This window comes from Nothoprocta perdicaria, unplaced genomic scaffold (assembly GCF_003342845.1).
Source record: "Nothoprocta perdicaria isolate Ctin4 unplaced genomic scaffold, notPer1 scaffold_254, whole genome shotgun sequence".
In the NCBI taxonomy this organism is placed as follows: Eukaryota; Metazoa; Chordata; class Aves; order Tinamiformes; family Tinamidae; genus Nothoprocta; species Nothoprocta perdicaria.
In genome coordinates this window covers 588,819-646,806 of record NW_020455482.1, presented here as the reverse complement: position 1 = coordinate 646,806, position 57,988 = coordinate 588,819, and the positions used below count along the sequence as shown (strand labels likewise).

The following is a 57,988-nucleotide window of genomic DNA, read 5'->3' as shown; positions in this document are numbered from 1 at the left end:
GCTCGGCGCGGCGGCTCCCGCGCTCGGCGCGGCGTGGCCGCTGCCCACGCAGGGCGGGACGCCGCTCTCCGCCATGCCGGGGCCCTGCGAGGCCCCCCGCGGAGTGCGAGTGTGAGTGCGAGTGTGAGTGTGGGGGGCGGGAGAGGCAGGTGCAGCTGCTCTTACCCGCCCCCTTCCTCCTCCTCCTCCTCCTCCTCGCCCCGCTGCCGCCGCGGCCCCTCTCCGTCCCGCGCTGTGCCCGCTCCCCTCGGGAACGGCTCTCCTGGCACTGCAGCGGACGGTGGAGGTGGCCCCGCTGGAAGCAGCACTCGGGGATTCTGGAGAGTCGGTGAAAGGGTTGCCGAAAAGTTTGGCCCTGGCTTTGGAGGCTGGCTGGGCTGCGTGGTGCCGCCGCCGCGCTTTCCTGTCCCGGCTTCTCCTGCCCCGGCTTCTCCTGCCCCGGCTTCTCCTGCCCCTGCCGCCCTCGAGGCACCCGGCCGGCCCTCCCCTTCCAGCCTTGCACCCACAGCCCCCGAGGTGACACCTCCGCCTGCAGCAAGAGCCCGGGCTCTCCCTCCTCTTCCCAGTAACAAGAGGGRAACAGTTTGCGGGGTGGTGGGCAGSGGTCCCCCCTCCATTAACCTTCCAGTCCCAAGCTTGGTTTTCAGTGTGCAGCAAGAGAACGAGGCCACACACGGACAGACGTTGATCAGAGAAACCCATGGGGTCCRTGCAGTGCCCATCACGGTACATCAGGAAGGGGCACGGGGCAGTATCTTTGAGYGCTGCTCCATTATTTGGGGTCAAACCTGAGGCCCCGAGCTGCAGCGCCCCATCTCCCGCTGCATCCAMGTGCCCATCTAGCTTTGACATGGGAGAGCCAAGAGCATTGGCACCAGGCACATGTGGTCAGGAGTAGGAGACTAATGAGAGGCAGATTCATCCCACAAATATTTTTCTTTTCCAAATACGAACCTCTTTTCCATATTTTTGGTATTTTTTCTTGCTTATGGAGACACTGAAGCTCTATGGAAAAAAAAAAAAAAAAAAAAAAAAAAAAAAAAAAAAAAGGAAGACAATCTGTAGGTGTGAGAATAACCTTCAGTTTTGCTCTTGGGAAGCAGAAATCATTTTCCAGGACCTTCAACCTGCCCTAGTCCCACTTGCTCCATAGTCTAGTGGTGGTGATTTCTGTGGAAGGGTTACTTATTTCATGGATTCTGTACTTGGAAGGAACATCTTCCTAGTTTTCTAGGTGGAGGGGGTGCAGTAGGTGGAAAAGTTAACTGACAAGAGTGAGGCAGTGTATTTAAAAATACGGAGTTAAATATTTTGATAGAAGTATTTATAAAACACTTTTTCCTATTTGTGTGTGGAGAGAGATGGGGCAGATTGTGAACACGAGAGCTTGGAGTCAGCAGTAGGAAAGACTATGCAGTCAACAGAAGCCAGGAAATACTATAAGCTAAACCAGTAGTCCAGAAAAAAGTACTTGCCCTGATAAAAGCAAACCAAAAGAAAATAATAATAATAATAACAATAACTAAAAATAGTATCACAACTGTTTTTCATAGAAGTTACTCTTGCCCAGAGGTGCTTTGCCAGGGAGATAGAGAGAAGTGGGAGGTGAAGACTGAATTTGTGGTCATTTGGGATCAGAAGGTGTCTCAAAGTTGGGCAGTTGGGACCAGCTTGGCTCAGCATGATCCATCACAAGGCAGCTGCTCCTCTTCTCTTGTGGAAGCTCTTGTGTGAGGGGAATAAATGCACCTCTTGGACATCTCTGTTTCTTCCCAGATCATAGAGGCTCCCTTGTCCTAATCCTCGCTAGCCAAACGCTCGCCGCCTTCCCCCGCGGCAATAAAAAYCCTCTCTGTAATTTCAGAAAGCTTTGAGGTGTGAAAACCTCTGCTGAGGTTTTCACCATGGGAAAGACTAACATCCACAGCACAGCAGTGGTGGGAAATCTGCAGGAGAATCCTAGCATAGCCATAACCCCTGGCTACATCCAGATGCACCCCAGGGTGTACTCAGATAGACCAAACCGGCCTGGGTTGTGCCCCCTGAGGCACCCTCTGCTGCTCCCGGTGTCCTTGAGCTCAGCTTTGGTGGCTGATGGGCGCCGCGGTTGAGCTCCTCCTGGCAGCCCCGCGTGGGGCAGCCCCCGTGGGCTCCCTGCRGCGGCCGCTCCGCAGTGTTTCCCCTTTAACCCATGCCCGGGATGGCAGATCCACATCATTGCCCTAAATACCCCTTCTGGCAGTTTCAGTCCTCGTTCTGGCATGGGACTTGCATTAAAATCATTTCGTGGGACTACCGGAAAGCCGACTGTGCCTCAGCAGGGCTTATTCACCAGACAGCAGTCTTAACCTGTTTCCTATTTTCCTTTATTTGTCCCAGCTTCGTGGCTGTCAATTCAGCACCAAGAAAGGTGAGGATTTCAAGGTCAGCAAAACGTCCTTCAACAAAAAACATGGTCTGACTGTTAATGTTGGGCAACATTCAAGTGTAACAAAAGATTAGCTATTTAAATACTCATAAGTGTCTGACAAAGGCAGAACAGAAAAAGACTAACAGCTGATACAATCATACTGTTGTTATCTTTTTATAACAAGGAAAAATCTAAGGTACAGTGTTTAATACAGCTGCAATTCTTCTGAAGTAATGTTTTACTTCGTAACAATTTCGAATGGATCTTGCTAAGTTTTTCCTCAAGTATATGCACAGATGTTTTTCTAATTTTGGCAGAGTTAAGACCTAGCAATAGTATTTGTAGGCATTGGATTCATGATTCTTTTTAAGGGCAACTAAAATATTTTTGGAGATGTAGACTGACAGATTAATTAAGAAGTCAAATTTGTGATKCAGCCTGCATAGAAAAACCTCTAAGCATTTTGCTTCCCTCCCACTTTGGCTATAGGGAAAACATACCCTTTTTTCAAATGCAAATAGTTTTTTGTTTGCTTGTTTGTTTGTTTGTTTCCTGTGAAAACACTTGCACTGTTTTCATGCTGCCTGCTGCCATAGTCCCATGAATTAAGAGGTTATAAATGGCAGGTAGGTGTGATGTGTAGCTCCATTCTCTTCTTCACCCCAAGCAGTGAAGTGGCTACTGCCCGATCTAGCTGTCCACCTCACTTGTGCTTKTGCCAGGAAATCCACAAGCGAGAGAGTCAAAGTAGAAATTCACAGAGACAGAGGGGAGAGACTAGAGGGGACAAGCTGGGCACAGCTCAGAGACCAGCCTGAGAGAGCTCCTTACAACTCTTCAGTGGGGTTTTACAGAGGAAACTTTGGAAACGGGCCATTAAGAGTAGACCTGTCCCAGTGAAAACCTTGGATTAGTTTRGGTATTTGTTGTTCTCTTCTCCTCTACGTCAATCACTTAACAATTACTCCTTCRTGATTCATGCTCCTTTACCACTTCAAGCTCTTTACACCCCATCTGCCTCAGCTAATAAGTACTGTTCTCCCAGTTTGGCTTCAGGAGGGATTAGTGTACACCTTCTCCATTTAAAAGATGAGTGCAGGTAATTAACCACCGCAGCTGTTGGACATTAGCAGACCACATGAAGACCCCTTTAGAGTCCCTCAGCAAGCGGGCGGTATCCCTGGGGGTTATCAATTAGCCTGTACGTCCCTGGATTATTGTAGCTCCTCTTCCTTCCCTGACTCTACAGAGGGTTGCAGGTCAAGGTTATAGTTTTTGCAGCCTGGGGGTAAGGGGAAAGACCCCTTGCACTGCAATGGGGCCCTGAGACAGCTCTCCTGCCTGGCCCCAGGACCAAGCAGAACAGCGCGAGGTTTCATGGCCCCGCCAGCCAGGTCGTGGTCCTACAYGGTGACGTGACTGCCACTTATTTAATGGTTTACCCTAATGCGCAAACTGGGGCAATGGCACCAGCCGGGCGCTCTGGGCTCCCGTGCCGGCGGCTGCCTCGCGCAGGAGCCTGTCCTGCCTGTTCCCGACTCCCGGCTCTGCCAAGCACGTCCGCTCTTGCCAGCACCTACCCCTGCGAAGCCGCCTGCCCCCGGGCCAAAAAACTGCCTGCTCCCAGCTGGGCTKCGGCTCTTCTCTGCTGCAAACTGAGCCGCCGCAAACCTGTGTTGAATTTAGTGGGAAACGGGAGCGGGCAGAGCCTCCAGCGCCTACTCCTGCACATGAACTATAGCGGCAGTGGGCCCAGGGAAGCGTCGCTGCCGGAGACATGGGAACTCGGGAGAGGTGACTCCTGCCCCACGTGGCTCTCTCAACGCCTCACGTTTGAAAAGGGCCTGCCAGCAAAACGTGGGCTAAAGCCTGGCCCCCCTGCTCACACRTGTGCTCCTGTCGCAGTTGGTATTTTACTTGAGTTTCCACAGACAGTGGTATAAAACACTGCCCCACACAACGGCGTGGCTACCAAAGCCTTTGCGAGGCGTCCTGTTGCTTTGCGTGTGATGAGGCGCTCAGTCCCCCTTACCAAAGTGAGCAGGAAGAGATGCCTCTTGGCTGAAAAGCGGGGCAGCCCCGGGGGGCGAAGGGGCTGCCATCTGCAGTTAGTTTCGTGAGCTTCCCCCCGCTAAGCTGATTAGAGGCAATCGGCTCCTTCCCAGCCGCTTAGCGGCGGCCTGCTTGGGAAGGCGGTGGCTACGTCTATACGTCTATATGTATACGTGCAGGAGGGGAAACAGCCCRTAAGCAGGGCTCAAAGGCATCGTGCTGCAAGCATAACGTCAGAACACGCTGCCTGGAGTCTTATATTTCAGGGAAAAGTTTTGATATTTGCTGTTCTGCTTTAGTCTGCTGTTTGCCGGCAGAGTTTCAGCGCTGTATCCTTCGCTCATCAAAAGCAAATGATTTTTTATAGGGCTAAGGTAGCACAGAGGTTGTGTGGGTGGAATACTGTTCTGCTGTAATTTAGAAGTTACCTTATTATTTATGACTTTCTCCACATTTGACTGCGGCATCTGTGGTAAATAGATGCTGCACTATAGTGCATCTATAATTAAATATTACTATATTTACAGTAAATTTACAGGCATTGCTGGTAGAAGGTGCTGGCCTAGAAAACATAGGCAAGCTATCTCCAAGCAAGGCTGAGAAAAGTGCCAAGGAGGAGCAGATGCACCTTCCCGCCCAATGTGCCCAGACCGTCTTCCTTCTGTTATTAAGTTATCTGAATTCCCACAGAGCTCCAGACTCTAAAGTAACTTCTACACCAGCTTAAGTTCTGAGCACACACTGATTCTGAAGTGTGACTAAAAACTAGAAGAGTATCAATAATAAGACTTGCAAAAGTGAACCCTGTACTTGCCATTTAAAAAAAAGACATGTGCTTAAAATCATCTTATTTCCCCCCAAAATTTTTTGACTTCTGTGTTCCTATCTTTTCTTTTCCTTTTTTTTTTTTTTTGTTAAGCAGTAGCATTTTAATGAAGCAATCATATAGTTCGAGTGCCACTGGCAGCATAACAAGCAGGCCTTATAAGAACATTTTTATCGTCAAGCACCACATGTAAGTCGATAAAATAATTACCTTCAATTAATTTTCGAAGTGCTGCAAACTTACCACAGTCTCAACAAGTGTAATGGCTCTCCTGGACCACACTTCATCTCATTTTCTACGTAAATAAGGTCAACTGCARCACTCTCCTAACTTGAACCCCAGACCTGCTTTCGCTTGGGATATTCCTGGCCTTTACCTGTTCTTTTATTGGACATCCCAGTCCCAGGACATCCCAGGCTGATTTCACAGAATTCCTCCACCCCTCRCTTTTCAATGCGTTTTCACCACTTGCATCTCCTGCCTCATGTACAAATCCTTAGGGGASGATACATGCACAACACTATTTAAAGGACCATCATGATTTGCCCGATTCAATAGGATTACTGATATGTTTAAAGCTAAGAGTCTTTGTAAGGATCTGTGCCTTATTAAGTAACTGTGATTTCATTATTGCCATCCTCGTTATTCTTCCATCTCTGTTTTCTGATATATACTGCGACACGAAATATGGGGGGTGAGTTTTCAAAAGGGCTGAGCTGAATTTTGTCTGCTCAAGGTATCTGCAATGCAGTCCTTCAAATGCAATCTCTTTGGAGAGGGCAATGTGCCCTTGCTTGTTTGGCAGRATGCTTAGGACATATTTATTCTCAAAGCTGCATGAATAAACTATATAACAGTATTACTATGTTTTCTAAGTGCTACTTTACTTACTTTGGCCTGGTTTACAAACTTGCATATGAAGTCCTCCTCAGATCCATCCTCAGATTTTGCCACAGAACTTGAAAATAAACCAGAATTGTTCCCAAGGTCTGAAAGATTTGTTTTTATTTTAATTTGAATCCCCCTGCTCCTTTTATTCCTATCACATTAAACTCTCACTTATTCTCTATTAGTTTGTTAATTACTGTGCCTATAGCATCTTGAAATAACACCTTAAGATGTAGTCTCTATCGTAGTTTATCTTTTTATTTTTGCTTATGTTTTAAATTCCAGTTTACTCTCTACAGTTCTTACAGATTTCTTCCCATGTAAAATAGGATTACACTCTGCACAATTTCCATTGACCTTTGCTACTAATAGACTTCCTATTTACACATCTCAATGTGCTTTAAAAATAAAGCACGTTATTTAAAATAATTATAGTTTTACAAATAAAGCTTAATATTACAAAATAGTCATAAAATTATTCAAACAATTACATAGGTGATATAGAAGTAAATGATATGTGCAACTGTTAGGTACATTGATCACTAGTGCTTCATCGTCAGTATATCATAATTGCAGATTACGTGTATGCTTACTATTAGATCATTCCATTTATTGGAAAAATGGATTATTTCTTTATGTAGTTTTCTATAAACAAATACAAGTTTTGAAAAAAATCTGAAGTGAAAGCTATTTTATACTCCATAAAGGTAGCTCTGGACATAACTTTTCATATCATCTATAAAAATCCAATCTATGCTTTTGTAAACCTGTCGTGAGAGACTGGCCCTATTTTTCTTCTGCTTAATTCCAGTTTGAAGTCCCCACGAAAGCTAAGCAGCTGAGYAATTCTTTTGAGTGTGTTTAATGAAATTTGTTTTGGTTCATAACAAATGTACCAAATGTAGTGATGACAAGGGTTAGAAAAACCAGGCTCAATATTCCTAGGATTGCACAGAGTGTGTTTTGTATGGACCCAAGTCCATTTTTTCCCCAATGTTCATGTTATTGTCATGAAGGTTGTGTAGCAGTCTCTCTTTGGTGTGTGTGGTTTCCTCTCTTTTTCCCAGGAGTAGGAATCCAACTTTATTCCTTCTCTGAACAGTTTTCATGCAAACAATTCTCATATATTTTCGCTGTTATTGCATTATATTTATTGTTCCTTTCCAGAAGAGCTTGCCCACGGAACCTGTTTGTCCTGTGGCACCTGTAAAGGACCTCTGGTGTAAATCAGTAACCAGGCATCTTATTACTGACTGCTCCTGAAATACACGGCCCATTTACCTCTCCCGTGCATAACTCTTCTTACCTAATCAAGGAGCTGACTTACCAGAGCACAGTTTCAAAATCAGCAAGAGGGACGTGGTAACCTGTGCTCTTGCCATAATGCAGAACTTATCACCGTGGCATCCAAAGGTGGCAGTGACCTTAGGAGCCGGATTGAGGCTGGCGCCGCGCAAACACGGGCAGGGGCAGTGCAGAGCACCCCAGCGTCCCGCCCGCGGGAACGCTGCGTGAGGAACAATGGGAGAAGCAGGAGCTATGCGGAAAAGGGAAGGGATTGTGCTGATAGACACTTAGCAAAGCAGCCGAGGAGCAATGGGAGAAGCGGGAGCTATGCGGAAAAGGGAAGGGATTGTGCTGATAGACACTTAGCAAAGAAACGGATGAACAACGGGAGAAGCGGGAGCTATGCGGAAAAGGGAAGGGATTGTGCTGATGGACACTTAGCAAAGCAGCCCATCGGCATCGCTTGCACGAGCTTCGTGCACGTCCGGCTGCTTTAAAGGCACTTTAGCAAGACTTTGAAGCTCTGGCACCTCAGATTTCTCCTCGGCCTCCTATCAAATTAGGTGCAGAAAGCTGAGCTTCATTGCAGATAAGCATGGCATTTCATTTGGGTGTCTTTCCGCCCCTGTTTCAAATACCAAAGTRCCTTCTGAAGAACCTTCCCTTGAGCTGGAAAGAGCTAATGTAGGTGGTTGACCTCATACAGACCACAGCAACTCCTCGTATTCTGTTGGCTACAAAAACTGAAAAACGCATACAAAAATTATCTATATGAAGCATTCTAAGTCAATGAAGAAACAAACCATGGTAATGGTGTTAAAAAATGCGTGTTTGCATTGGTAAGGGCTTGGGGAAGGGTACCAAACTGAAGTATGAGGAATGTGAGGACACTTAGCCACAGTGACCACCAGCCACAGGATGCCTGGAGTAATCCAGGGGATGGAAAGAGAGCAAGATGGGGAGGAGCATGGCTCAAGCATGAAAACACTTTCAGCAGCTCTAAGAGGGGAAAACATCCCACGTGTTGAGAGGTTCATGGGACTTCATCTGCCTGGTTGAACAGAAGGAGCAACGAGGGGAACTACAGTAGAAAACACTAAGTGCTGAAAGAGCTCTTCAAAAAAAATGGAGAAAAAGCATAATCAGAACAGTTGTCYGTATGGGTGAATGACACAAATTTAAGCTAGAAATAAGATATATCTTAATATGAGAATGAGTCGTTAAATAAGGCCAAGGATTTTCTTTATACCTGTTTTCTTATTGGGTATAGGCTCTGCTCAGGTTGAGTTTAAAGCAAAAGGAGCAAGATGATGTATACTTTATATGGTCATTTTGAGATGACTGTCTTGCTTTAAAGACTGTCAGATCTCTATCTGTGGGAGGCTTTTATTTATGGGAAACCTACCTAYGTGTAAGTACTTAACTGAGATGGGCTTCTTGGCAGATAAGGAACCCTTCAAAGAGGTAAAGTAGAGGCATCACTAAAGAGGATTTCTAGAGAAAACTGCCAGAGAACAGGACCTCCAGGATGGCTGTGGGAAACGCAGGAGCTGCAGCTCTTTGGATGGCTGATGAAGGCACCACATATCCATATATTCCCGTATATATGGGAAGGGCCTCCAAGTTGGAGAAAGGAATTGGCAAGGAAGTTCTCTAGACCTTACTAATAAAGAAGTTCCTCACAATGCAGCAGTGACCTATGTGACCTAACCGACAAAATAAGGAAAATTACCAAAAATAATCTGATGTTCCATGCTCCACGGTGGGGAAAGAATAAAGAGATTTCTGATCACAAATGTAGGCAAATGACTGCTAGCACAAATGTTCTGATATCAATATAATCACGTAGCTGAAGATATGTCATTTTGCACTTGCAGGATATAGGGGTAATTAAGTATTTTAGTAGCTGAAATGAATATAGAGCATTCCTAAATGCATGTATTAAATGATATCTTGCAAATAGCCTTACACGGAGGAAAAAAAAGCACTTCTGAAGCATTGTCACTGATGCCAGTGCCACGTGCTTCAATTGCTAGCTACATTTCCCTATGTGCAGCACTTACAGAGGTGCATTGAAAATCTATTCTAAGGAATACTACATAAAGCAAGACAGTGGCTTAAGTATTAGGATATTAGTATTAATATTAATTAGCATTATATTTTTATTATATATMTATGTTTTTTTCAAGATAGCTGATTTTCACTTGAAGTGAGGTTTTTTATAGGCAGGTATATGTAACAAAAGATTTAGAGATGCTTTGTGATTTTCTTTCTACCACTAGATGGTAGTATGYGTTATTTAAAGTGCATTTAGGATAAATGTCTTACGGCAATTTTACATTTTTTCMCTCATGAATCCGCTATTGGATTTACATTTACCTGCTAAGGGTTCAGGCCATTACACCACTACCAGGTACGTGAATAGTTTTCAATGGCAAACATTATACTAAGGTGCCAGACTGAAACTAGAGGAATTTCCTGGTAAAATTTGTTTCTTGTTTGCATATTTTTAAGTATAGGTAATAGATTTGTATTTAGATGAAATTTTTGTAGAGAGCTAGAACTTCCAATGTGGGGAACACAGGTAGCTTCTCTTTCTTTGAAGAGGTGAATGCCACCCACTCATGTTGGGAAGCAAATTTGAGATTAAGGGATGAGATTAAAAACGCACTAGTTTGTCTGCAAGTTGGAATAATTTAGTGTAGTTTCAGCTAATTCATGTGCAAGTTATTATGTTGCTGTTGTTTTCTTTTGTCTTTTAAGGTACAGTTTGTCTGAACTATTGTGAAAACCAGTACAAGAATGCATGCAGACTGAGGGCAATTACAGCAATCAGTCACAAAAATACCCTGATCTAAGATGAGAGCTTATCTCCCTAAGAAAGGCTTACACGGTTCAAAACACTCAGATTACAGTCTGGAAAAAAAAAAAAAAACTAAAAGCAGAGGAGGGAGAAGGCAAATGGTTATCTCTTCACTTAGCATTTTTCTCCTTCTTGCTGTATCGTCAAAGATCCCATTAATATTGGCTGAGACCAGTAATCCACTAGTTTAAAGTCTTTGATCTGTTGGGAAAAAAAAAGGCCAGTAGAGATAACTCTAAGATGCGGTAACAGCGGGATCTCAAGTAGTGGGGCTGCTGCAAACTTTGCTGGAATCTCTGCTGCAAACTTTGTGCAATACATATTGGACGTGTATTGTGCAATACAAGTGGGACAGCATTTCCAACCAGCAGAATTCGTTTTCTTCCCCCCAAGTTCTTCACTTTCCCGTAAGTTTCTTGTTCTATGCTCCATTTTGGAAAAGGAGATCTGTAAAAATACCTTAGTTTTAACACTATTGAAAATACTTGCCATACCATGTTTTAAACAAATTATTAACATTGCTGAACAAGCCATCCATGATGGCCTGTAGGAGTATATTCAGAGTTTGGTAACAAAATCTAATGCTGGGTTTGGCCCAGCATGTTTTTTTTTTTTCCCCAAGTGCACACTAACATGTATTGCCTAAACAAATGTAGTCAAAAAAATCATGACCTAGAATATTAAACATTCAAAACTGAAGTTTTTTTCAGTCTGGCTAGATGATTCCCGACGATAAGGCCATTATGTGTAGTGAAGTGTTGCTTTCTAAATACCTCCTGGGTCTATGTGCTATGGTATGAATGCCAGGTGTCTCCCCACTCTTATCTTTGAGAAGTTTCTCAAAGCCTGGAAATGCAGTATAGGATATGCCCTCCATTTGCTAAGAATGAGTATCCTCTAATAAAAAGGAGTTCTAACGTCATTGCACTGGCTCTATCTGCCTCATTATGGGAACCTGAGTACATTTAACTAGCAGCCATGCTTTGGGTCTTGCACAGGAGAGAGGGAGGTTTTTGATTCATGGTTCTTTCACTTTTCCGACCCCGCTCATTCTTGTGTAACCCTGCATAGGTAGAATATCAGGTCTTTTTTTGCCAGCTATTATCCAGCACCTTCTCACTACTTGCTGCATCTTACTACTCTGTATTATCTTTATTACACAATGTACTCTACTGGGAGGCAATGAGGAAAATAGGCAAGTATCACAAAAACTTCAAAAAAAAAAAAAAAGCAAGTTCATTTTGGATGAACTAGTCCATTACTATCTGAATGTGCTTAAGTATTTGTGTGTGTATATATGTATATATACATACATAGGTAAGAAAATAATGGCCTGCATCAGGAGGATGTTGCCAGCAGGTCAAGGGAGAGGATCCTGCCTCTCCACTCAGCTCTGATGAGGCCGCACCTGCAGTATTGGGGGTAGTTCTGGGCTCCTCAGCACAAGAGGGACCTGGAGCTCCTAGAGAGAGTCCAGCGGAGAGCGACAAAGATGATTAAGGGACTGGAACATCTCTCGTAGGAGGAGAAACTAAGTGAGTTGGGTCTGTTTTCTCTGGAGAAGAACGAGAGGGTATCTTATAAATATGTACAAATATCTGAGGGAAGAACGTAAGGAGGAGAGGGCCAAACTCTTCTCAGTGGTGGCCAGTGATAGGACAAGGGGCAATGGGTGTAAGCTGCAACACAGGCAGTTCCATCTGCATGTGAGGAGGAACTTCTTCCCTGTGAGGGTGACAGAGCCCTGGCACAGGCTGCCCAGGGAGGCTGTGGAGTCTCCTTCTCTGGAGATCTTCCAAACCCGCCTGGATGCCACCCTGTGCCCCGTGCTCTGGGTGTCCCTGCTGGAGCAGGGGGTTGGACTGGATGATCTCTAGAGGTCCCTTCCAACCTCAACCATTCTGTGAAAAGTTTGGCTAGGACAGTTTTGTTGGACTGACCAACAGTTTAGGAGGAAAGACTAAGCATGCTAGGCAGACTTTGTTCCCCCATGTAGGAATGTCTGATACAAGCAGCTCCCTGAGCCTAGGTAGGAAAGGAATAGTCCACTTCATGTAGCCTTTTGACCCAGGGAAAGAGAGAAGGGTTCTAAAACGGTATCTGCTTCAGCCCCAAGGTAAGGAGGGAGGGAGACAGACATGCATGGCTTTATGCCACTTTTGCAGATCTTCTTTCACAAATATAGAAAATCAATCCATAGCAGGAAGATACCTCTGAAGAAAGTACAGAGAAGTGTTTATCAATCACTTTTCAGCAAAACCCAATGCAAAAAAACGTTATCCAGCACTTTTCTTCTTTTTTTCTCCCTTTCTGTCCCCTACATGTTCTCAGAAGCCTTGTGCTCTGCGAACCATTCATGGCATGGGACAGTTGCTTGTTCTTGACACAGGTAAGAGAAACAGGACATATATGACCGCAACTTGAGCCCGCCATGTATACAGAAGAGATATTTTTATTAATATTTATTCATCTGTTGGGCACAACGGCCTTCTCTGCGCTACGAATGAAGGCACATGGTGATGGACCCGCGGCCGCAGCGGTGCCGGGGGTGCCCGCGAGCCGCCGTGGGGCCCGGAGGGCGCCTCCCGCCCCGCCGCAGCCCCACGCGAGGCGCCCGCCCGGCCGCGGCGGCGCCCGCAGCTCCCTCGCGCCCACACTCAACATGGCGGAGGCGGCGCCCGCCACCTGTTGCCGCCGCGGCGGCGGCCGCCTCCTATTGGCTGCCCGGGCGCCTTGCGCGGGGGGGGCAGGAAGGAGACGGTTAAACGGCCGCGGGGGTTAAAGAAGGGGGGGGGTAAGAAAGGGGTTCAACGGCCGCCGCCGCGGGGCGCTCAATGGCGGCGCCCCGGCCGGGCCCCGCCCCGCGGGGGCTCCGCTCGCCTGCGGCCATGGAGAGCGGCGGCGGCGGGAGGGGCCCGGCGGGGCAGGAGGAGCCGCCGCCGCCGCCGTTCGAGGAAGGAGGCGAGGAGGAGGCGGCTGGGGAGGAAGAGGAGGAGGCGCCGCCGCCGCCGCCCGAGTCGGAGTGGAGCTTCCTTGAGCGCGCCATGGAGGCGGTGGCGCTGCAGGACGTGCCCAGCACCACCATCGCCTGCAACCTCGACCCGCGCGTCTTCCAGGAGGGCCCGTGCCGGGTGAGGGCGGCGCGCGGGGGCGGCGGGGCAGCGCGCCGGCCGCCTCGGGCTCCCTCTGCCGGCCGCAAGCCTCGCTCGGCCGCTGCCGGGGCCCTGCCCCGTGGGAGGAGGAGGCCGAGGGGCGGCAGCGCAGCGGCTCTGCCCCGGGCCCGCTCCCCCCGCGCGAGGCCGCGGGGCAGGGTGGTTTTATCCCGCTGGCCCCGCCGCCCTGGGCGGGCTCTGGGCAGCCTTCGTGCGGCTGCCTGGCCTCCGCTTTCATCGCGGGGGCCCCCTCGGGCTGACCGGCAGGTTAGGGCCATTAAGTGGGTAGAGGTGAAGGGGAGAAAGGCGCCTCTTTTGTCTCTGAGAGCTGCCTGGAGCGTTGCCTTGCCTCGCTAAGCCCTAACTGCAAAGTTTGATGCCCCCTGAAGGCAGTGGGTGAGGCGCAAGGCAGGCGGCAGCGTTTGGACCTGGGAGCGTGTGGGCCAGGCAGCTGGTGTGCAGGGAGCCGAGAGGACGTGGAGCTGGTCTGGTGCAAGCAGGTGGGGTAGCGGTGGCAGGAGCGCCCCAGTCTGCTTCCATACCCCAATGCCTGGCCATTTGGCAGGAGCTGCAGCTCCCAGTGCCTCGCTGGAGTGAAGAGGAGCACRGGGAGGCATTTCCATTCCGATTCATACTGCCTGAGTATCACACAGGGCTTGTAGTGCTTCTCAGGGTGGAGGAGCATTTGGTTTAAAATACTGCTCCAGAGCTGGGAAAGATGACAGCAACTGTCAGAGGAATCCAGCAATTCTGCAGTAGGTGCAAAAATGAGTATTTCAGATTTGTTCCTCTACATGTTGTTCTTAGGTGTCACGAAGCAGGAAGAATTCAAATCGAGCTTATTTTTTTCATGCTTCGTTTTCATGTCTCRCTGCTGTCTAAAGCAAATGAATGAATGAAGTTTAACAGTTTAATTCCTCTCTGTGTTCCATAGCTGGTTAGGCTATCAGGCTTTTTTTTTGTCTGTGTCAGTTTGATACTGAAGTTTGATTCCCCTTGAAGGAAAATATGATTGGTKMTWWKSYWWRYWWRSMWWAKMACCAATAGCATGTAGAAATAATATACTCTTAGATGGATACTGCAAGTTGAAACATTCTGAAACAGCGGTTAAATGGATGCCAAGTTGGAGGCCTATTACTTCCCAGTACTCCAAAGGGTTATGCAAGCACTTAAACCGTGATCTGCCTTTCTAGTTTTCATTCCAAGGAATCTTTATCTCCAAGCACCTGATTTAGATCAAAATAAATTCTTATTTGTTTAAAGCTGCAATTAAGAAAAAAATAATATTTTCTTGCTGAGAGTGGCAGCAGGAAGGAATATAGATTGCTTAAAATAATAAGAAAGTAACTAGAGATTCAGCATAAACTCTCATAGCATTTTTTTTGTATTTAAAATTGCATTTTATAAGTGTGCTGAGTATACATGTACTTTTAAGACATTAGATAACAGGTCTTGGCTATCATCAATCTCGGCAATTGAAATGAAGAACTTAGCTTCAATTAATGCAGTTAGAGAGGGCAATAGCAAATTCATTAAACCTGAAAATCTACCACTGCTGTGCAGGAAAACAGTAGATTTCATAGACTGGATACACTTTTAACGTGTTCTGTTAACATGTCAAGCAGTTGTAAAGAGACAGAAATACTATGCAGTGTCTTAAAAAGAGGGAAAGATTACAGTGGCTTCCTTACATCTGGTTATGCAATTTGAGTATCAAGGGAAAATTGAGGTGTTTTGATCTAGAATAACAACTTAGTATTTTGGAATCATTTCCGGATGTTAACAGCTCTAAAAAATATATATACCTGGAATAATCTTACAATTCTTTAATACTTGGCTTGTTTTACTGGAGAGTACATATACAAAAATTAAGCTTGCTTTTATCAGTGTAGCAAGCACTTACATATAGCTTTGTTTTCGTGAARATACAGGAACTGTAAAGGCATCATAAAAAAAATCACTAGATTTAAGAAAGTGTGAAGCTTAGGAGTTTGGGTCTGTGTAGTATATTCCTTTCTATTTTAGGAAATTTCTACTTTTTCCAGTGTATGTAACATTCTTAAAATACCTTGTCTCCATAGCTATTTATTTCCTCTTTACTAGGCCCTTAATAATCCTGGATTGCCCTATTTGAGTGCAGTTGATCCAATCAAAGGTGATATAGAAGGACAGCTAACTGACAACTATTTCTGTTTCACCCTCCTCCTTCTCAAAGAACAATTTGCATATGTGTGAAATTGCRTCTGTATCTAGAGTTAGGTAGGTATCTGCCTCTTTTTTTTAGATTACTGTTATCACCAAATGACAGAAATCTTTTAGAAATCAGAAAGCAGCTAGTGTAAGCTCTGCGAGTGGGCAGGTYGTCTTTGTAGAATGTGAGAAGGTTGAATGTTACTCTTCTGCTAGATTCTCAGCTCCTGATTTTTCCCCAGTTTCATATATTGTCAGTTAGAATAGTCACTTGACCTAGAAGTAGCTGGCAGTACCGCAGTCCTCATTTGAGAGGATAGGTGGCTGGTTCCTGAGCACATGGATGTTTAATGTCCAAGGAGGGTAGGCACCTATATAGCTTTTGTTTGCCCAGAGGCCATTTATCTTTCATTTCATTTGTCTTTCATAGTAGTAGCTGTGAATGTGTATTCCATATTTCAGAAATTACTGGAAAAATCTTGGAGATAAATATGGAAATATTTGTTATTTGTGATCTTAACAGTGTCCTGGAACTTAAAGCTTACTGATCCAAAGACTCAGTGAGTATGTGTTGAGGTTAGGCCTCTAAGACAGAACATTTCAAAAAATTTCATTGGATTTGAGTGCTGCATTTCCTCAAAGATTTGCACTTATTCCTTTGGTCATCACTACCTATCCTTGCTATCTTGCTTTTTATTTATTTATTTATTCATTTTTTAAACACAATTGGAAAAATTCCCATAGATTTGGCCTCCTCTTACCTGTCTTTTCACAGTAGTATGGGAAAAAAGTACCTTTGGCATAGCAAAAGCTAATCTGGTCTTCAGAGTTGGCTACTTGCCTTGGAAAAATGTTGTCACCGTTTCCTGACATGTCATCTTCCTCTTCCCTTAGTACTTTTTGGACATTGTACTGTTGACTTTATTCAAGAGGAGTCATAATCCTTAGGAAAGCAGTATTTCTTCATACAACATGCAGATGAGTTTGATTCATTTTAACTGTATACCTACATACTCGGTGTCAGTACCTAATTATCAAAAGCAGCAGTCATTTTTTTGCACACCTCTGTCCTCTTCAATTGTTTTTTTAATAGCCTTTCATTATATCGGTAGAGGACACTTTATATATATATATGGCAGGTACAATAGATAATACACTTGGTTGTATCATGTAATCTGGAGGGATGTGGCATACTTCAGAAATGGTTTTAAAGTTCTGAGTACAGCCACAGGGGGGCTAAATAACTTCATTTATGTCCTGGTAGTCCCTTGCTAAGTGGGTTATCTCGGTCTGTTACACAGAATGGTTGAAGTTGAAAGAGACCTCTAGAGATCTAGTCAAGCCCTCCTGTTCAAGCAGGGACACCTAGAGCACTTGGCACAGGCAAATGCCACTTACTTCATTTGTGGAGAGCTGCAAAAGAACATAAATCATATATAGGAAGATTTCAACTGAGCAACAGATTTTTTTAATAGCTAAAATTGCTACAATATAACTGTTTTCCTTAGAATATTTTGAGATCCTTAAATGACTTTATCTACTTCTACAAGAAGACTACATCTTCTTGTAAGTTACTGCAAATTAATGAATGTAGGAAAAGGTTTTTCCTGATTAATCAAAACCTAAACTTAAAGGTAACAACTTGCTATCAAAAGTTATATCACAGTGATATTTTTTCCTTCAGAGCTTGCTGGAAAAAACTTCACTAAAAGCTGGATTTTTAAGGAAATTTAGGTTGATGTTTTTATCCTTAAGTCTATAAGAAGCATGAGTGAAGCAGTCTCCTAGTTGGTCTTATGTCCTCACATAACCTCCCCTGGCATACACAAATAGAACTGTCCGTGAAAGTGTCTGTGATAAAAATCATGAAGGATCATGCTTGTGTTTTAATATTAGGCCTGAAACGGTCGGAAGTCTCTGCAGTAGGGGTAGTAAGAGCTTTTAATGGCAGATACATTGCAGCTGGTTAATGATTATCATAGCTTTACAAGCCTACCCTTCCTTTACCTTTAGATAGTTTTAATATGGAAAAACTTATTTGTAGATTGATCTGAAAACAGAGTTGTTAAATGACCCATGCTCTTGGAAATTTTTAATTGACTTGTGGCCTACTGCAATAATCATGTTCAATGTATTTGGTATTCCATTAAATATTCAGAGAATTACTTCTACATTACAGGAAGCTTGTCATAGTTCTCATGACTATTTACAAAACTTTCTTCACAAGTAGTACTTGTGTTTTCTGGTAATCTCTTCCTGTCTCAGTCACATGCTTTGTTAATTCTTTTAATCACACACTTGAAAATCCTCTTGTGTCACATGTTTAAAAATATTTTGGAAGTAAACTTCAAGAAAGTGAATGTTTGTAGGTTTTGTTTGACGAAAACACTGTTTTCAGTGACATATTCCTGTAGTGGTAATTTTAAAATTCCTTTATTGAATGTTTCCTTTTTCTATGAATTTCTTTAAGCTAATTTTGGTCTCAATTTTTATAAATCTTCATATACTCCTGCTTTCTAAACAGGGACCTGTTTAATGCATTGAACTTTAAAATGATTAAAGAGCCTTCCACTACTTCCARCACTTCATGTTGCCGTAGAAGAAGTTTTCCAGAAGTATTAAACCCCCGTACTTTCAGATGACATAGGTGTATTCTGCAACTGTTGAAAGGTTAAGACAGGCTTTTGAGTGACTTGAAATCTGGAAGCCATATGAATACCGTGCTGTAGATGATGTAGTAACCTCTGCCATTACTGTAGAGCACAGTACCTTGCTAATGCAGTTTTACGGTGCCTGGACTATATCCAGTCTGCAGAGCACACAAGCAAAACTTGTTCATATCTCCGCATGTGACAGCAGGCATGAACTGCTGAGAATTGCCAAGAGGCAACCTCCTCAGCTTCATTGGGGAGCTTGGGAAAACTTGCCCCTCCTCTGCTGAGAGGAAAGAAAAGGCAGCATGCTTTATGAACGATATAAAGAGTGCTATCATTTACTGTATATACATATACTGTATATACAATCAGTATGAAAAATTCAGCAATAAACCCGAAGGCATAAAATATCCAGAAAGAGTAACGTGAGAATATTCCTCACTTTGAAGATGAGTTTTGTACACTGTGTGGCCATAAAGTAAGTAGGAATGTGATACCTGTAGTATGTTTGGTGCCAGTGCTGCCCTCCTTTTTTGTGTGTGTGTGTCCATGGATCTGTCCATTCTTCCTATCCTCCCATGCTTTTAACAAAAAAAAAAAAAAAAAAAAAGTTAAAACGGGTATGTTGCCATTCACTTGAAGTATTAAAATTGTTTTCAATCTTAGTGTATCTGGTTAGTTTAAGGATGGTGCTGTCAGTCCTCTCACTTGAGTAGTGTTCTCTGGCCTGTGAGCTTAGAGCAGGTTCTTAAGCTGCTTGTGCCAGTTTCCATGCGGGACACTACTTTGGTTCCTATCATAACGTCCCTGTGATGAAGGTGTGATTTTAATAAGTGATCTTTTGTACTGAATATTCCATTTTTGAGGTAGAAGGGTCTGAAGATACTCTATAGCATGAAAATATTTAATCACGCATTACATGCCTGCTCCCTCCCCCGCCCCCCCCAGTGCATTCTTGGGCGAGCTAAAATAGTGATTTGGCTATTTTTAACTGTTATCCCTATGTTAGTTATCCTTCAGGTRAAAAATAGAGATAATGCTATGAAATGCTAGTAGAAAGCCTGATTCCAYGAGTGAATGGAGACTTATTTTCACTTCTGTAGTTCCTTGCTATGCTCAAGGCATTTCAACGTGCTTTTATTACAGGTATACGGATACCAGCTGATGCCTTGATAAAACAAGTAAGCTATTAATAGAGAACCCTCCTGCTTGCAGCTTTCATTATCTCTGTCTTGCTTAGAGGAGGTATTTGGGAACAGGTTCAGATTTATACCGTGCTTAGTCCCTCTTGAGGTCTTTTCCTGTGTTGAGTGAAAATAGCAAAATCCTTATCTCTCTGACTGAAATCCTTGTGCTGGTAAAGCCCTTAAAGTACACTGATAATTTTATTTCTAAGTATGAAGGCTTATTTAATTTTCCTTTAATTCTTGAGGAATGGAATTATGTTGTGTTTATGTAATATGCTAACAAAAGTCATATTTGAGGTGAAAATAAGAGTTAACAGCATTCAGGTCTGGCATGGTTGGCTGTAAATGGAAACAATTTCAGTAATGCGTGAGAAAGTTGTTAGGTGCCTTAAGAATGCTTCAAAATAAAAATAAATATTGTAAAGTGATGGTCAATAACTGTTCTAAGTATTAACAGAAAGTATTCTTGCCTAAGCTTATGTTCTAATCATTAGCCTCAAGTCATTAGAAAGGACCATAAGGAAGATTTATGCTAACAGAAGATTCAGAGCTTTAATCTTCCTCAAGAATCAAATGGAAGCTTGGAAGAACTTTTGTCTGGTCTAAATTACTGTTTTCTGGTCACATTAACAAGTCCAGGATGCTTTAAGATGTGATGGAGTGTCCGTTTCTGAGCTCACCAGCATGAAGGAGAAATGGAGGTACTGGAGTAAGACCAGCAAAGGGCCCCAGAGATGAAGAAGGGCCTGGAGGAGCCCTCTCATGAGGAGCAGCCAGGAGAGTTGGAACTCTCCAGCCTGGAGAAGATAAGGCTAAGGGGAGATTTTACCGATATCTGAAAATATCTGAAGGGAGGTGCAAAGAGGATGAGGATAGACTCCTCTCTGTAGTGTCCAGTGGCAGGGCTAGAGACAGTGGGTGCAAACAGAATGAAGTGCAGGAAGTTCTGGCTGTTAAGAAAACCCTTTCTCACTGTGAGGGTGACTGAGCACTGGAGTTAGTTGGGYGGAGGTTGCAAGGTTTCCGTGCTAGGAGCTGTTCAGAAGTCATCTGGACACAATCTGGAGCAATGTGTTGTAGGTAACAGCTTGAGCGGGGTGAGGTTGGACTAGATGATCTCCAGAAGTGCCCTCCAACTTCAACCATTTGTTGATTTGGTGAATATCTTTCTGCATGTCTTTTGTTCTATAGAAATAAGTTAAACTGTTTCCCAAATATGCCAATGTGAAAAKGAAGTATGAAAATAAGTACAGAGGGTTAGATGTGATACTACCATGAAACTCATCCCAGGCATCTCTCAATGTGGCATTGTAATAGTTAATAGTATGAATTCATAAATATGAATGCTTTTGTTCCTAGATAATGACTAAACTTTCCTATGTAGAATAGGTTTAAAATGATAATAAAGACAGCAGTTGTAAAGAAAGCTGAAATGTTCAGCAGAATTTGTCATTGAAAAATCAGTTTTTCAGCCGAGCAAACATCAGTAAATAACATGTCTACAAATAAGCAAATTATGTTCWCATGTATAAATAAGTATTATTTGGTGTCTATAAAATGACTTGTAGCGCAGTAAGTGAAACTTCAAAGGAACTGAAAATGAAATACTTGAAGGTTACACAACATTTGATGTTCCATATGGTACATTGAATAGAAACATAATCATAATCTGAGGACTCTTAAAAGTATTTGTAAGTACATGAAGCGTAAGTCATGGCTTTTGATCCTTGTGAGAAAACGGAGAGAGACATTTTTGATACAACATAATTAAAATATATCTTCTTCTTCAGATGGRATGCTAGAAAGTTTTAGTTGGTGTTTGGTTTTTCCTCTTACTCCAAGAACAGCTTGATCCTAAGGCTCCTTTTGTGTATTGTATACTTTTTATTTATTTWTTTTTTCTCACACAGTAGAATGAGGGAGCCGGTTGAGACCCTTGTCAGTAACACAARGACTTTATCTGCAATAAAGGCCTTCCAGACACTTCTGGCATGAAATCAACTAGGAATGGCTTTATAATTAGTTATAGGTTTTTCCATTCAGATAGCCAGAAATACTTCCCCTCCTCCCCCTTCCCAAGGGAAACTGTATTTTTAAGTCTGAAGGGATTATTAATGCAGTACAAGTTATTGTAACCTAGCATTTATGAATGGCTTTCAGACTTGTGTGTRTATAAATATATATATTTATATTAAAAAACCCCAAACCTCAAGCCCAATGAAATTCTGCAAGAAGTGTGTGGACAGCAACGGAGTGTTCACACACACAGTAATACCCTTTGGGAGAGGGAGCAGTGTGGGAGTGAACTACCACATGGAATATTTCTACTCCTCTATGTCTCATAGAGCACATACTCGAGAGACATTAGTGAGGCTGAAATCTTCAGCTGTCTTCAGGGAACCTGAAATTCAGTATGAGGTCTAAAATATAAATTACTTCTTCTAAAGTAGTGCATAATTGAACAGTGGCACTCAGTGTCGTGGAATGTTACGGAGGCCAGAAGCATATTAAAAAAGAGGTGGGGCAGATTGAAGCATGGGGCAACTCTGTCTTTCTCAAAACCTGTGAAGTGCCATTGCCACAGTGTGATGGGAGAAGAGTAGTCATTTGCCCAGCTTTATACCTTTTGTTGCTTCTTCCAGCGATTTGCTGCTGGTTACTGCCAGGCATAACTAGGAAGGTGGTCATGTTACTTTTTTTGGTTAACTACGTATAGTCACTGTTGATTACTGTTGCTACTCAAAAGCTGAGCTATCAGTCACATTGGTTTTTTTTAAATTAATTTTCTTTATTCTGGTACTGTTGGAAGAAAAAATAATTGGCTTCTATTCTGAAGTGATGAATTAAGACATTCAGATAATTCAGACACCTTTATGTGACACTTTGATAACTGAATCAGTTCTACTTTTTTGAGATTTTTGGTTTTTTTGCAGTTACTTTTCCTTTTAGCAGACTTCCTAGAGGAGAAATGCACTGTTATGTATTGAGCAACAAACCTGATGTGTTGGACTTCAGTCAGTTATGTGGTTTCTGTAGTACCAAGTATATTACAAAACGGTGAGATGTATCTTTTTGATTAAATGGTTGGTTTTTAGACTGGTGAATGTGACCAAACTCCTATGAGGACATTGAACTAGGGGAGGGTTGAAAGTATGGATTGCTTTTTCCCCATCTATATTCAGCTTGGTCAAAGGTGGTTTGTGACTGGAGAAATCTGAGTCAAATGGTGGAAGATTGACAAGGAGAAGGTGCTTTGGGCACTCTTGTCCTGAGGTTACATTGCAGTTTCCATACTAAGAAGCAGCGGAAAGCTTTCCCAAAGTGTACATGGAAATGACCGTGAAAGCCTAATGCTGTAGTAAATTTGGGTCTAGTCTTCCAGAAGCAAATAACTTGTTACTGTACAGAATTATGTCTGACTTTGAAGAAGGTTAGGGTTAGGTAAGGAATGTTTGCCGAATGGAGATGTGTGTGCGTCTGTCATGCATGTACTTTATGTATTTATATTTAAAAGTCTTGGTATTAACAAGAAAGGGTCAGACTTTGACAAAGAKTCCCCTTTTAAATGTTCTTTTTCCCTTTCCAGTTTTTGTAGGTGAAAAAGAATCTACATATTTAAATAAAACACATCTTCTGTGAGACCGCTACTGAAAATATGAGAAAAGGAGGGCAACCTAACACTTCAGGAAGCGATTAAATGCTATGGGATGCACTGTGATGGACTCTCTCGGTTGTTTCTTTATGGAATTGTGATAAATTATTCATCGCTGATGGTCTTGCTAGGAAGCCGCAGGCCTAACATGTCAATTCCCGCATGAGGTTTCCTTTCCCGGCTGCGGTTTCTTTGAATGCCACTTGTTGGCCCAAAGTGGGAAGATGTAGGTTGCAGCCTCACTCGCAGAGGAAGATTGAATTAAATGCGGGTAGCGGAAGGAAAGAGTAGATAAGAATGAGAATGTATATTTCCTGCAGGTCATGAAATAGTTTAATAAGAGATGGCTTCTTGTGTCAAGCAGGCAGATAAAGTTGTCTGCTTTTGTGCAGGAAGCTTGAGTACGTGTCTTGCGTAAGCGAGAGGGAGTTAATGGGAACTCACCAGCAGCATTYGTCCAACTCTTGAAGCATGTGGGTGCCTCTTTACAGGAGAGATTTTTAATCAGTTTCCCGTAGTTTGGGTTCTTGGCACTTGGGCCATATCACTTCAGGCTGATAGCAAAGATCTGTTGGCTAATGGAAACAGTGATTAAGGGCTTGAGTTTTCCTGAGGCTCCAGAGTGATAGTGAAACAGCTGCAGTTGCAGGCAATGGAAAGTATGAATAACTCTTCCCTGGAGTTGTATAACCAAAGGAATAATCGGATCAGAGGCTAGGCTGAATTATTGTGACTTCTGATTACTAAAAACACCTTTAGCCCATGTGTTCACGCCTCGTTACAGGATATATTTTCAAGGCCCTAAAGAGCTCCCACCTATTGGCTGTGAATCAATAAAAGATATTGCTACAGAATTCAAGTATTTCCCTCCTGAGAAGGGAGTTGGGGCAAAGGGGAAAGGTTGTGTGCCTGAGCAGGGTGTAGGTTTATGAACAACTTTATGGAGTTTCTTCTTTGGTGTACACAGAGTGAGTTTTAAAAGAAAAACATTACTAAGCGTAGCCCGCAGCAGATGAAGTGCAGTAATTCTTCAGAGGAGACAATTCAGGAGAGGTTGTTCCTTAATTACCCACTTGAGATGCAGCTCTGTCTCTTCTTTCTTTCTTGGTAAGTTGCCACATTAAAACTCTGCCTTTATCAATGTATGCAGTGATGATCTCATCTGCTGAAAAAGCAAAGCTTTGGTATTTCGTAAAGATGAGGGAGAAAGCAGAAGGTGGAATCAAGTGTTGAAGTCCTATTTGTTCTCAGCAATGSTAATTGAAGTATAAAAACTTGCCCTGAATATTCAGAAAGCTAGAGTCATTTCAGGAGTTACTGTTTCGTAGTGAAGAGTTTGGGTGATTATTTTTGTTTTGTTTTGTTTTTTTCTCTCCCCARTTATAGCAGGTGGCTTCTTCCCAAATAAGCCAAGAAGGATATGGAATGTATACTTAAAGCTACACTGTCAGGTACAGCAGAAGCTTTAAAGGTTGGAGTGATGATTGTTTGTTTGTTTTTTAATGGTAACTTTCAGCAGCAGAATTACCCTGAGGCATCCCTGCTTAGGTCAGAGGGTCATATGTCTATTTTCTTATTTGAGTGCTGGGCTTTGTTCATTTGCTYTTTGTTCTTTAATGCCAACAAAATTTCCACTGGCAGTTGAAGTAATTCAGCCCTTGTGATGCTATCAGGTGGCTGTTGGAGGAGGAGGTGGGGGGGAAAGGTTAGTTACACTTACAGCTTCCCAAACTTTGCAGTCAGTAGGACTCTGTGGCTGTCAAAAGGCTTTAATTGGTATTGTTTTAATATGYCCCCCTCCCATAGGGGTATATAATTTATCTGTAATGGCATTAATTGAATGTGCCTAAAAAGTTTCAGTACACCAGCCTCTAATCACACTAAAAATGTATGTGATTTAGGATAAAATTCAGCCTCTTCTATGGATGGCCCATTTTACTAAAACTTTAAAAATGCATTTGAAATTTTCAGGTACACTCTGTGGGCCCTTAGAAATACAATAACTATCTGTAATTATCTTGTTGTTTTGCTACCCACCCAAAACATTCCTTTAAAATATTTGATACCATCTCGCCTTTCTTCCTTCCTTTAACTTCAGTGGAAAATTTCATTCTCTAAAGTTCATAAAGATACAAACTTGCTTCTTAACATCTGCTGTGGTTTTCCAAAATCTCTTGGGTAAAAGTATACATATTTTTTTCCTTGACTGATTTTTTTTTTTTTTTTTTCCTTTAGCTATGGACAATGTAGGGGAAGAGTGGTCACAAGGCAAACAGTGTGAAGTGTGTTACTTGTAGTTAGCTATGATTATTTCACTTAATAAAAAGAAGGTTCTGCCATGTTGCTGTGAAGGGAGGGGGTAACCCTCTTTTTTCATCCAATTTATGGTAGTATGTAATAGTATATAGTGAGGTAACTGCAGAGTATGTTTCATTAAATTTTGTYGGAGATTCAGGCATAATTTTCCACCATTAGAAAGACAATTTATCTGTTACAGTTGAGGGGAAAACTCCCAACATAATTTAAGGAAAAAAAAAAAAAATCTGGGACAAGTCCTGTAGTCCTGTTGCCCTTTCTAGAAGGGAAGAGTTACAGACTGAAAGAAAAACAACTAAAACACAAATCTGTGTTGCACTTCTTATGAAGCCAAGGTAATATCAAAACTTTCACTTGCTAACAATTTAACAGATTTTAAAGGATTGTCAGGGTAGCTTGGGTAAAATCTGGTGCAYATTTGCACTCTGAATTTTAAATATAAGGTATGTTGAGTGTGCCAGAATACCAGCTGATAGCATGCAGGCRACAGCTCCAGCTCCTGATTTGCTTCTAGAAAGCAGAGGCAGCAGTGGTGCTTTTCAAGGGGAGAGCAGGTTTTTGCTGCTGTGTACTGAGGGTGGAAAGGAGCATGGTGATGAGCTGGAGCACTGCAGGAGCAACCTGGCACACGGGGCCTATTCCTTCAGTGGAAGAAGCTGGCCCTTCCAAGCAGTAGCTGCCACTCATYGCTGTCCCCTCCTTAACACTAAGGTAAGGACTCACCGGGCTTTTTGGAAGCTCCAAAAGAGGCTAAGTAGATAATGGGGGTCACAACAGTTGCTGTTCATGGTGATTTGATCCTACTAGTGCAGTCCACAGTTTGCATGAAACACACCTTGCACTTGCCAGCAGGGTTAGCTGCCTTCCTGGCATGAGGCTGGATCTGTTTGCAGGCACTTCCCAATTACCATCTTATTCTGGCCAGACTGAAGTGACAGAGAGCTTTATCCCATTTTTTTTTTTCCTCCTGTGTATCCCATCCCTTTAGGAAAAGCCAAGCATTCTCTTAAAACTGATGAAATTTCTGAGGTCTGTACAAAATGGAAACTATCAATTTCTGTCATGGGAACCTCTGAGGAGCTAATAGCTTCCAAATACCRCAAATGCTAGCTAACAGTTTCTACCAGCAAAATGATTATTATAAGTCTGTAACATCTTATATAAGGCATTCCAGAAGGTATATTCAGGATGTAAAATCATAGAATCCTTAAGGTTAGAAGGGACCTTTAGACATTGTCTAGTCCAACCCACCTACAGAAGAAGGAGACTCCATAACCTCTCTGGACAGTCTGTTCCAGTCACCCTCACTGTTAAGAAATTTTTCCTTAAGCTCCTATGTAACTTTTGGTGCTTCAGTTTGTGCCTGTTTCTTCTAGTCCTATCAGTCCCATCCCCCTCTTTTGAGGTATTTATAGACACTGATCAGATCCCCCTCAGCCTTCTCTTCTTGAGGCGGAACAGAAGACGTACATAACATYTGGTAGGACAAGTAGCTTAGCCCGTTTAAAATTTTGTGCCACTGTGTCCTGAAAAGCAGTTCTTCATACAGTCATAGATCGAGATCATGCAGCTGCTACTCAGTTTTTATGTACTGGGGAGTTCTCTGAAATGTTTGACACTGGTTTACCATCTAAATAGTGAACTTTTGTCAAGTGGAGAATATTTTTGAAGACACTTTTTGCTAGATTTCGATGGAAGTCAGTGCAGGAAGTAAACAGATACTTGGTGATGAAACCCCCTGGTAACTTGCAGTACATGCAGAGGCCATGAAGATGAGTCTTGCCTGACATACCTGAAGTCTGAAGTGTTTGTATTAAGAATCTATCCTTGGTCTGGAAAGGAAATGATTTTGTGGGGGCAGGTTTCTTTTCCTCAGTTAATCAGTTRTTAAAGCTTTATGTAGTAGATCCATTCTCTTAAATGCTGTGCTGAGTAATGGACCAGAAGGCATGTGATGCTTTAAACAGTAAAGTCTGATATCATTTCTAAATACATAAATAAAAATCCTTCTTCACGGGAAAGCAAGGTTGAGTGATTAGAAATAACTTGTGATTACCTAGTAATGGTTAGTCATAAAGTTCCTTCACTTTATGAATCTATGCTGTCTTTTCTTCAATGCTTCCCTCTCCTAGTATGTTGCAGAACTTCTGAAGCTCTACAGTTTAACCATGACTTGTAGTGTTAGTTGCCCTGTAATCTCAGCCTTAAAGATTGGCGAGGTTGCATTCAGAAAGTATAAGCTTTAAATAGAAAGCCAGTCAAAGGAGAACCAAATAACACCTACCAAGCCTACCAAACTTGCACTTCTAAGCTGTGATGCAGAACCACCACCCTCCAAGTAAGTTACCAGCAGTTTGCTCTGACTTGGCCCAAAGCTGAGTTTGTAGCGGTGGAGCAGCTTCAGCCCCTAGCAGGGCACATGTGCCCAGCAAGGCCTGGCTGCTCTGCCCAGCCAGCAGCTCCCTGTGCCCGGCAGCAGCTGCATCCGACCCCTGGGAATCGGCACGGGGCTCAGGACAGGGGTGGAAAGGCAACGCATGTTGTTTGGGAATGGTTGGCCCTACCTACTGGGAGGAAGGTAGGGAAGCTAGCTGTGTCCCAGACTAGGAGCATTTGTGATAAATGCTCTTGGGATCTACACATCTAAAACTGCAGTATGATAGCAAGCAAATAAGTGCTGTAAAAAACCTTGGCATGGCAACCCATCTAGCTCTTAATCTCCCATATTGAAATGAATAATATTTTTTTGCATAGATCATTTTATTATTGGAGACARGTTTGACCGTATTTATAAAATCACGGCCCTATCTGTATCAGACAGAAAAGGCGTTTTTGTAATTGTTAATTCTTGCAGTTGCGTCTAACTAATAGCTTTTACAGTTTAGTTTTGTTTCATTTTTTAAGCTGCATTAGAGCAATTCAGAAGAAAACTGCCTACTTTTTTTTTTTTTTTTTTCCTATAAGGGAAAAACAAACCTTGGAAAGTTTTTGTTATTGCGAGTTGATCTATGTTTAACATAACTAGTAGCTTCTGAGCTTCAAAATAGGCAGCTGACTTTTTGTAATAGTTGACAACATTGCTCCTATAAGTACCCAAGTTCGTTGTTTCTTAAAAGAATTGCTGGTAATGTTTTTTCCCCTCTTCTCCATTTTTACCAGCCTGCTTAATCTTTTCCTATCTTTGTGCATTACTGCTGGGCAATATGCCCTCTCTGTGCTTTAAGTCTGGTTCTTTTGCTGACATTGTTAATACTTTGCATTGCTTATTGTCTGCTTTGAAGACTGTAATTACTTTGCGGTTAAAGCTGTAAAAACCCCCTCTTAAGGTTTAGGTTGCATAATGTAGACCTAGCATACCCATAAGCTCCTTTTTGCTCAGCTCGGGAGGTTTGAAGCATCAGCTAAAACTCCTTTGATTGCCTCTGGAAATTATTGAAACTATTGAGATACTGCTTTCCTTACAGGCTGCCAAAATTAGGTGACTTTGAGAAGCAGTGACCGCTCTCTGGTGCTTAAAAGCACAGTGTTTATGAACTWCTGACTCCTAAAAGTGATATGTATTAGTCTTGCACACACTGTTTTTATAATCAATATCTGAGCCCAGCAGTGGGTGGGTGTTTGAGGGTTTTTTTTTAATTTTATTTTTTTTTAAATTCCCCCCCTCTCCCCTCACTTCCTGGTCAAATCATGTGAAATAGAACATTTGATCTCTTAGCTTTTCACAGTTCAGTTCAATCAAAATGTAATTCATCTGYGGRAAAAAAAAAAAAAWGATAAGCCTTAACTTTAGACATGGGAAAGGTGTCTTTTTCTATATTTACTTACAGGCTAGGTATACAGTGGTAATCTTGCCTTTGACCAGGACGTTATTGTTGCAGTGACTTAATGAAGTTCCTCAGAAATACCTTGGAGAGGGGCATGAATAGCAAGCAGACTAAGAATAGCTTGGGGCTGCGCCCAGGAGGGAGCTGTCTGCCTTACTTCCTTGGCCTGCCTGGGAGAAAGGCTCTATTTTCCATAAAAGAGTTTGGGGAACTAGGAAAGCAAGTAAACATGAAATTTCAAAGTCATGTGGAAACCTAAGAAATTGCATTCATGTTTAATATCCTATTAAAATTTCATCTTTGTTTAAACTTCACAGGGAAATAGGAACAATTTTACAACAGTGAAAGCCTCTTTTTATAGCAGTCTTGCTTGTCTGTGTGATAACCTATGTTTCTAAAATTAACAGAAGTGGGTAAAGAGAGCTTAACCACTTTAAATGATTTGAAATGGAGACCTAATGAAAGTCCAGCCAAGCCCGTTTGAAACAAGGGCTTTGAAGTTCTCAGCAAAATAGAATTTGTAAGGCCTGCTCAGGCTGTGCAAAGTGCCCAAGTTTTGTGGCAGACATCCTGTGAAGGGAGGTTTTGGGTAATCAATTGACTTTTGAAGGGGGGAACTATCTCTCCCCGGAGAAATTGCCTTAAWTTTCCTAATGAGAATGGGAGGAAGTGAGGGTCCTGGGAAGTGCTTTGAAGATCCCTTTGCTTAAGTATTGCCCTCCTGGCTGAATCCTGATCAGAGAGAGGGAAACTAGAACTTTGATCAGGTCCTAGTCAGCCCTGCTGGCGGGTGCTGCGGAGAGCTGACACCAGAAGGGATTCTGGAAGCCAGACTGGCAAGTAGGTGCAGAGAACAGATGATGGTTTTACCAACAGCTTGTTTCCATAGAGGGCCACTCATGTTGTGACTTCCAGAAAAGGAAGAACTTTTAATAGAAGATGTAAGTATTCAAAGAGGCTTTTTCTAAGTTTCTCTACCTAAAAATAGTTTATTAGGGCTTCTGGGAATGGAGTGATAGTAAATAAATTTATTCAGGAAATGGAGGGAAATGTGTATGTGTTCCTTACGTAATGTAATTTGGGGAGACTTACCTTGAAAATAAGGATTCAGATTCTTTTGGGAAAAGGTTACTTTTTTCTTTATTTCTTTTTAATCACCGTTCCCCTGCCTCCCCACCACCACCTTTCATCTTTCTGTGTTTCTCCAGACTTCCATCCTGGAAGGCTTGGCAGAGGTAGCTTGGCAGTTCCTTCTTAAGTAACCTCTTAATGTTTCACAAGACRAGAAATATTTTCATCTAAATCTGGAGATTTGGGATTCAAATTTATGAGGTCTGATAATTTCTGTCCTCTCTACCCCCTTTCAACTAACATCCACACTGCTGCAAAATCCTGTATCCTGCTATTTAAACACAAGAGCCCTTGCTGGGTTACCGGGGAGGGCCTTATGTCTGCTGAGCAGCTCAGCTCCTTGAGGCTTCTTTTGTAGAGACTGTACTTTCCTGGGAACTTAACAGCCTCTGGCTTTTGCGGTTGCCGTACAAACAAGTTGCCATAGCCTGCCCATGGAGTCCTACTTGTAGTTGTATAAAACAGGTAAATTCCTATTTTGTGATGGTCTTTCTTTTTTTTTTTTGAATAGTTTTAGCATTAGCAYCCAAGCAGTACTAAATCCCTCTTAAGAGGAGTTTATAGATAAGGACTTGATCCTGCTTTCGCTGAGGAAAATGGCAAAATCCATTTAATGGGAGCAGAATTATGGTATAAAGTAAACTGACGTTGGGACTAAGATGGACAAGGGAGGGGAAAAGAAAGCAAGCTAKTAAGGGTGGACTAGGTCTAGTTGCATGTCTAAGTAGTAACTTGTTTTTTTCTAAGCAAGTGTGTACATGTTTGCCATGGTAATTATGATGGCTATGGGAACGCTTGAGTCAACTAAACTAATCTGATAGAATAGGCTCATTTAAATGCTTTTTGCTCTCAGAGAGATAGTCTTGAAGAGTCACAATCAGAAACCAGACGAGGGATGAGCGCTGCTTTACATACCGTGCAGGCTTTGTGAGATGTTTTCCAGGAAAATAGAATACAGCCCCATGAATCACTTGTGGAAAACCCAGTGGAATGAATTAGTCAAATGTTCGAGTGACTACCTTTTGCCTTCTGGTATCAGGAAATAGTGCGACTTTCCATGATTTTGTACGGATCATATGGCATAAATAAGGCTAAGTTAGAGGAGCAAGTAATTGGAGGTGCTGCTTTCTTGTCTCTCATAATTCTCTAAATTCTTACTTTAGAATAAATAGGAAATTAAACTTTGGACAAAAGGTATGTGTTCTTTCTTTTGGAAAACCTCCAACAAGTCTTGCTGACTGTRTTCTTGTACTGGGCTGTTTCTCAACCGTAGCAGTGTAGAGGCAACCTTAACTCCGAATTCCTCTGGAAAGGAGAGAAATGCCTTGTTATTAGCTGAACACATGCTACAAAATCTTGTGACAGCAAAAGCCTGTTACAAACAGTTAATTCCAAGTAATACAAGATATCCCTGAATTGAGCACTGACTTAAAATTATCTGAAAAGGGAAATCTTCTTTCCCTCTCTGTACACTGAACCAAACTCAAACATCTTGCTGCACTCGCCATGAATTTGAATTTTCTCCTATACATTTTTTTTGTCCACTTGAACAAAGTCTAAGTTACCTTTTTACATGATAAAGTTCAGCAACATCTGCAACTTCTGATTCCCTTTTGACTCTTATTTTGAGCACTGTAAAACCCAGGAAAATAAGGCAGAACTCTTGTTTCTGAAATCATTCAAGCGATTTTTTTATTTCATTGGGGTGTGTGGATTAAATAACAAATACCTGATTTACTCTGCAGTTGTTTCCCTTGCCACCTGTACCTACAAGGTGCTGAATCTGCCTGTCGTGTGTCATGCAGTGGACATGGMCCCTTGCCCTGGCTTGCCTGGAGGCTCCTAGGAGCCGACTGATTYGCTTCTGCCCTACTGAGTAGACTAGCTGGCAGCAGAGCTTCACAGGTATCTCCTTTGGCCTTCCTGCTCTGATATTTTCACACAGCKTTTTGGCACTAACATTGTCCTTTAAGACTTTATCCAAGTGTTATATCTCTTTGAAACTTGCTGAGAAGCTCAGGACAGCCCTTTCTTTTTGTCTTCTTTCGGATGACTTTGAGAAAACTGTCCCTACCTCTTTAAGGGATGTTTCTGTGGAAACATTGCCTTGGCATGAAGAACTCTTTGAAAGTACAGAACAATAAACAGTGACTTTTTTTTTTTTTTCCCTCTCCTCCTGGCTAATCCGATAGATAATCTAATTCCGTAGATAATGGAGCCTGAACATAGGGTTATAGGCTCTTGGTAATCCTCCCTCCACGTGAATAGTGCCCCTCATAGATTTGTAGCCTTTTAAGATGCTATTTGGTAATGATGTTTTTGTGCTTTCCAGGTGAGAGAGAGCGAGCGAGCTTTGTGGGCTTTCTTACCCTCTTCCTGAGGGCATAGCAGCCATAAATGTTAATATTCACTGGGTTCCTGTGTGGGTTTTTTTTCCCCCAAAGACACCAGCCGCTTTAGCCCAGATGGTTCCAAGCTCGCAGGCCTGGATGAGTAGGATGCAGTTCTAGCACAGATCAGGCTTTCAGGCCATGAAATTGGTGAGCATCAGGGTTGCTCAGTTGATGTTCATGCCTTCCAAAATGCCTCTTGCTGAACAAAGCACAGGAGTGGCTTGGAGATTTCTCTGCAGAAGGTTCTCTTATCCTCTTAAGAGGTTTATTGATGATTAATTTAAGATGCTGATGTTGCAYGAGTGTTACAGTGTTTGAATAGCTTCTGTTTGTATAATCTGGCCATATGGACTGACAGAAGGTATGCAAGTCTCATTTACTTCTTCTGGCTTTGTCTTTTATTAATTAAAAACATTTTTTTTCCTATACCAAACAAATTTGACAACAGTTGTTTTATCTCCTCTGAAGTACTCCTGGCATTTGAAGCTGCTCAGATACCTTTTTCCTTAAGTGGAAAAAAAAATGCAGATCCTTTTCTACTCAATTGCTGCAAACTTCAAACTTCTGAATGCCAGCTTTTAGTACCTAGAAATCATTTTTCTGAGTGAAATGTTGTTTTCAATATGATTAGAGAAGTGATTGCCAGTAAATATGCTTAATGAAAAACACTTATTTCATTCCAGGATACTTGAATGAGAGAAAATTGCAGATACATTTACTATGGATCAGTCGRGTTCTTTGCCAGGGTAGAAATAGTGTTAAAGAAAGACTTTTGAATGTTGGAATATTGGCTTATACTTGCTATATTAAGAGTTTACTAAAAGTGTCTAGCCAGTTACTCAAATATTCTGTAGCGGAATTTCCAAGTTACTTGTTTAATTTTGCCAATCAGTGAACAGGAATTTAGTGTTTAATGCTTGGAAATGTAAGTGTAAGTCATGGATTTTTCCAAGGAAGGAATAAGCACACTSTAGGTATTTATTTTTCTGATGGTTAACCGGAAAACTGTCATGCATTCAATCTGTAAATAGCCCTTCTGTGACAAAGCCCAGCTCTTTATATTCAATGTGGAGGCCTGTAACCCACACAATGCAAGTGTAACAACAGTTCATGTAGTTTAAGCTTCTATTAAAAAAAAAAAATAATAATCTTGTAAGAGACTGCTCAGGATAAAGAGCTACTTTCCTTCTTGGCTATGCTTCTGGAAAAAGTGTTTTAAAAACTGCTAGTGTTTTGTTTTTGTTTTTCCTCCCCTCTCTCTTTGTGCTCTGTGGAGTAATTGCGGAGCAGGTAGTTTCTGTGTGTTCACAAGGGGCAACACCTGGCTTCATAGAAGCCTCGCTAACATCCACAGGTGAAAAACTACTTGGGGAAAAATCTTGGATACCTCGGCATTACAGATTTCTGCTGAAAGGACAAAATCTATAGTTTCTGACAAAATATTTTTAATTCCATTTTATTTTTGAAGGGATAAGRATAGATGCAGGCAGCCTTCTTTGGAATCTTTCGTCCTTTAAAAGCAATCAAACAAAAAAAACCACCCAGCTAGTCCTGAGCTGAGACCAGAAGCAGCAGATTGGTACTGGCATTCACTGGAGCCAGGCTGTGTTGCAGTTTGCATGTCTTTCTTCAATAGGTGAAATTTTTAGATGGAGAGGGAAAAGTGGACTTGGAAGAATTATTGATTAAGCAGTAAACAAAGTTGTCTTACAGTTTGAGGATGTTTCTTGAAGAAATACTATTTGACTTTTCCAAATTATTATCTTCAAAGTAAAACATGCCAAAGTTTATGTAAAGTAATCGGGCTGCAGGCAACTCAGTGTGTTGCTCTTCACTGACGTTTGCTAGAGCAATGATAGCTCCCAAGGGTTCCATATCATCTGTATCCCATCTGTGAGGGGGAGTAATCTGCATAATGATACCTGTGTATTCTCTCTGCATGCAAGACTGTACTCAAATTCTCAAAAGTCCACCAGAGTAATGCTGAGAAAGGGCTCTGTGGAAAAGCAACTCCCAAGACCACTGTTCTGAGTGAAAGTTGCATCTCGACATGATGTTATGAGGTTGAGAAGTAAATAAAACACTGCTGGCAGAACTGCCCCAGGCTTCCTTTTTAGTATTTTATTTTTCTTTCATTAGCCTTGGAGAGGATGCATCTGGTTTTGAGACACTTCACCGTGCAGAATTCCCAGAACTTCAAGTAAGGAAATACAGGTAGAACAGACAACACTCTGTTGTAGCCATCCTTAGTTATTACTGTTTTGTCTCGCTAAGCATAACAAACAGATCTGGTTTCCCAAATATGATCATGAAAGATTCATGATCACTGGAACAGCTTAGAAGCTCCAGTTCTGCTCTAGTGGAATCATACAGGAATGACTGGGCTTTGTTTTCCATAATTAAATTTCCACCATTTTAATTAAAGGCATTGTAGGCTGTTGTGCACTCGGAAACAGAGGAATACGGTAATGGTGCAAGCCATACCAAAATCARGGCTGGTGATGTGCTCCTAGGAACCTCCAAAGTCATCAGAAATGACCGCTGGCTTCTGAGCTTTCTTGCAGTCGAGAGGTTTGGATGGCTTTTTCTAACCACGCAAGGGTCCCCGCTCATAACAAAGGGTGAGGCCCTGAAGCCACTGCAGTACTATCAGACTGTGCCAGAATGGGTTTGAAAACCCTATTCAAGCTTTGTTGATGGAAGCAAAAAGTAGTTATGTTTCTGTAGTTAYGTTTCTTGGTATATCTGAATTTTCATTATGCAGTCCCTGGTGCTTTACAAAGTTAACTCTTGTTTTAGGCTTTGACCAGGGAATCAAGGAAAGCTACCATATATCTATTACTTCTGCTTGTTCTCCTCAGTCTTGACGTCTTATGAGCTATACTTCATTACCTAGAATGCATAATGAGAGAAAAGAGRRRARRAAAAAAAAAAAAAAAAAAAAAAAAAMACCACCAGGGGATAGGAATGTCTTCGTTTTTTGGTCTTTCCAGAGACACTTCAATGAATATGTTAGATAGGGATATACTCAGCCAGAAATGCACTTACCTTTTTATCCTGCTGTAATGGTGTGTGTACCATAAAGCCACAGAACTGAATAATGCCTTTGTTTCTCAAGCAGGGTTTAAAAGGCTGGCTTGATGGCGTGAAGCTTTTGCTGTAAAACCCTTTTGTTTAAAAGATGTAGCTTTGGATTATTGGAATCCGGATTGTAATTCTATCCACTCACCTCAATTTACTTTTTCAAAACTTGTGTTCTGTAAAATAKATCATGTCTTTATCAGTATATCTAAAAGAGTACCTATTAAAATAGATTCCGAATTATTTTTTAAAATTATGAATCAAATTTAGGTTCAGTGCTCTCTTGACATGTTTCGTTTATGTTCACACATTTTTTAACTGCAGAATGGAAGGCAGGAATTTTGCAGGTGTGCTCTGCCTACCGGAACAGCTGAATGTTGTGGAGCTTCAGTCACCCTGGCTTCATTTTTGAAGGGTTCGAGTAAGACACTCCAGGTCATGGCATTGCACTGGGGTGGACTTATTGCTGCCGTGAGGTTTTGGGAGAACTCACTTCTGGTCTCTTCCTTTTAGCCTGCCTCCTTCCATTCTCACTGTGTTGCAGGCTGTCACAGCTCAATCATCTTCATTCAAGAACTTCTCTTATTGCTTCTCATTCTCCRTGCTCAAAACTTAAATATTTTCCCCAGCACTCACGGCTCATTTTGTTGAAATCTGRGGTCTTCTAGATCAGCGTGCAAGGCCAGCGCCGGGATTTGCCCAGTGCCCTTTAGCGGAGCCGCTTGCCGGSGCCGCGCTCCAGCTGTGCCGAGTGTCACAGCGGGACTGCCGTGCCCAAAGAATGCACGGATCCCACTCCAAGCACGTGCCCTATCCCCTGACCTCCCCCTCTGCTCAATCTGGCTTATAAATAGCTTTACAGTTGTTGCCTCCCTACAAAACAAAGTGTTCTTCATCTTCAGAAGGCGCCCCCTCATTTGAGAAATAATTAACCAGAGGGCTGCTCTGCTAATGTGTTTGTCCTGCACCTCCTTTCTTAAATTGCTTCAGCTTGCAAATCCACCTATCAGTTAATTACTGTCTAGATTTTGTTTTCCCACATTAATACTCAAATAACCTTGAAAAAAACAGACTGCTGCTGATTTTCCCCAGTTAGAGCGATTGAAAGAATACCTCACACTTCCTTTACTTCATAGTTAGGCAGTGCTTAAAAAAAGATACAACTTTAGCTTGAGGGTGTGTGTGGGGGTATTTTTATAAATAACTTCCTTCAATTCTTCTACAAGTAGTTGTCAGATGCTTTTTATTTATTATGCAGGAAAGTGGCTTCATAAGGCATTTTGATTTTAGAGCCTCTTGTTCCTTTTTAGCTGATAACATAAATATGGAAGAACTTTGGAGATTTTAATTTTTTTTTTTTTTTAATCTCTACTCTGAAGACGGGATTTATGTAGAKATCTGTAAATTTTCAATAAGTTTAAGTAAAAAGGGAAGAGAGTTGTTTAAGGAGACCCTGCCCTTCCCTTTTCATAGTCTGTCTAGTGGCATGTGCCCTGTTTCCATGATGAGTTTGAGTCAATTGTCTCCATCTTCTTTTTCTTTCCCTTTCCCCCCTAAACATAAATAAATAAAACCCAACAAGGCAACCGTGTCTGCCCATGGGAATGGTTATAGTTACGTTTTTCCTGGTGAAAGATTGCCAGGGCCATCTCTTGCTCTTGTTCTTTGTCTGCTTTTTTTGTTASTGCCTTGGTTGATTGATTTTTCTCTCCTCCCGCCCCTCACACCAAACTATAGTATTGGTGGATAGTACTTTCCAGGTATTTTTCATCCACTTTCAGCAGGCAGCTTATCTTCATAAAGGTCGTTTAGATTATTGGAAACTCAACTACATACATCACTTTGAGGAGTTCTTTGGGGTAGGAGAAGCCTTCCATGTATTTTCTGCCTCCCTTTTTCAGCATCTCTGCCCCAGCCYAACTTATTCTGCCAGGACTTGATATTTCGTAATGTTCATTTATTCCTTACAATATCTGCAGGTAAAGTGAAACATAAAGTTAAATGGAAATAGAAAAGAAAAATAGGGCTGGGTTTACCAGTGAGCACTTTGGTTATTTTTTTTGAAGACTTTTTTTGATTGGCATTTATCTGTGATAAAACTTCATATAAAGGTATGCCTTGTGGTTTTAAGCACATGTACCAGCTTAGTAACCGTGCAGAATCTTTGGAGCTGTTCTGCTCGTGTTGACGTGTTTTGCCTAGAACATTGCTGCTATGATTCTTCCGCTGYATTTTGTCATGGGAAAGGGATAAGTTTCATGGAACAGCCAGAAGCCTGAAACATAGGTGATGCCACACGCTGAGTGTTTGCGCTTGCCTGTGTGCACTTCATCTATTACTCTTCCTTCTCCAAAAAGTAACTGCAAGATATAAAGTATGTTAGTGATAAGTATGCTGAACTAATGTACTGATGAGTATTTCTGTGACAAGTATTCCAGCTTCATTTTTGTAAAGTTACTTTTAATATTKTTCAATAGTTCACAGCAATCAAACTTTTTCTCAAGACACTCATATCTAGTGCTTGATGTAACTTGGTGTAGTACACTTAAATAAGCCCTTYTTGTGTACCTGACTCTTACATGGAATGGGATGCTGAAGCTTTGTTAACATTTGAACAAATTATTTTTGTTTCCTCTCCTCCCTCTTCCCCAGTTAGAAATTCAGTGGCTATAATAAACCCATGCATCTGAAGTGAGGAATGGTCAGATGTTTTCCGTTCCGTGCTACAAACAAAGTTAATGAAAGGAGTTGACGATGACAGCCTTAAATGCATTTTAACTCTCCTTTTCCATTTTGTAATCCTGTGGGTGTTACCTTACTCAATATGCTGTGTGTTGCTCTGCATAATTTGCAAAACCAGTTTGTCTACTTGTATTGATGTTTTGTACAATTCCGGTAAATGCAGTTGGAAGTGTCCCTTATGAACTTTCCTACCTCATTATAAAGACTTTCCTTTCATTTTAAAAATATTTTTGCTCTTGATTTGCTCTGCTAATTACTGAGTTATACACTTTTGTAGCTTTCTCTCTGCAAACCTTGCATATGAATTTATATTCCAGTCATATGTATGCAGCTTTGTGACGAGCTTGAGGCTTTTCAAAGCCACTAAACCAAGGAGAGTGTCCATTATCCCTGTCAGCTGTGTGTTGCTTCTGGCCCCTTCTCCTTCCTTTGCACTCATGTCACGCTGTGTTTCTGATACTGGCTTGTGTCGTATGGGAGAAACGTGTAGAGAGAGGCGAAGGGCTGCACTGCTGTGTGTCTGCAGCAGTGGGGGTGTGGCTAGAGATCAGGGTCTCCCAGTGCTCAGTTTAATGTGAAGACTTTTGAAGAAAAGAATATATGGAAGCATGGTTGACCTGCCCATTTTACTTCACAACAAATCCTGTCAGACCTGCCAAAAGAAACGGTATCCAGATTCTGTTTCATTGTCAGCATAGAAAATTACTCTTGGTCACTTTTCCCTCTTGATTTCTTTATTTTAGAGGATTTCAGTGTGGTTAAGAACTCCCTGCAGACACCTTGTGAAGCAAGTGATTTTGGGGTGAGCCAGCTGACAATGAGGTGACTTCTTTTACTCATCAAGTAAACGAAACCATCCCAACTTGCCCCCAAAGCATCCCACCTTTTGAATCTTAAGGACAGGATGCCAAGAAGGCTTTCCAAAGATGTGGAAGGTCACCCACTACAGTGCCCATTTGCAGAGCGCCCTTGAAGACAGTTGAGGGAAAATTCACTGTCAAGGGCAAATGGCTGTTACTCCAGCACGTTACATTTTCTGATCTTCTCAGTAAGTCTAATTGGGAGATTTTTTTTTTTTTCCAGAACACATGTTCAAACCAAGCTCTTATTAAGTTCTAGAAAGGAGCACTTGCTGCCTTTTTACCTTTTCTCCCTCAGCCTCTGTCACATACAGATGTATAACATTGCTATTCTTGCATTGACGTGGACTTTWGAAGGTCGCTGAAATTCAGATATGTGCAGTGCATGCAGGGTRTGAGTAACTGACCCCAGACATGCATAGATAGGTCTGAAAGTTGAGTTCATAACTAACTGTCCTGCCTCCCTCTGCTTTCCCAACCAATAGAAATATGAAACCAGCAACTACAATCATCCATTCTAGATCACTTGAAGATTTTTATCCATGTCGTAAGAGTTAAAGTAGGATAATTAGCATGAAGACAGGGATGGAAACTGTCGATGGCGAGAGATCATCAAGCATATGCTGTGGGAGTAGAGGGACTGCATAAAGAACATTCTGCATGGGTATTTGTAAAGATCTGCCAGCGATGACAGAAAGGAATGGACTCTGTTGCTCTCATCTGAGCCTTGTTAAGGTGGTGGATTTGTTCCCTTACAGAGCTGACAACACATTTTTTTCTTTTTTCTCATGTTATATTTGATTTCTTCCTTGGATCCTTAGCTTTGCTAACATAGATACCCACAAGGAACAGTCTTTTTGGTGATGACTTGTTTAATCTATGCCTTTCGTTCTGCCTCTATCTTGTGTGGTCTTATTTCCATTTCTTCCTTCCTTTCCTTGTCTATTCTGCATATGGAGATTAATTTAGAGTTATTTATGGCCTTTGATTTTTATGTTCTTACTATTCCACATGTCTATTTGGAAACCTTGGTTCTTCTCACTCCCCAAAAAGCAGCCCCAAACTCTCTCTGCTATTCTTCTTTGCCTGGCAACTGCTACCAGTGGAGCATCTACCAGGAGTTGTTGGTGTTAAGGTCTTCAGTGAGACCTACTGCCTGTTTTTAAAAACAAACAAACAAAAAAGTGATGCCTGTAAAAACCACAGACAACTTGTAGAACTTAATCTCCAGAAGCTGTACCCCTGCCTTGGAAAGGGAAAACAGGACTGTCCCGGTTGTTGTTTGAAACTCTTCTTACACATTTGGCATTCGTGATTCTCATGGACCAGGATCCTGTTGCAGTGGTTAGGTGGTTTATTATTTACTGTCTGGCATCTGCCTACCAGAAAGTGGCTTTAAGCGGGTGACTGTCTTGCCCTGACCTTGGTTTTCTGCATTGCAGTCATGGGGTCAGCAGGGAGCCCGAAAGAGAAGATAGAGGCATTGGGTGCTCAGAAGGATGAGGCAGAAGGCAGCAGCACAGGGCTCCGGTAGTTTCAGAATGACAGGTCCTGGAGTTGGGATAGTCTTGCAGTTCTTTCCAGGTGGTTCATTAGCATGTGGGTGATAARTGCCTTGGTGTGAACACCCCAGAAAAAAACATTGCGACACTGTCAGGCTTTTGTAACGTGTTTTGTAACGTTGACTGTGGCCTTCTAAAATAGAATTTGGGGTTCTCAGTGTAGGGCTACCGTATGGATTAGCATGGATTCCATATGTGAAACTGGAGCCGTGGCAGTGCCTRTGGTGGGGAGGAGGGGGAGAGAGGGTCATTTTATTYGATTTTAACGATTAAATGTGGATGTGAGACAGACTTCACAAATGGTTTACAGCTTATACAGCAAGTTAGAATCTTAAATTCACGTGTACTTAAATGCTCATCTTAAATGTAAAAGATTGCAGCAGTAACACATGTAAAGTCCTTTTCTTTGGCCCTTAGCCTTGGGAATAGATGGCTGAGAGGATAGCAGTCAGAAGTATTTTTAATGCCTTGCACTTAATGGGATTTGGATCTGAAGAAGTTGTAGAGTTACAAAGAGATGTTAGTACCTAGAGTCTGCTCATTCTGTTTCAAGCTCCGAAATCCAAATTTGGAATATTGAAGATCTCTGTAATCCCTGCGTTGCCAGGAAGCTCTGACAAGCTCAGCTATATAAAGGTCTCCAGGTAGGTTGCCCGAGGTCTCACTCTGACCAGCTCAAAGGCTGCTGCATGTAGGCCCTGTGACACCCAACGAATGAAATGTTCTTTTCCCCTGTCACCTCTAGAGACCCAGTCACCTGGGGAGCCTCAGCATATGCCAGGTGACTCTGACTCAGTAGCAGGCAAAGGAAGGACATTTACTTTCTTATCAGGAGCGATAGCGTTCACCTGGGAGGTAGAAAACCTCTTTTCAGTTTCCACTTACGTGCAAGTGATTCACGGCCATGTTTTCCAGATGAGCATCTTGACCACTGTTCTCCAGAGTCACACTGGGTGCTGCCACTCGCCAAGTTTTAAAGACACCTGACAAGTTAATTGCCGGGCAGGTACAGGATTCAAGACATGCTCCACATGACTTTCCAGGGCAGCTCAGGCGCTTTACTGCTTAGTGTGATGGTTCTTCCTGGATGCAGGGCTCAAGTGTCTCTGTCCTGGCTGCAGGGAGGCAGCTGGGCGATTCGGAGCTGCTCCCGCTCCACGTGTGCCTCGTCCAAATCGTCAAGCACTGACTGGCAGGAAAGGCACCGTTTTGCTCATGTGCACTGAGCAGGGAAAAGGGACTCCTCTTTCTGCCTGCTCTTCCTGCCCTGTCCTGCWGGCGCTCGCTCCAGGAGTATCAGAGACCTGCGTTCTGTCACGTTGTTTTAGAGTCTGGCTATAGTCTCCCTGACGGCATCTGCATCAGCTGTTAACATCCTTCCAAGGTGTTTCTGTCTTCCTGAGATGAATTTATTTTTCAAGGTTGCCTGAAAGATGCMAGGAAGTAGGCCGGAGTGGTTTTTCCCACTAGGGTAACTTTGCATTAATTGAGGATTTGGCTAGTAAATAGTAATTTTGTGCCTGTGGCACAGGAAACATCTTCAACGAAAAGTGAGTAAGTAGAGCCCATGGAAATCAAGGAGATTGTTCATGTGACTAGTTATACTTAGTTATATGTTTATGAAATACTTGCAAACAGTCCAAAATTACAAACCTTAGTTCATAAAAGTCAGTGATTCTGTGATGTTGCAGCCCTATTTTATAGTAAAATGTCCTAAAATGCATGCACAGTTTTGGCTTTGTTGCACATTTGGATTTTAAACTGCGTAGGACAGTTTCAAACAGCTTGTAAAAGCTTCAACATAAGATTAACAAATAACCTCAAACTGGTAATGTATCTTTTAAACAGAAAATAAAACCTGTATCCTGTGCTGTTTTAGGGGAAATCTTCTGAAACCCTGATACAAACTCATAAATCCAAAGAAGTCAAATCATGGATTTTTATCCCTCCTCACTGCAGGAATCCAGCTTGTCCCCTAAGCCCCTGCCAGCAGGTTGCTGCCGAAGCTCCCCCTGCCCCCAGAGCAGGGGGGCTCAGGCCGAGCTTCGGAAAACGTGAGAGCAGGAAGCAGCCCGTAAAGGCAGACTGAAGAAAACAAATTGGAAACGAATCCTCCCTGCAAAGGAAAAGGGGTTTTTTTGTTGGGTTTTTTTTTTTTCCAAAATCAATTCCTCCTAATCTCTAGAACTCCAGTGCTCTTGTAATTTTCCAAAAAGCTAACGAGAGCTGTTGACGGGAGGGATTTGGTTTCCRTTCCAAAGCCTTGAGATTTTCCTCCTGGCTAATTGCAGCGTATTACCGGAGACTTTGGTCCTGTGGCAAGTAACATTTTCCATCTTAAGATGGGCTGTGCCATTGCAGTGAAGAGCGTGTTGTCTGCGCGCTGAATGGAATTACTACCAGTGGAAACTATGCTGCGCGCGGGCTCGATAAAGCAGCTGCCGAGCGGCCCTCAGCTGCTTTTTCCATCCTCCGCAGCGCGGCAATTAGCATAGGGAAGCTGACTAACRTGCTGACGTCAGCCCGTGCCAGCCGGAGCCCGCCGCGTTCCTGCCTCCGAGCGTGTCCAGCCAGCCCCTCGCACACACTGGATGCTCTGAGACTGGTTTTTTTCTTCTCCTTTTTCCCCCCTCCTTTTTTTTTTTTTCCTTCCTCCTCCCTAGCCCCGAGAGGCTGGGCTTGCTTCCTTTATAAASCTCGTCTGCGGCACCGGCGGCTTCCTTAAAACTAACTGAGTTTGGCCGGAGTGCCAGTGTTGCTGTAGAGAAGCGCAGCATGCATTTTAGGAACTTCAACTACAGTTTCAGCTCTCTGATTGCCTGCGTGGCTGACAGCGATGTCTTCAATCAAGCAGAAACGAGGGTATGCTCCAGGTTTGGGGTTGCATTCGARTGAAGTGCTGTGCTGCAGCTGCAGTGCTAAAACTGCTTAAAATAGAGTGTAGTTTACAAGCTTTCAGACCAGTAAGAAGCTTTCAGTTTGGAAGGGTCTTGGCTGGGACAAGTCTGCAGGGGAATGTTCTGTTGTGAGTGATCTGTGCTCTGGAAATTGTAAGATTTTTAAGCTGTGTCTATTTGGAGGTGAATTTCTGGTCCTTTTCAAATAGTCTTCATTGCCTGTGGAGCATATTGTTCACTTCAGACGTGCTTTCAGTGATGCTGAGATTACAATTTTGGTGATAAGATCCCTGTAACTTACAGTACTCTACTTTTCAGGCTTTGAGGGGTGGGGGGCAGCTGGCACTGTTATTGTAAATAACTTTTCTCTGATGTATATTTAATTTACTGGAATTCTTATATRTAAGTAATCCAGTACTGATGCAATGAATTGTTGACTACTAAGACACTTAAAGAACAAAATAACATGTAATCGTTTTATATTACTCGCTTGGTATGTGACCTATATAATTCACGTATGCTGTGGAAAAAGTACGTGTATCGCATGGATCTTGCAGCTGACCTCTGAATCTAAAATAGAGCACAAACTTGGAAATATAGTTCAGCTTTTTGTTTTCTCTTGCCCCAGCCAGCACGTGACTGAGATCTTGGAAATGCAGGCTCAGTTTCCACACTTGCATTCAGCTCACTTTCCACTAAAGGAAGCCAACAAACAAGGACTTTCTGTGCTGACAGTTCTGCTTTTGTCTCAGCTCTCATTTTGAAGAGGCTTAAGAATGGCTCAATCAGGACAAGAAGGATTTTAAGAGTTTTAGAGCGTGGTGGTTATCTACATAGCTTCAGAAAGGAAAATGCATTTTTGATGTAAATATTGCATTCCTGTCTTTGTTTTTTTCCTAGTAATCCAAAATATAAGTGTATATATTAAAGAAAAAAAAGGGGGGGGGGAGCCAGAAATATGTAAAACTACTTCTTCTTTAACTTTCAGTAGGCTTTTATGAGAGCAAGTGCCCAAAATATAATTGCACATGATCCGTCCCCAATGCTGAAGTAGGGCTGGTGGCTGATTGTTGCTGGTGGCTGATTACTGTRTTCTGGATGTAGCCTGAAAGGCTTTACAGGAGCGTGCCAGTTTCTCCTCCTTTAGTCTGGCATCCTGAAATAAGAATAGAAGCAATCTTTATAAATAGTACCAAAAAAAAAAAAAAAAAGACCAGTTTGCATGAATGCCTTTGGAGTGCTAAATGCTGCAAGAGGCCCCAGCTGCTGATAAATATTCTCTAATCCTTTCACTCAGTTAAGACAATCAAATAACTCATCCATAAGCCTATAAAGGTATGAGGCTTTGCCCCAGTTCCTACTCTTACTGCAGAATAAAAAGTAGAAAATGTGTCCAAGGCCCTTCCAGGTCTATATGATTAGTGCTCGGGACTTCTCAGAGCAAATGGTGAGAGAGTTTTTTAGAATTTGAATCCAGAAAGAGAAGAGGCTGTTACATTAGAGTTCAGTAATAGTSTATCTTTGGGTTCATTTTCTTAAGTGAAAGCAGTAGGTACTAGAAAAGGCAGTGATTAGGAACTTTCTTAAGGATGCTGACTCAGATTAAGAAAATTATGTTTAACATGCAAATATACATTTTTGTTTTCYCTATTAAAACAGCTCTGTGCTGATTACCTTGCCATTTGCACACTGAATATCTGCCCACTGTGCAACTATCTAAGGTCTTTGGATATTAATTTTACAAATTAAGCAAGTAGTCTTCAGTGTCTTGCCAACCCTGTTTTTTCTATAGTGCCACTAAATGAGAAAACGCATTCAACACTTTCTAGTGATAATAAGCTATTTTCTTAAATAAGTAAGAAAAAGATGCTGTACAGAAAATGATACATTAGAAAATAAGAAAACAAAAGAAAACAAGCCAATAGCTACAATAATAATAATAATAATAAAAAAAGGGTAGTATACCATAGTAATAATCGCARTTCACCTCAGTGTTTCTTTAGAGAAAATATGGAGCCTAGCATGTTCACTTTCTTGCTCGGTCTTTACTTTCCAGGCCAAGTTTGAATCGCTGTTTAGAGCTTACGACAGAGATATCACCTTTCAGTATTTTAAGAGCTTCAAAAGGGTGCGAATCAACTTCAGTAGCCCGTTGTCTGCGGCGGACGCGCGAATCCAGTTGCACAAGACCGAGTTCCTTGGGAAGGAAATAAAACTGTATTTTGCTCAGGTGGGTCTTCGCGCGACTTCTTTGCAAGGCGCCGAGGCTTAACACTCTCAGCGTGCCTGCAGACCTGKGGAAGCTGCCTGCTAATGGCTGCTGTGAATTTTTCAGTTTGCTTACGAATGTCAAGTTGCTCCAAAGCTAGGAGTGTTTGGAGGCTGGGTGACTTATGCAAAACCTCTTCATTGCTTAGAGATGCTTGGGGAAAGAGAGTAGCTGATGGTAAGCAGCAAAGTTAAAGACACCTTGATGTGGTGGKGGGGGACTCGAATGGGATCTGAGGATTCAAACTGCTGTACAACTAAAGTGGTCAGAAGTTTGTAAGCACTGGTCCTGCAGTGAGTACTGCACATCATTCCCATAGCACACGTTCAGACTTGCAGCGTGCTGTCAGTGCAGCTCCAGTGCTGCTGCCTGTTAAAGGCATGAAACAAATTCAGGTTCTGTTAATCTGGGTGCTTTGTGGTGGCTGCTGGGAGTTTTCTTCCATACATTTAATGGAAAAATGAACTTGTGTGTCTGTTTCAGATGTCCTTAGGGGACAGTCCTGAAGAGCAACTTTTTAAAATACCATCTAAAATTCCCACCACTCTCACTTGTGGTTATAAGTTTCAAAGCCATTTCTTATTAAGCCTTAAAGCCCATATCCAGCTTCCCCCTCCTTCAGTGTTTTGAGGCAAGATGATATCTGCTGAAATCTTTGTGATGAGAAGATGCAGATATGCGCACTTCATTGCAGGTTTCATCAGCGTTATGAACGTGGAGGCTTGTCCTCATTTAGTACACCAGGTCTTTCACACACTGCTGTCTAGTAAAATTGTTACATGCTGCCACCTTGAGTGCCTCTTACAGCATAACATCCAAACGTTAGAATTCCTCATGAATCTTGGATTCTCTGGTCATAATGAAATAGCTTTCTTCTTTGTGTGTGTGCTTTTTTCAGACTTTGCACATTGGAAGCTCACATTTAGCACCACCCAATCCAGACAAGCAGTTTTTGATTTCGCCTCCTGCTTCTCCACCTGTTGGCTGGAAGCAAGTAGAAGATGCTACTCCAGTTATAAACTATGACCTTTTATATGCTATCTCCAAGTTAGGGCCAGGTAAGAAGGATTAAAAGACTAAAATTTTGAAAAACTGAACTTCCTCAGCTCCTAAACTTTCTCAGTTTCTGTTTTTTTTTTTTTTTTTTCCAAATGAAATGATATTGTCAGTTTATAGCTTCACAGTATCAGTTGGTTTGCTATTTCTTTTTTATTTTTTTTTCACCCTTTGTCTTATCTCGTAGCAAACCTGCATTTGGGCAGGCTCAGACCACAAAAATTCAGCTTTCTAGAAGGGAACAGGCAGTTGTGTAGCAGCTCATCTTTGGCAGGGGTGAGAAATCCTTGTTTCTGATGAGGACRATAAAGCAGTTAACAATTGTGAAGCCTTACAGCTAGAATTGCATCCTTCATTTTAGACAGTAGCATGAGTAGGAGGGAAGGTACCAGCTTCAGCCTGTGGTGTGAGGCATTAAACCTCCTGCAGTTTGTGGCCATCAGTGCTTGTGGGGAGGTAAAAAATGGGGGGAGGTTACTGTGCATTTTTAAGTAAATGCCATATTTTAAAGTAAATGCCATATTTTAAATAGTGTGTGAATTTTGTTGCTTAAAAACTATCAGCAAGAACAGTTTAAAAGTGAAACATAGGGAAAGTGTAAAATGATACTGAAAATATTTGCTTATGTAAAAGTGTGTAACTAAGTAGACAAGCCTTCACGTAGTTATATGAAACCAAGCGTCAAGAATAACCCTGACATATCAGCAGTTTTTGTCAAAGATTTTGTTTTCCTGAAATAAGTTTTTGAAACACAAGTCCAGTAAGAATATTCTTGTTAAAATAAAACTAGTTTTTGATGAATCACAGGAAACAAATCAGAGCAGCAAGCTATAACCCTGTTTATTGAAGTTGAGAGCTTACCAGTGGTTGCTACTTACCTCACTGCAAGCTTTCCTCTTAAATCTTTTTGGCTTTGCTAAAACTTACAGTGAAAGCATGTCATTTAAAACGAATATTAAAGTGTTAGTAAGCATTAAAAGCTCTTTGTTTCTTCCCTGCAAGTGTTTTTACTGCAGGATATTCTGATAAGCTCACCGACAGATCTGTGATCCCTTTCGCCTTTAATTTTTTTCACTTGTTATCACAGACATTAAGTCCTATAAGGTTAGAACAAGAAATAAGTGGAGTTTGCAGCAAGCAGAGTTGCTCTGTTTTTATATTATGGTGAAGGCAGGTGTGAAAGCAGTGGTCAAGCAAGTTCCTTCATAACACTTCTACATGCTATGTTATAGGTGAATGTTTTACATTACATACATGAAGCCTCCTGTTGATCCCCAGAATGCCTGACCAGTGTAAGAGCACTTAGGTGTGAGGTGGGAAAAAAAATATATTTAGTTTTCTTAATATTGAAAGCTTTGTGGGGCTTCTGTGAGCCCCACAAATTAGCCTATGGTTTTATGTCATCATTTGGGAAAATGAAACGGAGAGATTGATGAAAATGAGTGATGAGGTGATTGAAAATGAATGGAGAAGGGCTAGTGTATCCAAGTGTGTGCTTGAATACTACAGCTATGTTTAATGTAACAAAATCTCATCACAAAGGCTGCCTAGGTAGAACACTGGCTTTGAGTGCTTAGGGTAACTTGTATGCACTTGCATGTAAGAAAGCAGCCGAGCTATGTAGCTCTGAGAGCAGAACCTAAAGGGCTCCAGAYGGTAGACATGACTGTTGGCAGAGCACCTCCCTGCATTGCCCTCTAATGCACTGTGGCATCAGGCTTTTGTTGTTAATTTACTACTTAAAAAAGCTTCTATTCTTTTCCTTTTAGTGATTTCTTTTACACTCTTCTGTAAAATGGATCCTTTTTAACCTGTTTTGTACTGTTTTTAATTTTCAGGAGAAAAGTATGAACTACACGCTGCAACCGACACTACTCCTAGTGTTGTTGTCCACGTCTGCGAGAGTGACCAAGAAAACGACGTGGAAGAAGAAGCAAAGAAACCCAAACCAAAAATTATTCAGACCAGAAGACCAGATTATACTCCTGCCCATTTAAGTTGAACTGCTCTGGTTTTGGAAGGGTTACAAGCAGATGTACGCAAGGGAAACATTTACTGTGGAAATAGCTGGTCACAAATTTGGGGGTCACAGCAGCAGTTGTAGCAGGAGAAATTCCAGTGTAAGGTTTGCTCAGAAAAAAATATAGGAAGTTTCCTCCTTGTTTCCAAGGCTGCCTGTTGATTGATGTTATGAGTGTGTGCCCAGATTGCTGGGAATGGAGATGGGCAGGAAAAGACATTTTGAGAAGTGACAAAACTGAAACTGATACAGGCTTATTTTTGGGGGTATTGCTCCATTATACAGCAACTGGGGATAGCTTTCCTTGTTCTGTCTCATGTAAATCCTCAAACATATAGGCTAGCCATTTTGTGAAGTACATAGTGACAACAGAGGTGGTTTTAAAGATTAAGGTATGGGAACTGTAAAACTCTTTCTTATGATAGATTTTGTGCATGTGTATTCTTGCTCTTCTAAAGCAACTTTGCATTATTTTCTAAAAATTTCTCACTTCATGTTTTTGGAAATCTGGGAGTTTGTTTAAAGTATTTATTATCTAAACATCCCRGAGTTATTACTAGATGTGTATATACGTATATATTTATATTTGTTTTTATTGGCACTCCTTTTCCAGCAGGCATACGATTTGTCTGGCACCGTACTTTGGTGCTATGTAACTTGTGCTTTTAAAATTTTAACCTCTTAAATGCTTATATAAGGTTTTGTCTGGAAAAGTTATAAAAAAATGTGCAATAGCAAAGCTATTTGAGTAAGTTGATTTTAAATTATTTAAGTTTAAATAATTTATACCTTCAATAACATTTGTTCGGTAACTGACTTTCTCCTTTGGAAAAAAGTATTCTTAAATGTATAAATAAAGATGTTATTATTGTATATTCATAGCAACATACTTTCTCAGTGAAAAGAATGGCAATGGAAAGAAACATGAGCTCTGYTCAATATCTGATCTGCTGTGTTGAAAACAAATGTTTTAATGGTGATTGGGAAAATTGCAGAGAGTGCATGGAACAGCCCAGAGAGATGGAGCGCCTTTGCCCTGGTTCATCACTCATGTGAGCTGCTCTGTGAGCTGCCCTTGGCATCTCTTTTTCTGATGGTTTTGTGTGTCCAGAAGTATCTGCTTCCCTAGCTTTGTTTCCAAAACAAGCTGGTAATTGGGAATGCTTAATGACAGCTGACGAWACATACCTAGGTAATGGTAGACATGGGAAAGCTTTATAGAGTTTCTTATATGGTACTGTCTAAAGACAGAGCACATGATGTACAAGTTGAGAGGAAGAAACATCCTAGAAGTAGGGTTTTTTTTCTTATTTGTTTTTAAAGTTGAGATCTTCACTTTGAAATAAGCTTAAGTATTCTTTTTTTGCTTGCAAAGATGTTACTTTATCTTTGAGAAGGCACCACTTTACACTAATAGAAAGGGGATGTTTGAGGCTTCTCAACCTGTTTTTAGAAATAAAGATCCTCTTTCTCCCCTACTTGACTTTTTCCATAGTTATTCTGAAAAATAAAATAGTTTTGTAGCTGAAATTAATATAAAAAAATCGTTTTGTGCCATCTGAACAAACACTGACTTGGATGCCCGGGTTCGCACCCCTTTTTTAGAGATTAAACAATGTAGCAAGGTGTGTAAGGGAGCCCTTCCAAGCTGTAGTGCAGTGTTAAATGCGACATTATTAAAAAGACAGTCAATATACTAAGCAAAACATGAGGTAATATCCCGTGACCGAGGAGAACAGGGATGTTATTTAACTTAGTAATACCTGCAGTAATGGCCTTGTTCTGGCTGCTGTAGGAGCAGGCTCCCCTGTAGGAGCAGGCTCAGCCCAGGCTTGCTGGATCCGTGGTGCAGGGAGGTGGAGGGCACACACTGTTTTGCATCAGTAAGATGTAAGCGTGTTTTGGATATGTGTACTATTTATTTAGCACTCGCATTCACAACAACAACCGCAACAAATGGGAGAAAGGGAAGGAGGGAAATCTCAGAGATTTACCAGAACCACCTTTAAGCTGTTCCAAGGTTTTCTGTCATGTTTTTCAAATTACTACTTGACTTGGTGTTTTACTACTTGCCATTAAAAATAGTTGGGATAACTTCTGCTTTGTCCTTTTTTTCCGTCTATTCACAATTACCTGTCAAAGTATTTCTTTTTTTCTTTTTTTTTCTTTTTTTTTTCTTTTTTCCATTCTGATACACCTTTTTTTTTGATACACCTTTTTTTGATACACCATTTTTTTTCCATTTTGATGGCTACAACATGCTCCACTTCAAATCTTTGTGAACAGGGATTTGTGAGACAGTAACTTACCTGTCTTTCTGGTTGTGCGTCTTGGCTTGTGTCACCGAGTATTGCTCGCTCTTTTCTTTTTTCTTTTTTTCTTAATGTTCACAGGGATGCTTAGTTGGTGTGTTTTATACAGTTATATAGTACAGGACATATTTAAATTAAAATATTTTGTTGTCTTATAAATGTCATGTGGTATTTCTGCATGGAGCTGAAGTTCCAATTTTAGTCTAAAGTCTTCAAGTACAAGTACACAAGCATATATGATTTGAAAAAGATCATCCCGCATCACATCTTTATGAACYGAATAAATGTATGCAGGGAGAAAAAAAATCCATTCGCCTTTTAAGAGGCTTACATGATCACCATTCAAGTATGAGAATCTGCTAATCGATAAAATACAGTTCAAAATACTGCTGAAAAACTGATTCTCCTCTACCTAAAGTTGACCTGCTACCTAATAATGGTATTACCTTCTCAAAAATAGTCCCTGCACATTCCTAATACCTTTTCTAGTGTTCTGCAACATTAGTACTTCTATTTTTAGACCTCATTGAATATGAAAAATGTGCCTGTGTCAGCAGTCCAGTGACTTCACCAAGTGTTTGGATTGAAAAAAATGTGCAAAAATTGACCTGAATACAGGTCAAATACACTTAGGGTACAAAAGTTATATAAATGCTACTCATTCTTTTCAATATGTATGGCTCGTGAAYATTGGCAGTGGTAAGAAACTGTCCCCAACTAAATGTCTTGACATAACAGAGTTCTGCTGCTTATAGTAGCAGGCCTGTCTGGTGGGACTGCCTGGCTTGAGTAACGAGAGTAATTTGGTCCTGAAGAAATCAGAAGCTGCAAGTTGAATTAGCAGTTCCAATTGAAACTGTGTGCTTTAAAGAAGTGGTGTTTTTCTTTCTGGAGGTGTAGGTTGCTCTGTTTTATTATTTGTTGTCTACATAAGCATAGTATCCACTCGCTTGTAAGTCCGGAAGCGATCTTAGGTACTTGTCATTTTTGCAAGGCTTGTTTCCCTTTTATTGATCCACATGAAGCTTCTGTTGTTAGGTTATGTATTTGTGCCGTGGCAAATGAAGGGCCTTGTTTCCAAGGCTGATTTCGAAATAGGTGGGAGTCAAGTTGGTTTATAATCACATGTTACTTTTCAGAGCAGCAAGTGTAATAGCTTTGATGCTGGAAATACTGGGCAAGTGYATTAGCTGGTTTTGTGCAGTCCAGACTTGTCAGGGATGGGGAGAGGAATGAACTCCAGCAGCGCTCCCCTTCATGCCGCCTTTAACAGTTGCGGCGTGGGGTTTTGCCGTTGGCATAAGTCACCTGTCTAGTCAAGTCTGGTTTTGTCACAATAAAAAGAATGTCTTGGGGAGGGCATGTTCCTTAACCTGAAACTCTGATATCTATCTTTAAAGCTTGTTTATGTTTTACTACAGCTAGAACTGTCTCCCAAACACATGAACTAATAGTGAAGGGTGCACTGTTTACTGCAGGCATAGGCTGAGTTTGGAAACTTACTTGCTAGGTCTCAGGTTTAGTTCTTATATTTCCTGTTTCATCTTTTCTCTTAACCCAGATTAATGTGCCTTAAAACATTTTACAGAAAATCTTACTTACCACTTTCAATAATTCATGTTTGGATCTTTTAGAAAGAGAGATGCAGAACAGCCAGTAATAACAAAGATAATTCACCTTGAATACTGCAGTGATAAAGCAGGACCAGGAAGGTGACTCAGTTGAGTAGATGATAAAATGGATCTGTCAGAACTGGCTTTATCTTCTCTGGCAGAAATTAAATTGATAAGGGATGACTATCGTATTTGAAACCGTTTTGTCACCTACCTAACCTATATTTAAGTATTGAACAGTATAGCATCTCTGTCTGTCTTCCTTTTTATCTTTTGGCTTGTTCTGTAGCACTCTCCTTCTGAGGCTTAGAAAGAAAATGATGGAAGTTTAAGTATTGAACAAGCTAAATGGGAGGAGGAAGTGACAAGAGGTGCCTGAGGTGGCAGTTGTCACCTGCTCAGTTGCAGACTCCCTTGCTCCCAAAGGCCAGCGCTCAGAGATGCTGTTCTTCCTACCTCCTCTTTGCTCCCAGCCCTGCTCCTCTAGGTGCTGGGTCCATGTTTCCAATAGGCTGAGGAACATTTAGGCTTAAAAAAGTGTTTCCTCAGTCAGTTTGTGAAATCACGTTTCCCCTCCCTGAAGGGTAGGCAGAGCTCGGTACCTGGGCCTGCAGGAGGGTGTTAAAGGCCTTTGCCTTGGGCGCTCGTAGGGCAGCGTGGAGGCAGAGCCAACAGGAAGCCTTTCAGTGGTCTTCAGTCTGGCGCTGCTTTTGCCACCAGCTTTTGAGCTTCAGGATAACTTGGAAGTGCTTATTGCCAAGATGTTTGCAGACACCTCCATACATGGAGCGTGYGCCTGTTTCCTTACTGCTGAAGCGACTCATCTGTAACTCTGGCCAAGACATAAGCAATTCCCTGTTACTCAGCATGTGTTGTGTACTGTGATATCCTTAATACTTCCATAGGCGTAGGAAGAGGTTCCATTCTCATGGATGAAGTGTCATTGTCCTAGTGTCTGGAAATATTGAGGTGGTTTGTACTTTGCTACCACCTGCCAAATTTAATGCAGAGATCCTTTTTCAGTAAGAAAGTTCCTTTTCCAATAAGAAAAAATGTACAAAGAGCCCTAGAATATAGATAGGAGTTTGACTTGCATCACTCCTTTTTGTTTTCTATTTTGAAGTGTATCTCCATTTAATCATTTGTTATATTAGGAAATATGTTATATTAGTCAATATAGAATCTTTGTGTATTTCTCYTGACTTAGTACTTGCCTTTGATAGCCCAAGACAGCCCAACCCCAGATAGTTCTGCAGGTAGCCCATGTTTTGGTAGCATACTGTTGCTTACAAATTCATTTTGCTCAGTTTTGTACCAGGAGCCTCCCAGCTTTAAAGGTGAGCAGGATGGGACTTACTGACCAAGGCATTGCAGAGCTCTGGAGAAGGAGGCACAAAATACTTCTGTGTAAGTCAGTTTTGTGCTACCTGGGGATACACTGTGAGCTGCCTGAGTGAGTGTGTGGAATTGCTCCAGGATCAAGCAGTTAACTAAGCCCATGAAAATGCTAAAGAGGAAAAGTCTTCTTTTAAGAGTCATTCAGGTAGCCATCACTATTACATGATTTGGATTTCCTTTTTGGGGTGTATTGTGCCTTTTGGGGTGCCTAAGGAAGACGCACTCCATCTAGGCATGTGGTTCTTGAGGCCCTCTTCCAGCTTCCTCCCACTGTGCGTTACAGTGGTAGAAAGTTTACRCTATGGACTCTGCCAAAATGCTATCGTTGCTTCCTCTCTTCTTCACATCATGAATTTATGACCTCTGATTCGTAAAATCATTTTACTTTTAATGTAATGGTTCTTCTAAAACTTCAATTAAGATAAATCTTTGAAAATATGATGGCCTTAAATAGATTTTGGTGAAATCATCTCAGTGTTGTTTCCTTACAGTGTCTGTCTCTTGTCAGGAAAATTAAATAAAATAGTTGAACTTCCTCATGAAGTATATCTGCAGTATTCAAAAGCTAAGTAGAAATGCCCTGCTTGTAGAAAGTAAACTGGTTATAGTGTTGCCAGTATTTGCTTTTGAGGGAACTGAAAAATTACACTTCATAGATGTTTCTGCTTCAATTTTGTGATCCAGTAATATAAATGAAGAATGGCTTTCAGGGAGCTGCTCGTTTATACCAGATTATTTGACGAGGTCCAAATAAGTTTTAGAATAAAGCTAGAGATTGGAGCTGGCAAGWCAGCTTTTGTTTCAGAAAGCAATCAGAATTATTTTTAACTTCTTAAAATAAGACTTCTTAAAAAGCTGAATGTATATTGTACTGCATCTTGGTTTAAGGTCATCCATTGGGAGTGACTTGGAAAACAGGTCATGTTTCTTTATTTATCTCTGTAAGGAGACACTGAACAGTTTTGTTTCTTTTATTTTAAAGACAAAGTTCTATTTAGGTTGCTTCATCGTCTTCTCTTAAATGATCTGCAGGCTTTTTAAATACACAACTCTTGAACAGTTCTCAGCACATCTTTTTTTTTTTTTTAGCTTTTTTTTTTTCTGGGGAAAAAAAGAACATGGTCAGAGCTTTAGAACAGAATTAATTTCTTTGAACTCAGTAACTTGAAAGAGAGTTTTGAAGGTGCCCAATAGGTGGAGCTAAATATCAAGTTATGTTGCATTGCCTATCACTGAATAAACCCAAAAATTCAACCTGCAGCCTAAGACTCCTGTCAAAATAGATTTTTTAGTAGTAGATAGTACGAGATAGTAGAAGGAAAATAGTTTTACTGCTAGATCATGTATGCGGAGTCTTCCATGCTTCTGGTCACTGTGAATACAGTCGACTGAAACGTTTCTGTGGTATACAGTAAATCTTGTAGTGAAATACTCTTTAAATGTTGAGCTTCAGCATTTAATCCCAAGCAGTTTGAGCAGTACATTGCAGAATGGCAAACGGTGTCCTGCACACTGCTGGCACTCATGAGAACTCCACACATGTAAAGTGTTTGGGTCTGTCAATGCATCTTAATTCCTCAGATGAGAGGTTAACTACAAGCAGCCTGGAGAGGGTTTTTTTCCTAGGGGAAGGAGAGAAACAGTGATCAGTATAATGATTATGTAAAAGGAAACACAAGTTATAAAAGGTTGGCCTGCATTGCATTACAGTCTTGCAGTCATGGCCAGTGCTTATAATTGTGACAATGTCTTTAGATTATACTCTTTCACATTAGTGTTAATCCAAATCTTACCCTTAAGTGAACCAGGTCAAAGGAAGTATAACCAGCAGCAGTAAAGCTACCTGCTAAAAACTGGGTATGATTTTATGCTAGAGGAAAGATACAGCTGTCTGGGATATTTGTGCCACGTACATCGGAGGAAAAATTGCTTGTGGTCTATAGACATTAAGCATGCTGAAATTATTATAGAAAAATTTTAAAGGCATTTTTAAACTTTCTTACAATCCTTTCTTTTAAAGGGGCACATAGACCATTTACAGTGAAAACTGACTACAAACTTAAAAGGTGACGTTTACGTGAAGTTTACATGCTGTTCGTGGCCACTATGTAAATGTGTATTAATTCACAAGGAGCATTTGACTTAGAATGGCAAGGTGAAACACGGTATTTAGTTCATCAAGAAGGATTTCTTAATGTAGCCGTTTTGCTCTGCATTAGTCAGACAGCAATTCACACAAAGTGCTTTTAACAGCATTGTGGGTGTTTTGTTTATTTTTGGCCTTTTCCAGGATTAGAGTTCAGTGGTGTAGGATAGAACCTTTTTTTATGATAAGTCAACTAACGATCCATTTATTCCTTTCATATGTGCTAAGAAAACACGTGACTTGGTGTAAAAGGCAGTGTATAGCCTATACCTTTACACCTCTCACTTTCCACTCTTGGTTTTACCCACACTGTGGTGTGGAGTTTGATCCCTATGGCCTGGTGTGCTCTGAAGGGAGCAAAGTGCTGAGGTGCTCATTAAATTCCAAAATAGCAGGAATGATTCAGGTGTTAATGTTCTTCAGTTTATCAGGCCAAGGGTATTCAGCACTGCCTTAGTGTTGAATTACTGACCCCTTGCTCAGTAGGGACAAATGGGATCTGGAGTCATCTGGCCTTCAGCTGGCACTTTACACAGTGAAAATATATGGGACTGTGAGTGCATTTTTTCCTTACAAAATGCCAAATGTTTCAGTGTTTTCAATATCTTCTGAATGTCCTTTACGTTTTAAATGCCCTGTTCAGATATTTCTTTAAAAAAATGTTGTTTCCAATCTCCCGAGTATTTCAGAAATTGACAGCCTGTGATTTTTCTCTGTATTGAAGGTCATAAAGAAATTTTTGTTCAGCCAAATAACTATTTTTCAAACATCTCAAATGATATGTGAATGCTATGTGCTGTGTTTGCAGGAGGCAGAGTATGCAGAAAGAATATACGTGTTAATGCATTTGTTATGAGAAGGAATTTCTGTATCTTCCTTGTTCCTTGTTCTGAAGGTCAAAACTCTTGCATGTCATAACTGCAGCATTCTGGACCAAGGAAAATAGGCTAATTTGTGATGGATACCTGGAAAGGAAAGAGTTTTATTTACTGTATGGAGGTGGCGGGGTGAAAGGAAAAAAGTGCTCTAGAAGAAAAATCTTGCCTGTAATAGTTTTTCCATTCTGTGCAAGGTACTTGTTTCAGCAGCAAAGTGGCTACCCAAGCTCTGAGGATGCTCTCCGTCAACGTACTGGAGCTGCTCTAAAGAGAAAGACTGTTGGGGTCAGGCTTAGTTTTCCTCAGCCGGGTACAGAAGAGTTGATGAA

The 57,988-nt window shown here is 41.6% G+C and overlaps 2 protein-coding genes across 3 annotated transcripts in view; one reads left to right on the top strand and one right to left on the bottom strand.

The window, feature by feature from the left end:
* Window positions 1-75, bottom strand: part of CLIC6 (chloride intracellular channel 6) — a 27,373-nt gene extending 27,298 nt beyond the window's left edge. Inside the window, exon 1 of the mRNA XM_026040381.1 lies at window positions 49-75. Coding sequence (XP_025896166.1) covers window positions 49-75 — 27 coding nt within the window. The remainder of the gene's footprint in view (window positions 1-48) is intronic.
* Window positions 76-13,214: 13,139 nt separating this feature from the next.
* On the top strand, window positions 13,215-51,034 carry RCAN1 (regulator of calcineurin 1). Of its 2 annotated transcripts, none has more exons than XM_026040374.1 (4): window positions 13,215-13,457; window positions 46,024-46,197; window positions 47,135-47,294; window positions 49,131-51,034. In XM_026040374.1, the coding sequence occupies exons 1-4, from the start codon at window positions 13,215-13,217 to the stop codon at window positions 49,292-49,294; spliced, it is 741 nt and encodes a 246-aa protein (XP_025896159.1). In that variant the 3' UTR covers window positions 49,295-51,034. The 2 variants fall into 2 exon arrangements, with proteins under 2 accessions (XP_025896159.1, XP_025896160.1); XM_026040375.1 differs by lacking the exon at window positions 13,215-13,457 and adding an exon at window positions 43,717-43,932.
* Window positions 51,035-57,988: the final 6,954 nt, after the last annotated feature.

Coding starts and splice junctions, on each gene's coding strand:
- RCAN1 (XM_026040374.1), top strand. CDS start 13,215: ATGGAGAGCGGCGGCGGCGGGAGGGGCCCGGCGGGGCAGGAGGAGCCG. Junction 13,458..46,023: donor TCCAGGAGGGCCCGTGCCGG/GTGAGGGCGGCG, acceptor TTTACTTTCCAG/GCCAAGTTTGAATCGCTGTT. Junction 47,295..49,130: donor TATCTCCAAGTTAGGGCCAG/GTAAGAAGGATT, acceptor TTTAATTTTCAG/GAGAAAAGTATGAACTACAC.